The sequence below is a fragment of the Benincasa hispida genome, chromosome 11 (assembly GCF_027475165.1).
Source record: "Benincasa hispida cultivar pf3 chromosome 11, pf3_genome.v1.1, whole genome shotgun sequence".
In the NCBI taxonomy this organism is placed as follows: domain Eukaryota; kingdom Viridiplantae; phylum Streptophyta; class Magnoliopsida; order Cucurbitales; family Cucurbitaceae; genus Benincasa; species Benincasa hispida.
Genome location: NC_143488.1, coordinates 53,788,041 through 53,860,129, shown reverse-complemented (window position 1 = coordinate 53,860,129; position 72,089 = coordinate 53,788,041). Strand labels below are relative to the sequence as shown.

The following is a 72,089-nucleotide window of genomic DNA, read 5'->3' as shown; positions in this document are numbered from 1 at the left end:
CATTTCTGACATAATTGAGACTTGAAATGATGTGGCTGTGTTTATAATAAAATGTTTATAAAAGATTATGAGTAACATTCTATCCTTTAAAATAACATGGAAATTTTAGGAATAAAAAAGAGAATAATATGAGTATTAAAAAAAATTATAGAAAAAGTTGATAGGAAAGAGGAAAAAAACGCATGGGGTTGCTTAGTTTGCTTTTATAACAAGAATATTGCATGTATGAACAAACATGATGCAAGATGGAAGATTGGTGTTGAAGAATAAGAATGGACAACGGACATGGTGTCAACGTCAAAATTCAGACAACAAAAAATATTCGACTTTTTAATGTGATAATGACGATGAATTAATTAAACTATCCACATTTAAAATAATTACTGTCTTACCATTAAGATATGTTTGAATTGAAAAATGAAATGAAGTACTTACCCATGTTTGAATTGGAAAATGAAATGAGGTAAAGAGGGTTGTACCTCAGGGAACTATCAAAATGTCCCTACTATCAAATCAGAATAAAAAAAAAGCTAGGTTAGTTGGCAAAAAGGACCATAGAAAAAATGTGAAATATGATTAAAAAATTCAAAAGTAAAAATTTTGGGTGAAAAGTCGATTCCTCTTTTGTTCTCTCTCTCTTTCCCCTCTTTCAGTATTTCTTCTCCATCATCATCTTCTTCATCAAGCTCTCTCTTTCCATTCTTTCAAGCAAACATTTCAGTAATTTTTTCCAAATATTTCTATATTTTAATTATTTCTCTATTTCTTCTAGGGAGGTGGCTAGTCAAGGAGCAGGGGTGGCTTGGCTATGATTTGGATTAACAGAAAGCACCATATAATTAAATAGCATAAACTTCTCCGTTATCGTCTTTGGATTCGTAAATTGTTAAAAACCCATGTTGGACTTTCACTTTCTTGTCGTTTCGATCGATTTTCTTCAGCTTGGGTTTCAAATCGGTGTAACCATCCCTCTCCAATCAACGAGGATATCTCTCCGGTCGATTCTGTCCCTTTCCTCGTCCTCGTTGAAATGGTGTTTAAGAAACTATAAAAACAGAGAAATAATGGAAAGAGAGAGGAATTGATTTTTTACCCAAAATTTTTACTTTTAGTGTTTTTTTTTTATCATATTTCACTTTTTTTTATTATTCTTTTTGCCAACTCACCTCATTTTTTAAATTCCAATTTAATAGTACGGATCATTTTTAAACTTTATTGAAACTATATCAATCAAAATTGGACATTTAAAATGAAACAACTATCAAATCACATGGACCAAAATGGTATTTAAACCTAAAAGGATTTTATTACTAAAGCGAGTATAACTCAATTAACATTCGAATCTATTAATGGCTAAGATGTTTACCGTTTGAATCTCCCTATTCCTATTGTACTAAAAAAAACTATTAAAAAAAATTCTTACCTTCATTTTAAATATATATATATATATATATATATATATATAAGTTTTTCATTAGGTGGGATATGAAAATAGGTGGAATCGCAAATAATCCACGACCTAGGAATAAAGTTACTAACAATAGTCAAGACAAGAGATAAAAGAATAATGAGAAGAGAGGAATAACACATAAAGTTAACCCAATTCGGTATAACCAAACCTATGTTCGGGAGGTTTTGCACCTATGTCGGGGAGTTTAATGTTTAATCATCTAAGATTACACATTATCAGTTTACACACAGCTGACCTCTAGCGTGCAAGTTAGGCTTCCCTTAACTTTGATACTGCTTCAGATGAGTATAGGTGTTCAAATGACCCGACAACTCGAACAATCCGGACCATCCAACTCAATTGTAAAGGTTGGGTTGGGTTAGTTTTAATTTCGAGTTGGGTTGGTTGAATCTTTTATGTTGTTTTCTTTCGAGTTGGGTTGGGTTTGGGTTACACTTTTAAAAAATTCAGATTGACCAAACTCAAACCAAATTTTTAATATTATTGAAAATATATATATTATAACTTACAAATATTATAACTTATATTTTTTATGATGTTTGTATGAAGTTTGTAATAGATATCTTGGATTTTAATATTATTTTATTTTTATGAAATTTTAATTATTAGTATGTGTCATACACAAATTTAAGTATTTTAAATTAATAAAAAAATGTAACAAAAAAAAAAAAAAGAAAAAATAACTCGACAACCCAACCCAACCCAACCCGACCCGAATCAGTTGGAGACCTTATTCGAGTCATTCAGGTAACCAACCTAATTAACCTGAATTTTCGGGTTAGTCAGAAAAATTTCCCTAACCCAACCCAACCCAACCCATGTACACCCCTACAGATGAGTCAAGCTCCCTCTAAGTTTGATGTTACTGTAACAATTTCACTCTCCTTTCACCTATTAGTTGTAAGACTCCCCCAACTAGCACTTCACTACAATCAGAGGATATAATAACTTGGACAGACCAAGCTTCAAAGGAATAAAGCACCTTTCGTTTGATTCGGCGAGCCACAGAAGTTTTAACTACTATCCACTTCAAGGTATTCAGTAGCGGACACCATACAAAACATGTTATTCGGTTTGCCCTAAACCCTAGAGACGAACACCTCTAAATACAATCCACAAAAGGCAGGGAATAACCTAAATCTGGTAAGAGTACAACAAGGAAAAAAATCATACCAGCAAATCTGCAGTCAATAAGGAAAGAAAACCAGTGCCAAATATTTGCCAATAAAGTCGGAGATAAAATAACCAACAACATAAATAAAAGAAAATATTATTTTTCAACCAAAACCATAACAAACTCCCTCTTTGGCATAAGATTTTATTTTGTTGGCAAACCAATCAACCTTAAATAAGATAGAAAAAAGAAAAACACACCACATTAAATCGAACTCATAAAAAACAGCTAGATAAATAATCAAACCAGATGAAACGAATACAACTCGAGCAAAATCATGCAAAATCAACAACACAAAATAACCACCAAAACCAAGTCATTCTCCTCCTTTTGTCCATAAGAAAATCAATTTGTGGTCGGAGGCTAAGAAGATGAGGCATCATCTAAATGCAGAAGCGACAAACTTAAGAGATGAACCATCGCGAATACTCATAATGCATGATTCAGAGGATAAGATAAAAAAAAAATGCACGTCTCAAGCTTAGTAGGAATTAGTAAACCACCTTTAAGGACATGCAAATCCTCATGAAGAGTAATATTTGAGGCTTTGGGTGGACGAATATTATACACAATGTCAAGAACACGAGACATCTACAAAATCTTGTAACTAAGATTAAGAACTTTGGGATCAGGTCTAGGAGCATCATTCAGACCAAGAATGTCAGGGCATTGAGACATCAAAATTTCAGAGAATAACCACGGAAGACAAATGGAAAGTTTGATTGCAAAGGAGTCAACATGCCAAAGGAGCTGATTATACACAGACACACCAAAGTTACAGGGCTTCAGTCTGATAGAGAAAACTGGTAAAAGAAGGAGAAAAACTGGATCCATGTGTTGAAGGACACCAATTAGCAATGTCAATCTGAAATAAGATTGCATATTTCACACTGAGGGCAGAGGCATACAATTGACCAAACTAAGGCCAAACAGAGCGAGTTCCTCCTGTAAACTCAGACACAAAATATACGAATGGGTGAAGTAACCTAAGAGTAGAGGAATCATCACAACCAAGATAGGCATTGATAACCGTAGGAGAGATTGGAAAATAAATGCCTCTAGTGTAGACTTTCTAATAATCAGGATTGTCGAGATTGTTGAAAGTAGATGGAAGATTAACAATAAACTCCCTTAGCAATTAAGGATAAAAGGGACCAAGGTCTATAATAGTCTTTAAAAGCCTAGCACGTTGAATTAGATCCATAATTTCAAGACATGACTTGGTCTGATCAGATAGAACTTTCTCATTAGCAATACATCACTGAACCATATACTTCCATGTCTAAACATTCTCCTCACTATGAAAAGATATACCATCAAGGGGAACAACAGGCACATTCGAAAGAATTTTACATCAACCAACTCTTATGCGCAACTTATCTTTGACAATAGTAATGCCATCTTTGGAGCTTAAGTTAGAGAGCTTCTTAGAAGATTTTGAATCAGAGTCAGTAACCTTTTTCTTGGAAGGGGTACCTTTCGAGCAAGTACAAGTAGAGCTACAATCAACAGACACATTCACAGAGGCACCCTTCTTCAACTTTCCCAACTGGGCTAGAAAATATTATCATTAGATGAATTTGGCATAGTCTCTTCGGATGAACTAGATTTAGACACAAATTTAACAACATCAGAATCAGCAGATGGGGACGATGGTTCAACCCGAATGCCTGAAACGGAAGAAGAGGCATCCAAATAAAAAATAGTTTGACTCTGCATATAGGGATCAACTAAATCCTCCATGTCAAGAAGAATTCCAGCAACCTCTAGAATAACATCTGAATCTTTAGCAACAATAGCAGAGGAAAACACAGGAGCAGAACCTAATTCAACAAGAGGCTCAATATTATCAGGTGTAGTCTCAGTGTGAACAACAATAAGACACGAAGTAGCCAACTTTTCTGGACCCACATCAATATCCACAGAGTCCATAGGCGGATTAGTCATATTGACATCAGAGACAAATGGAATAAGAACAATACTTGTACTTTCCTGGACAACAGAGCCTAAGGGAGTAGTGTCTTCAACAAGTGACTCATCCTCAACAACAGAGGTGTGAGGGTCAACGAAAGTACTTGGCTGATCAAGAACAACCTCAGAGGAAGGAGCATCTGAGATTAGAAGCACCCACAATGGAAGCAACATACACGTACAGAAGAAGATCGATCTCTTGCCTCATCGAGGGAGTAGTACTAACACCAAAAACATCATTTGCAACATTTCTCACACTGGAATTATCACAAAGGACCATAGAAAAAGTTCTAATGTCAAGGGGCTCACACTAACTAGCAACACCCACATGCACGAAAGGTTGAACCAATTCAAGGGTAGAAGCATTAGCACCCTGGGAGGGGAGCTCTAAAAAAGGAGAGTTCACACGAGATCACTTGACGGTGGTGGAAGAGGATTCTTCCACAGAGACATCGAGAATGTTTGCCCTAGACGGAGAAACATTCAGACTGACATGAAATTTCTAATTAGCCTTTTGTTTGGTACTTTCTTCCTAGAGGCGTGAGTACCAATGCGAGGTTAACCATGAGGAACTTCTGAATATTTAGATGTAATATAGAGAGGTAGTTGAGGAAAACGTGCTCAGAAAAAATAAGGCACAAACTGAGACCAAACCCATAACTGAGGAAGCACTACAACCGTTTGAAAATTTGAATTCTCAGTAGAGAGAGACACAATATTGCAAAAGGAAAATTACATTTAATGTCATATGAAGGTAATTAAATATGGGCTGGCAGAGTTTAATATGGGTCCAAATCTCCATACTTACCATATTATCGAGTAATTACTACAAATTAATTGTACAAAGCCGAAGCGCAACTCGCAAGGATTCAAAAGAGCAGTATCCAACAGTTTATTAAAGCTATCAACAACTTATTTACCTGTACTAACATGGTCAAGAGATATAACTTTAGACTCAACTAGCTCTTTGATGATGTGGAGTATGATATCAAGGTACTTAGTTCTGTTATGTTGTACTAGATTTTTGAAAATGTTGATAGCATTCATGTTGTCATAGTACAAAGTCATGATATCTTGTGCGACATCATACTCTTGAAGCATATGTTTCATCCAAAATTAATTTTAGAGCCTCATTGATGTTCTTCGGCTCGATAGGAGAAGTGAAATAGACATTCCCGATTAGTTTTGATAGTCAACTTTCTCCTTTTTGCGTGTAGAGACATCTGCATTTAGGTCACCTATTATGTTACTTAGAGGATGATTCTTTTGAACACAACTAGATATCGGAATCATCTCACTTTCAGTTTCTTTTGAGCCAGAGTTACCACTTTCACAGGTATTACTACAGGGAGGAATTGGAGGATAAATGTCAATGCCATAAGGTGCACCATGTGAAAAATTATCTTGATCTTGATCTTTTCCACTTTGGTGATCAGAACTTTGTAAATCATCAATAATGACTAGTGAAATATAAAAGAGACAAGACGAAAATAGAGACCAACACACAGATTACGTGGAAACCCTAGAACAAGGAGAAAAATCACGATACAGACTTTTTCTTATTATTTAATTGATACACTGAATACAAGGGAATAGGACGAATAAATAAACAGTAGAGAACCCTAGCGCTGAATACAATTACAAAAATACCCCTAGGTTAAAACCCTACTTTCAACATTCTCCCTCAAGTTGGGGCATAAATATCAATAAGACCCAACTTGTTGATACAGTAATCAAAGTTTGGTCTAAGTAACCCCTTGGTGAGAACATCTGCCACTTGTTGGTTTGAAGGAATATAGGGGATGCAAATGCTTCCACTATCCAGTCTCTCTTTGATGAAGTGTCTGTCAATCTCTATATGTTTAGTTTTGTCATGTTGAACTGGATTATTTGCTATGTTTATTGCTACTTTATTATCACAAAACAATTTCATTGGAAGCTCACTGTCTTGGTGAAGATCAGACAACACTTTCTTTAGCTAGATTTCTTTATAGATTCCTAAGCCTGTTGCCCTGTATTCAGCCTCAACGCTACTTCTGGCAACAACTCCCTATTTCTTACTTCGCCAGGTGACAAGGTTACCCAGACAAAAGTGCAATATCCGGAGGTTAACTTTTTATCAATAACAGAACCTGCCCAATCAGAATCGGTATATGCTTCGATAGCCCTTTTTTCGGACTTTCTGAACATTAGGCCCTTACCAGGAGTCCTCTTTAAGTACTGAAGAATACGTTCAGCCGCAGTCATATGCTCCTCATAGGGAGCTTGCATAAATTGGCTTACCACACTCACTGCATACGGAATATCTGGTCTTGTATGGGACAGGTAGATCAACTTCCCAACCAACCTCTGATACATTTCCTTGTTAACAGGAACTTCGTTGTTTGTAACATCAAATTTTGTATTATACTCCACAGGTGTGTCAGTTGGTTTACACCCAGTCATGCCTGTTTCTTTAAGTAAGTCCAGTGTATATTTCCATTGCGACACTGAAATACCTTCTTTTGATTGGACCACTTCCATTCCAAGGAAGTATCTCAGCTTACCGTGGTCTTTAATCTCAAACTCTTTTGTCATTTTTGTTTTAAGCCTTATAATTTCACCCTCATCATCGCCAGACAGAACAATATCATCAACATACACTATGAGGACTGCAATCTTCTCGGAGCCTGACCTTTTTGTAAACAATGTATGATATGAGTGCTCTTGTTTATATCCCCATGCTTTAACAAATGTAGTGAACCTGTCAAACCAAGCCTTTGGAGACTGTTTCAACCCATATAACGACTTCCTCAGTCTACATACCCTATGCCTGAACTGACTCTCGAACCCAGAAGGGGGGCTCATATAGACTTCTTCATCAAATTCTCCGTTCAGGAATGCATTCTTAACATCCAACTGGTGAAGTGGTCAATCTTTGTTCACAACAATAGACAGCAATACCCGAATAGTGTTTAGTTTGGCCATGGGAGAGAATGTTTCAGAGTAATCAACTCCAAAGGTTTGAGTGAAGCCTTTACCAACCAGTCTGGCCTTATACCGATCAATCGTCCCATTTGATTTGTACTTTACAGTGAATAACCATTTGCATCCAACTGGCTTGTGCCCTTCAGGTAAAGACACTTGTTCCCAAGTTCCATTTTTCTCAAGAGCCCTTATTTCTTCCATAACAGCCATTTCCATTCAAAACTCTCCATTGCTTCACGAATACTGCTTGGGATCATGATAGTGTCTAAGCTGGTAGTGAGAGCTTTACATTTTGGAGACAGATTGCTATATGTCATGTAGCTGTGCATAGAATACCTCGTGCATGAATGAGTACCTTTCCTCAGTGCTATAGGAAGATCAAGAGAGGCATCATGATTTCCCAACTTTCTAGGTTTCTCAGCATGATCGGTCATCTGTATATCAGGACTTCCAGTAATACCTTTCATTTCCTCTCCAATTGTTGGTATTTTTTCTCTATTACCATCATTCTCAGTTGTCTCCTTATCTACCACATTTTCAGTATTGCCACCTCATTCGTCCTTATCCTCTCTGCACTTGTCAGTCTCCATACATATATCAATATCATTAGTTTCAGGAATATATGTACCTGGACCTGATGTAGGGTCTGATTCATGGACCGAAGCCGGTTGTTCAACAGGTGGCGCTTCTTCCTATAGTAGGTTATCCATGGAATCTGGTTGGTAGGAAGAATTGGACATGCATTTTCAGGACTGGGAGACGAAATCGGGGTGGATTCTAAAGGAATAGCATAGGAAGACCAGTTAGTCTCTTCGCTCAAGCTCTTCCCCTAAAGGAAACTAATGGAAAAGAATGGCTAATCCTCAAGGAAGGTAATGTCCATGGAGACAAAATACTTTCGGGAAGACGGATGATAGCATTTATACCCACGTTGGTGGAGAGGGTACACAACAAAGACACATTTCTAAGCATGTAGAGTGAATTTTATGCGATTTAGGCCATAGGAGTGGACAAACATGACGCAGTCGAAGACCCGGAGGGGAACATCGGAAATCAAGCGAGTATTCGGATAAGATTCTTTGAATAGGTTTAAAGGATTATGAAAGTCAAGGACACGAGAGGACATGCGATTAATGAGGTGGACGACAGTAAGAATGGCATCCCCCCACAGATAAGACGGAAGAGTCGCAGACAACATTAAGGATCGGGCGACTTCCACCAAATGACGATTTTTACACTCGGCTACTCCATTCTGTTGGGAAGTATAAGCACACCAGCTCTGGTGGACAAACCCCTTAGATACAAGAAAGTCTCGGAAAAAGGTGTTAAAAAATTCTCGCCCATTATCACTCCTCAAAATCCCAATCTTTGCACGAAACTGGGTTTCAACAGTTGTATAAAATTGTTGAAAGACGAAAGACACCTCAGTAAGAAAGCCCAAGTAAGGCAGGTATGGTCGTCTATGAAGGTGACGAACCAACGTTTGCCAGTGGAGGTAGTAGTAGGTGAGGGTCCCCAGACGTCACTATGAATTATGGAGAAGGGACTGGACGACTTATAAGGTTGAGAACGAAAAGTAACACGACTTTGTTTGGCACGAATACACACATCACAATTTAAAGAGGCTAAATTAACATTGCAGAATAAATGCGGAAACAAATATTTCATATATTGAAAGTTTGGATGTCCTAAACGATAATGTCATAACATAAAGTCATTTTTGGAAGTTGAAAAATTTAAAGACATAAAACCAGTTCTATGATCCTCCCTAAAAGAAACATTGTCAGAAAGGAAGTAGAGCCCCTTATCATGCCGGGCAGTGCCAATCGTCATCCCCGACTTCTGATCCTGAAACATAACAGAATCTGGTGAGAAAATGGCTTTGCAATTCAGATCTCTCATAATATTACCGACTGATAAAAGATTATATGAAATTTTAGGCACATGTAGAGTATCACGCAGTACTAAACCATCAAATGGGGAGGTATGTCCTTTCCTTGCAATCGAGGCAAAGGATATGTTTTCAATTCTAATACGTTCATTCCCCGTACTCGGATAGTATGAAATAAATAGATCTAAAGAATTGGTGAGGTGATCTGTGGCCCCTGAATCTACAATTCAGAGTTTCTTGCCATTAATGCTAATAAGGCCAAAAGAGGGAAAAATGCCTGATTGTGCAATCGCACTCACCTCGACCGCACTCAAATTGTTCTTGTTGTCGGTAGAGGGCTGATACTATGTATTCTTATTAACCAAGTCACTTATGAGGGCACGCCCAAAGTTTGATTTGTCATGTGATTGTCGCCGCCTATTGTTTGGGGGTCTCCCGTGAAATTTCCAGCACTGGTCCTTCGTATGCCACGACTTCTTACAATGCTCACACACAGAAGTGGGCTTTTTATCACCATCGACACTAGATGCCTTTGTAACAAAGGCTGATGCATCAGTGGAAATGACAACAGGATTGTTCATAGCATGCAATCGATCCTTTTCTAGTCGTACCTCTGAACAAACTTCTCTGAGGGATGGTGTAGATCGTTGACCCAATATGCGACTCTAAATACTATTAAATTTGGGGTTCAATCCCGCCAGGAAAACATACACCCAGTCGGCTTCTTCAAGTTTCAAGTATTGAGCCTCATCCTGAGCACAGTTCCAGACAATCTCTCGGCAAAGGTCCATCTCTTGCCAATACACTGACAGTTTATTAAAGTAGGATGTGACATCCATGGTCCCATGTTTGCAATTATGGACCTGCTTGTGTAGTGTGTTCATCACCAATCTCTGATACCTTGATGAAATATAAAAGAGACAAGACGAAAATAGAGACCAACACATAGATTACGTGGAAACCCTAAAACAGAGAGAAAAACCACGATACATATTTTTTTCTTATTATTTAATTGATACACTGAATACAAGGGAACAATGCGAATAAATTGTCAGTAGAGAACCCTAGGGCTAAATACAATTACAAAAATACCCCTAGGTTAAAACCCTACTTTCAACAATGACATTGATAGATTCCATCACAGTACAGGTGCACTTGTTAAATACACGATAAGCACAATTGTTTGAGGAATATCCAAGAAAGATTCCTTCATCTGCTTTGGAATCCCATTTATTCCTATCGTCTCGATTAGTGAGAATATAGCAAATGCTTCCAAACACGTGAAAGTATTTAACATTTGGCTTGCATCCTTTATAGAATCCATAGTTCGTACTTAAAGTACTTGGGTGAATAGTAATTCGATTGTGAATGTGGCAAGCAGTCTTCAAGGCCTCTACTAAAAAATGCAAAGGAATACGTTTAGCGTGCAACATTATCTTGGCCATTTCCTGAAGAGTGCGATTTTTTATTTCAAATACACAATTCTACCGAAGGGTTATAGGAGAGGAAAATTCATGTCGAATACCTTCAAAAAAAAAAAAAAAAAAAAAAAAAAAAAAAAAAAAAAAAAAAACTAACTTTTTACCATGATTAGTCTTGGTCCTTGCAATTTGTACCTTTTGTTTTCGCTGAAGTTGAAGACATAAAGCCTGACATACTTGAAATGTATATGATTTTTCCTTGATGAATCGCACACATGAATACTAGAAAACATCATCAACATAAATAAAGGCCTAACGTTTACCACCTAAACTCTCCACTTGCATTGGCCCCATCAGATCCATGGAAGTAATTCCAATACAGGATTGGTAGTACAAATAGACACTTTCTTGTGAGAAACTCTAACTTGCCTTCCAGTTTGACAATCACCACACACGAATTCACCATCTCCAGGCAAAAATGGTATCCCAAAAATGGCTTCTTCAGACATTGTCTTTTTTTATATAACAGAGATTAACATGACCTAACCATTTATGCCATATTGCAACACCATTGTTTCAAGTTGTGTGATAGACATCATAACAAACATTAGAAGTCCACAGGTAACAGTTATCAGATGAACGCATATCTGTTGTGATAGTTACATTATCTGCGTTAGGCACCATAAATTTATCGTTTGAGAAGTTCACAACAAGGCCTTGATCACATAGTTGACTTATACTGATTAAGTTTATAGTCAATCCTTCAACAAGAATGACATTTTCTAATGCAAAAAGACCAGAGTACGTTAATTAACCTTTTCCAAGAACCTTTCTTGTTGTTCCAGCTTCAAAAGTAACATGACTAGATCCATATGGTTGAATGTTTTTCTATAAAAGATCTTACACCTCTCATATGTCTTAAATAGCCACTGTTGAAGTACCAATCCTCTTTATAAAAGGTTTGAATAAAAGTAAATGTAACTTGACATCTAATATCAAATTGAGGGTGACATTTCTTCACCCTCCGCTCTATTTTGTTTTTTGAAACATACCTACCACCTATAAGGTTCCTGGGATGGTTCCATAATAAAGAGTCACTAATTCTTCTCTTTAATTGATAACAGTAAGGTCAAATATGACCTTCCTTTTCACAGTAGTGACAAATCCACTTTTTTTCACAAACTAGTTAGGAGGAGCTAATGTGCCTTCACTTACTTTAGATATTGGCGCAGGCATCGAAGTGTCTTTGGCAGGAACAAATATTTTGAAAGAGAGGAATCTCCTTTGAAGAGTTAATTTCTAAACCTGTTGAATCCAATGCCATGTTTATCAGAAATTTTCTTCCCTGAGGACATGATCTTGTTGAGATTAGTTGTGCCAAAATTGAGCATTCTAATAGATTTTGACATAGTTTCAAGATCAACCTTGGCATCTTGTAATTCTTTCGTCAGCTCAGATATGGTGCTTAATAGACAATAATTATCTTCAATGAGTTTTTCAAGTATCTTCTTTTGAATAACCAAGGCTCTTGAGTCTTCAAGCCACATCTGATATAATTCCTTATAAGATAATTTTTCATACGAGATAGTAACTTTGTCAGACTGGTTTTTTGGAATAGGATCAACATTATGAGATGGCTTACGATCTTTGGCACAGTCAAAGGAAAGACTTCACACTAACACATGCACTTCGTCTTCTGACTCACTACTTGAATCTATTTCCTCGTTAGAAAAGGTAGTTGAATATCCTTTTTTTCTACCTTCTTAGAAAGTTTAGACACTCTGCTTGAAAATGCCCAAACCCCTCCCATTTCGACACTTGAAGTTTCTTTCTCGAACACCTTGACCACCACTGCCTTCGTTGCCACTTTTTATCTCCTTGACAAATTGATTTGTCAGCCTTGAGATATGATTGTTGTTGGTATTATTCAAGACTTTGATATGAGGAGAAACATAATGGCCACGAGAGCCAAAGCGCTTGTCCCATCATCTAAGAGTTGTACCAAATTGTTTTGCCTATATCGATATAGGTTTAGCTAGGTTTTCATTAGAATCTTTGGTTTTTCTTGTTGAGCTATCATTATTCACTGAAGACTGCAGTGTAATTCCTTTGAACTTCTTTTCAACTTTATCACCAAAAGTCATATCAAACGTTTGAAGAGATCCAAACAGTTCATCAATTTTCATAGTGTTAATATCTTGGGTTTTTTCAATAATACTAACTTCATATTGAATCTTGTACATAATGAACGTAACACTTTGCAGCCAAGTGTTTCTTCAGAATTTTTTTCTTTGAGAGCAAATGATTCATTAGCAATATCTAAAAGTTTCACATTGAATTATGCAACACTCTCGTCATCACGAATTTTAAGAGATTCAAATTGAGTTGTCAATAGTTGAAACCTCGACATCTTTATTTTTTAGGTTCCTTCATGAGTCACAACTAGAATCTCCCAAGCCTCTTTAACAGAAACACATGTATTGATTAACTTGAAAATGTTTTGATCAACACCATTGAAGATAGCATTTAATGCTCCTGAGTTTCTTAGACAGGCTTGATCTTCATCCTCTTTCCAATCCTTTTTAGGCTTTTGAGTGATAACTCCATCTTTTTCAGTAATTGTTGGATGTGAGCATCCATTAAAAACCGCATTACAGGATTTGTTGTCAATAGATTCAAGAAAGACAATCATTCGAGCCTTTCAATACGAGTAGTTCGTCCCATCTAGGACTGGAGGTCGTGTTGTAGATCCACCTTCCTTGATCAACTCCATTGAATACTCAATGAACAAGCAGTCAACTGGCTCTGATGCCAATTGAAAAATAGGTGAATCACAAATAAAGCACTAGCTAGAAATAAAGTTATTGACAATAATAAAGACAATAGGTAAAAGAGCAATAAGAAGAGAGAAAGAATACAAAACTTCTTAACCCAGTTTGATGCAACCACACCTACGTTTGAGAGGCTTTGCGTCTAGGTGAAAAAAGATCCACTAGAATATAACTCAATTTTACAACATTCACTTCAACAAAGATTACACATTATAAGTTTACACATAATTGGACGCTAGCGAGCAAGTTAGGCTATAGTTCGGTTAGTTTGGTCAGTTGGTTCGATTTTCGATCTATCATGCTCACCCCTATTATCTCCATTGTCATGTCCTCTTCCTTTTTCTTTTCTCTTTCTTTTCTTCTTATTTTCTCTCTCTCTTTTCCATTCCTTATAACGTGAAGAGGGACAAAGGAAGAAGAGAATTACAAAAAAAAAATTAAAAAAATTAAAAAAATTAAAAAATTAAAATTAAAATTAAAATTAAAAGAAAATAAAAAGAAAAATAAGTTCCATGTTGGTTTTCATTAGCTATTGAAAACAAAATTCGCGATAGAGACTAAAATGGTATCAAATATAAACCTCATTGATTAAAATGTAGGGTTGAAAACTCATGACCAAATGCTACCAAATCCAAACTTCAGTGTTTGATGAATTTCTTGATCATTATATATATTCGGTAATAAAATTCTATTCTAGTAGGTTCGATGTATTCTTTTATTCCATGGTCAGTTTAGATAATTTTTTTAATTAGATATGGTGATGAAAAAAATTAAGAATATTCCATATAAAAGAATTTTATTTTTGTTTCATTTTAATTACATTAAAAATGTTGTGAAGTTTCCTATAAAACTTAAAATCAGTCTGATCACTAGTTCACAGTTTTATTTTATTTAGTCTCCATAATTATTTTCTTTAAAATTTGCAAAACATAGTCAGACTTGAAAAACATAATAGTCACACTGTACATTTTCTCTTGAAATATACACACAGATAGATACAAATTACTTAAAACTATTGATAAATACTACTTTTAAGATTTATTAAATATATAAAAACTAAATTTGAAAATTTGAAAATGTCTTGAACAACAAAAGTAAAATCATGTGGGACTGTTTTTAAATATAGAAAAATAATCAAAATATTTACAAATATAATAAAATCTCACTATATATATGTGATAGACCGCGGTAGACTACTATCTATGTTTATTTGATATAATAAATATAGATAGTAGTCTACCGCGATCTATCACAATCTATTGCATATAGACTGTGATATCTTGTTATTATTTATAAATATTTTCAACGATTTTGTTGTTTAAAATAACTTCAAGTATACACCTTAAAAAACTAATAGGTAAAGTAAAAGGATTATGGGTATTTTAATAAATCCATCTCACTCGAATAAAAATTAGTGGCAAGATTCTTGCTAACGTGTGTGTGAAAAATCAGTAGTAGTATTTATACTTGTGTCTCTAAGTATATTGAATTTACTTGAAAATAATTCATATATATATGTATCTTAATAAAAATAGAACAATTTGTATTTATATATTAATTTAATAACGTAGATGTAGGGACAAGGAACACGTGTCCCTTGAAATTATAATTATTACATATGTGTAATAGTTTGTTCACCTAATGTAACATAAAATTACATTGTCGGGCTTGTTAGAGGGGTACACGAAATCTTTGTGTATGGTAAGTTTAATTATGGGCTTTCTATTCAAGTAGCCTAAATAAAATAGGTTAATTGCACGATTGTCTAAACTTTTTCATTTTTTAATTGAATAGATCAATAGACTATAAAAATCTAACTTAATTTACCTTTTCAGTCATTCTTATCACTTTTTAAAAAATAATAACATAAATGCCAAAAGAAATATGCAATGAAAGTTTTTTGCGATTATGGACTTCTAAAAATGATTCTCTTTTCAAAACTTTACGCAAGTAAAAAAAGTTTAAAAAAAAATCTAAAAATCGTTGACTTCATAAATGAAAGCTTTGAAGGAGAAAGCCAGTTATAGTTGATATATACAACACTACATATTTGATTTTTCTATAAATAAACCAGGGTATATTTGACAAGTGTATAAACAAGACAATTTTTATAATATTTTGTTTTATATATCGAACAATATATGTGATGTTTATTTACATTTTCCAGTATATTTGTAACACACCAAAAAATAATCCACGATATATGTGATGTATATTTACATTTTACGATATATTACTGGTATATTCAACATATACTCGAGATCTCAATGGAGAGGTGATCAATTTTTTTTTATTAGAAATATGAAAGAAATTAAATGAAATCTATTAAAATGAATGAAACATTATTTTGAAATATCCCACATTAAATGAATATTAACTAAAATTAATAAATAACAAAAAAAGTCAAAATTCGAAAATGATGTTAATAAGAAAAGAATTAAATATTTTAGAAATTTATTGATGAGAGGTAATATAATTAATGATATTTAAAAGAATCTAATCTCTATACAATTAATAGTAAGTAGTAAGTAAGAAGAAAATTCTTGTAAGTATAAAAATCTAAAAAATATTTATACTTTATAGTAAAAAAGTTTCAGAAGTGCTTTTTAAATGTTTTTACACTTCGTTTATTTTCTAGTTCAACATGCTATTTTGAAACTTTTTTTTTATAAAGTGTAAATATTTTTAAATATTTTTTTATATTTGAAAAGATCTATTAGAAATAATATATTTATCTCTACCAAATATTACGAAATTAAAAGATAAAAGAGAATTTATCAAGGAGGTTAAAAATGTCTACAACGGTTGATAAACTCCACTCATGACATATTATTAAAATTGAGGATATTTGTGAAATATTAGTTATATCGTAGATTAATTTCCTATTTTTTCTTTAATCATTTGCTTATATATTAAGGGATATTTCTATATAGTTTATTACAGTTTTGTAATAAACATTTCTACAATTCTGGACAAAGGATATTTCTAAAATAGTTTATTACAGGGTTGTAATAAAATATTATATTTACTCTGATTTTTTTACCATTGACATGAAGTTATAGATTTGCAACTATAGAGTTATATATGAAACTAAATATTAGAAAGAATTAAAAAAAGAAAAACAATCAATGCAATAAATATATAACTTTACCATAATTAAAAAATTTCCATTAGGAAAGAAAAACAAATAAAAGCGGAAATTGACCTTTGTAAATATGATTTGCAATTATATCATGAATTTTTTTTTTGTTATTTTGCTATATTTATAAATAAATAAATTATTTTGTTATATAAAGAAACCGTCTTTATTATTCAAGGATGTGCTGACAAGACCTGACAGACTTGACCCCACATAAATATATTTTATTTATTAAAAAAAAACAAAATAAAATAATTATCAAACCAACCCTAACATAACTCAACCAAAGTTGTAGATCATCAGCATGTACTCTGGTTAGAGTGAAAGCGAAATAGCCAATCCGGAGATTCTACGGCGGAAGACGCCAATTTCCTCTCCGTCTTCGGCGGTTCTATAAATGATTCTCTGATTCTCTCCGGCGACCATCTCTCTGCGCTTCTTCACTCTCAGAAGCGTGATAGAGAGATTTCGCATTGTAACTCGGCATTTCTCTGAGTTAATTTCATCTAAAGAACCTCATTTTTCTTAGGTGCGATTTTTTCCCCTTTTCTTCTCTCTCTAATGTTCATTTCTGAATTCTCTAGATCTAGTAATTTTAATTTTCATTTTGTTCCTCTTTTTGCCTTTCGACGGTTTTGTAGTTTGTGTGTTTTGATTGCTTGTAAAAGTAGGAACAAGAGTTGGATTCATTTTGCATGTGAGATTTCGTGGTCTTCGAGTGGGTAGAATTATCGAATGCTTAGGAAATGAGGCTCATACTTGTTTTTCTTTCGTTTGTTTTCATCATTTCTACTGAAAATTAGACGTTTGCTTTGTTACGGCTGGGGTTGGGAAGATGGAGTTTTCTGGTGGGAGAAGAAAGCGGAAATTAAAAAAGGGGGAAATGAAGAGAGTTTTATTGTTTTATTATTTTTTATATTTATACAAATAAGTTTAATTAAAGTAAGGGAAAAAGTATAGATTTTAACCCCTAACTTAGCAAGGTGGTTCCATTTTTTAACCCTAAAATTGGATAAGGTGTAATTTTCACCTAAACTTTAAAATTTGTTGCAATTTATACCTTGTGGCATTTTTCGTGGTAGAAATCATTGAAAAAAAATATTCTTGTGTACATCCAATGAATTATAAAAAGTATATTTGGTAAGCAATTGATTGGATTTAGACATATACGGCATTGGAGAAATTTGTTAGTTTTGGTGGAGTTATATAATGGTTGGCTTTGTGCATTCATCAAATTTAATTTTGTGCAAAACTTGATTTTTGTTTAATTAGTGAGCTTTTGGAGTTTTTACAATATTATTGTTGTTAAAATTAGTGGGTGCATTAGCAAGAGGGTAAAATTTACAACACTTGTCTAAGTTTTTGGTCCAAATGGATGAAATTGAAAGGTTAGAGTGAAAATTGATATAACTTGCTGGTTTTGGGGAACTAATTTTCCCCTTAAAATAATTTATATAAAGTGTATTGAATAGTATTTTAATTTTTTGAGGGGACCGAACCTTCAACCTTTAGGGAGGAAGGTCATTCCAATTACCATTGAACTAAGCTCACTTTGGCGGTTTAGGTTCGAATAAATTGAACCATTAATCCCTTTAAATTTAACTTGAACCTAATTAATCCGAACTTATTGTTAATTAAAATATATCTACTTATAATAAATCATGTGTGCACGTATCCATTTATTTTTATTTTACTTTCTAGTTACCATTAGATGTTTTACTCCCTGAAGTTTTTGGAGTATGAAGTTAAATAGGTTAAGCCACTAATCGCAACAAGTAAATAGATGTTTATGGATATTTTAATACTTCTACCAAAAAAGGATATTTTAAATACTAAAATTTTTTGCTCTGATATAATTCCTTTCTATCTCTTAGAAAAAGGAAAACTAAGATTTTCACTATTTATTCTACAATATTTCAAATAAATGATTTAAACAATTAGAACCAACCCAACTTAAATATTTGATGGTTGGCTTGGAATCTTGGATTGGATTCATTATCTAATTTCTGTAATTCAAGGGTTGTATTTTATCTTGGGCATAACAACTAGAGGTATTTGTGGGTTGGGTTGAAGCACTTTTAAGACCCAACCCAATTGTTTGGATGGTAAAGTTATTCAATCTAAATAACCCTTATTAAATAATGAACCTAACCCAACCCAACCATGATTATATGTGTTGAGTTGGTTCGGGTTACTCAGATTATTTATTTAAAATTTTATTCTAAAAATAAGTAATATTTTAATGGGTAAAAACTTTATTTTATTATTTTCATATAATGAATTAGGATTAAAAACTCAATCTCAATTTGCATGATGAAAATTTTCATTTCAAAGTGCTAAAATTATTTTTAGGATTTGTTAGAGAATAAATTATCCAAAAAGATTATTAAATGAAATAAAATTTAAAATAAATATATGTATATATAATTATATCATAAGTAAAAGACCTACTTTTTAAAATTAATAATAAGTTCGGGTTGAGTTGGGTTGTTTTAGGTGAACCCATGAACTAGTCCAACCCATAAAATTTTCATTTATTTGAATCCAACCCAACCCAAACCGTTGTGTTGGGTTGATCGGGTTTTTCAGGTCAACGAGTTTTTTGAACACCCCTAATAACAATCATCATCTGTGATCTATTACGCCTTCTTATGTGTTATCCTATACAAAGACGAGGGTGGCTTCACCTCCCCACTACATTTTCTCACCCTTTTTCTCTAAGCTTTGGAAGATAATCTTGAAGAAATTTGTTCTTTTCTTGGCTTTTTTTTTTTCTTTTTTTTTTTTTTTTTAAATTTTTAATTTTTTTTAAAATTCTTTTTAATAGGGGTGCTTAGTGAAGATCTCAACAACATTTTGTGGCTTTGAGCTTGTGCTACTAGGTATGGTGTTGTTATTTATTGACTTTTATTATGTGGAAATTTTCATTGAATGGAAATGGGATTTTCCCCTCTTCATGTTAGCGGTCCCGTGCTTTTTACTCGACTTAATGAAAGTTCTTTTGTTTAGCGAAAAGAAAATAAAAACTATTGTTGAGTTCAATGCTGTATTGTCTTACTCTTGTTGATTCATTGATGTTAGAACTTTGCTGAGTTGTTATGTTTGTTAGGCTACCAAAAGGGCTCAAAGGGGACATGGTTTGACAGCTGTTTAAGGATATTTTTTTTTGTTTTTGTTTTATAAACTGTTTTCAAAATTGGTATTATTATTTTATTATACATATTTCGAATTTGAAGTTTTTGTTCGGATTTTGAAGAAAATTGTAGAATATAGAATATGAAGACGCACAATTGGATATTAAGAGAGAATAACTGATTTTTATTTTTATAATGCCAACGAATGAACCGTTTTTTTAGTATACTCGCAAACAACTTGTTTGTTACTCGTATCTCTCGCCTCTCATTTTTTAGTTGTATTTGTTTGCAGCTTGAAGGCCTCATCTACCACTAAATCATAGTCCACCAGAACATAAGGATGGTATGTTTTCTTGGCTTTGTTGAGAAAGTTTATATGTGTTACATAATCAAACACAGCGTGTGAGCGACATGGTTTGTATGAGTATATATATGCAGTTGTGTTTGTTTCTCTTTACTTTTAAAAACAATTACTCTTTGGTGTTTCTCCCTTGAATCCAATATTCTTTGATAGGAAAGTGACGAATATTGTCTCTCTCTTGTCTTTGGTTGAGGAGAAAAGATGTCCATGTTTGGAGGCTTTGGAGGGATTCTCTTGTAAATCCTTCTTTCATTGTTTGATGAACCCTTCTTTCGCTAGTGAGTTTTTCTATTTTGTTCTTTGGAGGACAAATATCCCAAAGAAAGTTTAGTTCTTTACCTGTAAGTTTGACACGAACAAGTTAACAATTTGAATCAGCTTCAAGGAAGTTTTCCTTGTTAATTGGCCCGTTTTGTTGTATTCTCTGTCGAAAGGTGGAGGGAGACATGGATCACATTCTTTAGAGACGTGAGTTTGTAAGATTTGTTTGGAATGCTTTCTTCTAGATGTTCGACTTCTTGCTAGGTTTCATGTTTCTCTTTGGACCTCAATTTTTAAGATCTTTTATAACTATTCTATTTACACTATTTTTCTTCTCAATGGAAGTTGTTTTCATCCCAGAAAAAAACTGTTAACTTTATATTGCTTTTTGAAGAGGATGAACTAATGTTAGTTACTATTTACCATATTTAAATAGGCTAAGTATATAAGGTGGTTTAATCTTTTAAGAAACTCCCACTTTTGATTCTCAATAGACCCTCCAAATTTTTTTGTTAATATTTGTTGACGAAGAGTAATGTCCCATTGAATTATTATTTTATGAACATAGTTGAACGCTTGGTCATGCTACTTTGAAAAAATAGATTCTGTTGATGATTGGATGGAATTTTGAACATGATTAAGTTGGATTTCATATGTGAAAAGAGCACCTGAATGACGTTTCTATTGTTGAAGGAATTAGCACAAAAGGATAACAAGCACTTGGAACAAAGAAACTATTATAAAAAGTACAGAGATTAGTTGGGAAACTCTATCTCTTAATCCTCTCACTCACTTGCTTTTCTCACTTTTCTATGACTTGCCTCGTATGTGTGGACATACCTCCAATTTATAGGCAAGAGATATTTGGGGCCCAATCAAAGAGATTTTTCTAGGCTTTAATTTAAAAAATCCGAAATATTTTTTGTGAAGTCTATCCTTATCCAAGGGGAATTTCTTGGAGCCTAAGGAAACATAAGCATCCAGCACATACAATCTCCTAGATATTTGTAGAGAGATATGTGTAGAACCTCCCAGAAGAGTTAAGTGTTGATTTTTATTTTAACATGTGTTCCAACATACGTATTAAACGATGATGTAATTACGTATGAAACAATGATGTAATTACGTATGAAACGATGAAGTAATGGTCAGTAAACTTTTTCTTAACAAATCCGTACAAAACATAATGGAGGATTTTTAAAACATCAGGGGAAAATTGAATAATTCATAAGATCAGGGACCATTGTGTTTTTGCCTTTTGAATATCCAACAAATTAGCCTCTTCTTTTCTCCCGTTCTTTTTTATTGTTTGTTTTAACTTTCCTTGTACGTTATTTTGTGTAGGCTGGTGATGATTGTGGTGTTGAAGTTGATAACATTGACTGGGACACTGAAGATGAGCTAGAAATTGAGAATATACCTTTAGCCTCTCATACGAGTTTGACATTTCCTGGTGTAGAGGCAAATATGGTATGTTAAGTCTACATTTGTAGTAAAGTTTGTCTGTGTTGTCTTTCCATGATTGTTTGGTGCCAGTTTACTAAAACCTCCTTGTTGGCGAAGTTGTTATTGAGGAGGGTAACATACATCAAGTGTTTGATGATACTGAACTATAAGAAAAATAAATGTGGCATGTGTTATCTTTTATGTAGTTAATAATAATGAAGTATTGTGTGTAATGGACAACAGAAAAATGAAGCTAACATGTCATTTGGTTCATGTTCAAAGCTGTGTTAGCTTTCAGTTTGTTAAAAGGTCTGAGATAATATTATTATGACAATATCAAGCTTAGACGGATGTATAGGTTTTGTTGCATAACTAACTCTAATTTATCTTTTTTTCCTCACGAAGGCAAGCTCATCTGCAGGTCCATCCAACACTAAGATAGTTGATCATTTTATTGGAATGGGATTTTCTGCAAAAATGGTTGCCAAAGCTATTCGGGAAAATGGTAACTTCTTATTTTTTATTTAATAAACTTCATAAGAAACTAAACATAAATTTTCTTTATTGAGTAAAAACTCTAGGAATTCTTTTTTCAATCTGAAAACTTCAATAAGCACCTGCATAACTTTATTTTGATGGACTATCCAGGAGAGGAGAATACCGATTCTATACTTGAGACTCTACTCACATTGTCGGTGAGTTTCTTCGATGATTTCATGCTAGGGTGTCAAAGTTAGTATTTTTTAATTATTTTGTGTACATGGAATGGTTCTTTCCCCATCAAAAGATTGCAGTCAAGTCAATGTATGTGAGTGTCTCACACGTGCCTCATGGAATGGGAACATATGACCTATTGTCTTTATCAGTCATCTAAATAACAATCCATATTTTCTTTGCCTAATGATCTGGATTTCCAATGTTCAAGAGGTTGTTGAGATCTGAACCAGTTGTTTTATAAGATACTTGAAGATTGTTGACTAGAAGTCATTACGGCCTTCTTTTCTTGTACTTCTATCACTGACCAGCTACTGTCACCTTCTCTTTCAAATATATATGTACACATGTTGAGCTAATTTATTTTTCTTATGGTAGGCTCTTGAGAACTCTCCTCCAAAGCAGCAGCATGTTGATACCGACGACTCCTTTTCGGATTATGAAGGAAGTTTTCTGGATGATTTTACTGATCTAGACAGTGATTCTGAAAATGAGGTGATTTGATTTTCTTTGGTTTCATGGAACAGTTTGCTTTCTAGTCATTTCGAGGACACGTGTCTTGTAATGTAATGTTGTGAATTTTTTTTGAGTCGATGCTTATTCCTCCTTGCCACTTGATGTTTTATGATAGTTTGGTTCATTGTGTAGGCGACTGCAAAACCTGTATCTGATGTTGACAACAAAATGATGTTCTTGGTGGACATGGGGTATTCTGAAGATGAGGCTTATGCAGCAATAGAGAGATGTGGTTTGTACCTCCTTGTAGGACTTATAAGTCTATAATATCTAAGCATGACTTCTCTGAATTGTTCTAAAATTATTTGCATTCCTCTAGCGTTGCTTTGTTTGCGAAACTTTTCCCTGACATAGTCTCGAATGATTATTATGGGATCAGAAGATTATTTCTTCTTCAGGCTTTGTGTTAGTGCCCGGGACCTGTTGTTTAAGATTTAAGATTTGGAGACAACATGGTTGTTACTGGACCTTATTTCCATGATGATTGGTGAGATTTCATGGAAGCTTTGATTTGTACCTTGTATGGTAGATTCTCAATCAAGCAGCGAATGGATGGGAAACTCTCACGGGGTCTAGAGTTTTGAGGAAGGCGAGGATACACATTACATCATTTCTATATAAGCACTGGAGAGCGTCTCGCCTTTCAAGTTTAGGAATGCAGGAAATCCTTCATTTTTGTCTTTCTTTGAATTATGGTGGTAATGGGACGGGCTACTTTCCTAAGAAGCACGATCACTTTAGTTTGGCTAGCACGTCTATGTTGGACAAACGTTGGATATTTGGACACTGTGACACTTTTTGGACACGTATCTGACACTTGTTAGTACAGTAGATGTGTTAGACACATTAGTTTTATTAAGTCAAAATAGGACCAACATGTATTAGAAATGGCATCAAACACTTGTTACATATGCTAAAATAGACACATATATGACAAAAGTAATAAAATTTAAGAGTGAAATACATAAAAAAAGAATTTTCAAAAATAGAAAAATAAGGGAAATTATTTACACAAAACAACATGATTTTAATCTTGTTTGATAGAGGTTGATAGAAGCTGGCAGTAGTCTATCACCGTTTATCGGTGATAGAAACTGATAGAAGTTTGTCACTTATAGATGCTGATAGAAGTCTATCAGTGTCTATCAGTGTTTTTTTTTGCTATTTCTGTAAATAGTTTGACATTTTCTTCTATCTGTGAAAATTTCCTTTAAAAAATCAAGCATTTGAATTTCCTCCTTGTTTATAAATGATATATATTTTAAAAAATGTATGTTTTAGTGAACCTGTCCTTGTAGTGTCCATGTCCTAGATTTAAAAAGAAAATGGCATGTCACCTTGTTTGTGTCGTATCTGTGTCTTCTATTCCAAGTTTAGTCGGTGTTGAATAATAGTGCATCAAGACTTGGAACATAGAGTATTTTGGGTGTACTATTCACCACCAGGAGGATGATTTTGGAAATTTAATTGGCCGAGGCCATAATTAAAGAGCAAAGGTGTGTAAAGAATTTGAGTGGGAGTTGCTTTGGAGGGTCACGAGTGCTTTTCCTCTTTCCATTAAATTATAATAAGTATAAAAGAAAACCTCTCAGTTTGTTGACACCACCCTTTTTTTTCTGTTTGGTTAATGGGAGTCTTTTGTTAATCTTAATTGGATTGCAGATTTCTGAATCTATCTTGGGATTAAAGATTAACAGAGGAAAATTATCAGTAATCGGTATTAACTGCAGTCCTTCGAAGTTGGAGTGATGGTCTTCTAGGGTAGGCTGTGAGGTGGATTTGAACCCTTCTTCATATTTGGGTCTCCCCCTTGGTCATAACCCTAAAAGCATGCCGTGGAAAAGGGTTCAAAGACATTTGTCCTCTTGGAAGAGAAGTTTTTTCTCAAGGAGGGAGACCTACCCTTATCCAGTCGGTCCCTCGGCTGTAATTTCACTTATCAATGAGATTCACATTTCTTCTGAAAAGATAATAACCATAGTAATTGGAAACTAGTTCAAGCCAATTTTTGGTTTAACATGCGTGGGAAGCGCATTCATGAGAATCTTGCTGTAAATTTTGTTGGAATGGTGGTATCTCCTCTTCCTCATTTTATTGTATACCTGCATCTTTTCCTTCATGTCTATTAATGCTTCTCTCTGATAAAAAAATGACCTTTCATTAGGAGAAAATGAAAGAAAATACAAGAGGGCCAAGAATAGGCCAAAAAATGACCTTTTTGTAGACCTATAAAAACAGGTCTACAAACAAGACTGCCTCCAGCCAGAAACATAATATCTTTTTGTGCTTGAAAAGTTGTTGCATTAACTTACTTTTAGTTGGATTCATAATACTTGATTATCTGCTAATTTTGGGTTACTTGGAATAACGGTACTTTTTTTTGACACCGCAGGCGTGCATTCCTCAATTGCAGAGCTGACAGATTTTATATCTGCTGCTCAAATTTCGAAGGCTGCAGATGTTCTTCTTGGAGATCTTCCGGATAGGGTAACTTTTCTATCTAGTCAAATTCTTGATTCTAAAGCTCTGAAGGCATTATTACGGAAAATAAACCCACTTAGACGTCTCTGCTGACATTATTAGAGGCCTTAACACATTGATAATTTCATTTCAATAGAACATATTTTCCCTTGATTATTTGAACAGCCAAAACCGAAGAATCTCAATGGCTGTAGTAAGCTCAATAAGAGAAGGCATTATGATTATGAGGCATGGAAAAAGAAGAAACCGAGGTGCTTTGATGACGACGAGGAGACAATTCGTTTGCCAAACCCAATGATTGGGTTTGGGGTTCCAAATGAACTGTGCCCTACAGTTCACAGAAAAATTCCAGAGGCGGCCATGGGACCTCCCTACTTTTACTATGAAAACGTGGCCCTCGCTCCAAAAGGAGTATGGAATACGATTTCCCGGTTCTTATACGATGTTGAACCGGAATTTGTTGATTCCAAATATTTCTGTGCTGCTGCAAGAAAAAGAGGTTATGTTCATAATCTCCCAATACACAACAGATATCCTCTTCTTCCTTTGCCTCCCCACACTATACATGAAGCATTACCTTTAACAAGGAAGTGGTGGCCTTCTTGGGATACTAGAACGCAATTAAATTGTTTACAGACTTGCATTGGAAGTGCTCGACTGACCGATAGGATTCGCAAAGCTCTTGAAGATTATGATGGCGAACGCACTCCGCCATTACATGTGCAAAAATTTATTATAGATCAATGTCGAAAATGGAATTTGGTTTGGGTTGGAAAAAATAAGGTCGCCCCGCTCGAGCCTGATGAAGTAGAAATGCTTCTGGGATTCCCTAAGAACCATACTAGAGGAGGTGGAATCAGTAGGACAGACAGATACAAGTCTCTTGGTAATTCATTTCAGGTACAAATCTCTTCACTCTCTTCTGTGCCTTATCCTATTTGATCACTATTTTCTTTTGCATATGATTGTGTAAGACCACAATCAAGGATATTGTAGGATAATTAATATGGTTATTAGAAGGGGCATATTAATAAATAGTAGGTGAGAATGAAGTTAGAAGTGTGAAGAATTTTGTGGAATTTCCTTTGGGGAATTTGGGAGAGAACAGCCCTCTCGAAAGGCTATGGGATATTGTAGTTTCTTCATTGATATTGCTATATATATATATATATATGTATGTATATTATCTATTAGTGTACTTTGTATTCTTTGTGGTTCTTGAGTGTTCTTGTTAGGTAACCTAATTGCTCATTGCTCGAATTGCATCATCCTTATCATTTTTTAATAATTGGGCATCAGAGGCCAGTTCTGGGGTTACAATTATACTCATGGCCCATTCACTTCCCACTAGGATAGTAGGCTTTGCCCATGACCAGCAAAGGCTAGTTGTGGAAGACAAGAAGGATGTCAACCAATCAAGTCTTCGACGGTTGTGATATCTTACAACATATTCGCCTACAACTTTTCATGGTTTCAGGTCGACACCGTGGCATACCACCTTTCGGTCTTGAAGGACATGTTCCCAGGAGGAATCAATCTTCTCTCTCTCTTTTCTGGTATCGGAGGTGCAGAAGTGGCACTTCATCGCCTAGGTATCCCTCTTAAAAATGTAGTATCTGTTGATATTTCAGAAGTGAACCGAAACATTGTGCGAAGTTGGTGGGAGCAAACAAACCAGAAAGGGACTCTGATTGATCTTGCTGATGTGCAAGAGCTAGATGCAGATAGGTTACAATACTACATGAACTTATTTGGAGGTTTCGATCTCGTAGTCGGAGGGAGCCCTTGTAATAACCTTACGGGTAGCAATAGGTACACTCGAGACGGACTCGAGGGAAAAGAGTCCATCTTGTTTTATGACTACTTTAGAATCTTAGACTTGGTCAAGTGTATAGCCACCAAAACTGAATGATGATTTGATTGTAAAGCAAGTCAAGCCCCATCTTTCTGCAGTAAAAAACATGTTATTCTATAGAACAAAAGTAACCTTTTAATTTGTCAATAATCAACTGTTGGAAGATGAGGCTTTAATTCTATCATTATTTGGCCCTTTCAGGCCTGTGTTGTTTAGTCTCTGTTGTACACTATGTTTCAATCATTAGATGAATCAACAAAACTGCCCAAGTGGAGCAGTAAAGAAGTTTATATTTTGCTTTTATGAGGGCTAATACACCTTTTTTATGGTTGTCTTTTGAGTTGTTCATCATTATTACCCTAGTTTTTTTGGTATTCCATTTAGATTTATGCCATGTTTACTACTTCAGCAATCATCATATAACGTATTATTATTATTACTATTATTCATAATTCACATAATATTGTTATAACCAAATTTAAATGGGTTCCACTTTGCTAATTGATAACCCTTTTGTCATTTTGTTAACCATCTTTAGATTTTTCTGAAAATATGTTTTTTTTTTTTAAAAAAAAAAAAATGTTTCAGATGTACCCAGATTTTTCAATGTAGAATTACACGTAAAAATAATATAATAACTTTGTTAAATATATTATTGCATGTTATAAATTCATTTACTTTTTGTTAAATTTGTAACATATAATTCCATAAGTTATAAGTTCAACAGGGGTTCAAACATTTTGGTAGGATTGTGGGATAGGATAATTTTATTAGATGATATGTTTCAAAATGGAATCAAGTGGTAAAATAGTTATGAATCATTAAATGAAGATTTAGAGTTTAAATTGATATAATATTATAATTAATTAGTTTGAGTTTTTAATGGTTGAAACAACTCTAAAAGTATAGCCAATAGAAACATGTGTAGATCCAGAGGGGAGGTTCAATTTAAAGGAAAAAAAAAGGTTTCCATCAGTCATTTCTTTATCTTTATGTAATACTTTTTGTTCTCTCAAAATTGTGCTTAATATCAACTTGATTTCTAGTCTCATATATTTCATTGGAAAATATTCATATACTTTGTAATTTGTTTCAATGTTAGCCTTAGGCACAGTTCTTTTAAAATTTACGAAAAAAGTTAAAAAGAAAATATTCTTATTGTTAGTAGTTGGTCAAAGAACATCAGTACTTTCTTTGAAAAATACCTCCCAACTTTTAAAAATTTCATTAATACTCTTAGTTAAAAAAATGTCTTTACCAGACAGAAAATTGTTTATAAAAAACCCATCACTTCTCTCTTTCGATCTCCTCTTACTTTTCTATTTTCCTATTTTCTTAAGTACGCTTTTGCTAACCTTTTCCATCGGTTTCTATTTACTGTCAATCTTTTTCCAATGCTTTTGAGTGAACATCACAAAAAGTTCTTTAAAATCATATTCGTTCTATCTCTCTCAAGTTCTCATCCCTTCTTCATATTTGTGACGTCAAATCCTCCCTTATTATTGATGCTGTTAAAACTTAATTCTTGTACACTGTAAAAAATAATATCATGTTTATCTTTAGTTGCGATAAACTTATAAATCAAAAATTGATTTATGGTGTCATATTAACTCACAACTGTAACATAATATAACTTAAACCGATTAATCTCAAACCGATAAACAAAAAGGAGTAGCATAAGAGGTAGCAAGAGGACTAGTTAACTCATGAGATTTTGTACACAGAAAGAAAAAAAAACCCTGAAACAGGGAAAAAAGACCACAAAACTATTCCAGAAAAGCCCACTAGAAGACCAGTTACAAAATTACAATATTATGAAATAAAAAATGCAAAAAGAGCTCCATTCTTCTTTGTAAGTAGTTGCTCATTATTTGATGGCGATCAAGCTCCTCTTATAGATTTAGGTTCAAAGAACTGCCTTCCTTGTTTAAGGCATCAACCAACTTTTACTTCTCAAAGATCCATATGATACATAAATTAGATGTTTTGAGTTGATGGACGCAAAACCACATACATAAAATTCTCTTTTCATACCTAAGATGAACAACTAGAGAATATTAAAAAAATGTAGGAAACTATTTAAAAAAAAAGATGGTGTCGAAGATTAGCAATATGCCAAGCCTTAAATGGAGATGAAACAATTATCAAAGGGAAAAGGTATAAAGGAGACACAATTACAAAACTTTGGTTGAGTTGAAGAAACTTCATTGGGCAAAATATACAACGGGGGATTTTTTTATCACCATGAGTAGGTGTACTAAAAACCCTAATGATTCGAAAAGCTCGATCAACCCAAGTCAATTCATATCGTTTGAATTGGGTTCACCACAACAAAATTGAGATTTTATGACATTTAGAAACGATCAGATTTAAAATTTGTGACAGTTATTATCAATTATTGTATCGCTTATAAAAGTATGAGCATCAATGACAATTTCTTAAAAATGTCATAAATGGTCTTCTTACGACAATAAATAATTGTCAATAAAAAATCATTATTGACACTCATAAATTATCATTGTCAAATATATTATGATAGATTATTGTCATCAATTGACTCAAAATTGAGTATTTTCGGTAGCGTTATGGGTATTAACGATAATTAGAAAATATCAAAAAGAATATATCATGAGATTTTTTTTCTTGTCAATAATATGTAAACCATGACATTTTATTGTCAAGAATATTCGAAACATGGCAAATGTTTTATGTCTAACACATTTTATTGTCAAAGAATTTCATAATAAAAAACATGTCTTGCTAGTTCGTTGTTTCTTTGAACTTTGTCATTACACACATGATTTTCATAATCAATTAATCATATTTTAATACAAAATTGGTACAAACATAAATAAGAACTTTCATGTATAAGAATAAAGTTATAACGTTTTTAAAAAAAAAACTAAATACAAGGAAACTATCGGATATCCCCAAACGGGACAGATACAAGCAAACTAGAAGCTAAACTTGGTAAAATCTTTACAAAGAAACTAAATACAACAAGGTAATGCCACGAGTAGATATATTACAACAAGTTTTGTCACTAACTAAACGTCAATCACTTGGCTTGGTAGCTTCACAACTTTAATGGGTTCGTACAAGACCTAGTAAAAACACAACATTCATTTTATAGTTAAACTCAAAGCATCAATGTCAACAATAATCACAACATGTAAATCTAAGTATTCTTTTCATACATTATTCATAGAACAAAAGTTGAGCAATCATGTGAACAATTAATGACATATATTGGCACCTAAGAACAATTCATACTTCAGTTCAACACAATAGTACCCAAACTATCATCATCATAACGTTCTAACAAACTAAAGGCATTTCTAATATGAGCAACAAACATTTAAAAGAGATTTTCATTGTTAGACAAAGAGCTTAAGAATTTAACGTAGCATAAAGTTAAAGTTTTTGTCAATTCACATTTTCATGTTGGCAATGCTTCAACCCAACTAAAAAGTGTTTGAAGGAGTTCGGCATCAAACCAAGATTACAAACATAATAGTTCTAAATGATTGAAGTTAAAATACAACACTTTATAAGAGTTTTGAAAGGAGCTAAAGGTAGTTCACAGCATAAAACATTATAAATAACCTTGTTCATTTGCTGATGAACTTTACATAACCTTTGAAACCCACAAAGAAAATGAAGCCATTAATTCAAGTTAAGCCTAAAAAACTTAAGAGATTTTCCTAGAGTTTTATGGGTTGGATGTGATAAAATAGACAAAAACAAGAGGAAGAAAAGTGAAGAAAGGTAGATAAAACTTGTTGGATTTAGTGTCCTAAATCTCGTTCATCTTGTAGTTTGTAAGTTGTTAATATAAATTATTTATATAATAAAATAAGAAGTATTTTATTTGACATTTAGATGGCATTAACTCAATCCAATAAACTAAGATCCAAAGTCATTCAATGAAACTTGAACAGTATGTAGTAGACATACAAGTAAATTGTGTTCAAGTAATGACTTAAAAGATCTGCAGTTCATGGTTAAGGTTGGGTGCCTTATCCTAGTGACAATGCGAATATGACCCACTTTGTAATTGTTACATGAGATGTAATTGTTACAGACAATATAATCCATATTGTTCAGGAGACATGTGAGTGGAGGTATCCTATATAAAGAGTTTATATAAGATTGGACCACAAAATGATTAGTTTCTCAGTATAACACCATTTCTTGAAGAAACTAACTTTTCACTAGGATGACCATAGGTAACTTGACCTTAATCCTAAGTGTGTTGTGAACTCCTATTTATGACAGCAAACCTTTGATCTGTATGGGTGAGAGTGACCTGTTTCGCTAACTCAATATGTTTATCATGTTGGTTTTTTTTTTCCTCCAAAAAGGAAGCTGAGAAAATGACTACACTGTTGGGGTTGATGCCCTAAATCTCGTGGGTTCTGTAGTTTGTAATTGTAATGTACAAACATTTTATATATTTAATAAAATATGATATGTTTTATTCGACATTTAGTAGCATTGACCCACAAACCAATAAACCAACATCCAAGGTTATCTTCCGTAGCTTAAATATGTATGTAGAGACATACAGGTGGATCATGTTTAAGTGATAAACTAAATGGTCTGTAGTAGATGGATAAGGTTGAATACCTTATCCTAGTGACATTACGAATACGACCCGTTTTGTAGATGTTACTGAAGGATCCAATTAAGGATCCTTGAGCGAAAGCGGATCGTCCCAATTTTCCTAAAATTTTACAGAATGCAAAATTTTTACAATAAATATACATTATGCATCTAAACATTACAACATGCATAGATTTAATAAAATAGAAGAAAAAATAAAGGTTCGAAACCTTTACCTTTGAAGAACGAATCTTCAATTGAATTCCCTCGAACTCTAATTAGGCACCACCACAAAGGTGACCTCGATATTCTCTAGATGAGAATCTAGGAGAAGTGGGGTTCTGGTTGTTGGGGTTGGTGCCCTAAAGTCTCATGTCCTATAGTTTGTAAACAGCTTGTACGAATGTTTGTGTTTTATAATATATGTTATTTACTTCACATCTTGTTTTTTGCTCAATCACATGTTTTATTTGCTTTACCACAAACCAATAAACTTAAAATCCCCGGTTATCTGTATGTAACTTAAGCATAACTTAAGCATGTATGTGGTGACATACAAGTGAATCATGTCTTGAGTGATAACCAAAATGGTCTGTAGTATATGGATATAAGAGGGAAACCTTATCCTGGTCACGCTACGGATGCGGCCAGCTTTGTGGAATGGTCACAAGTGGTGACTTGTCACAGATGGTCTGATCCTGATCATTCGTGTTGGGGACATGCGAGCAGGGGCGTCCTATACAAAGAGTTTGTATAAGACCTGGCCACGAAGTATTAACGTCTCGTTATATAATACCGTTCATGACAGAGACTTCACTTCACTAGGATGACCATAGGTAACATGACCTCAATCCTGAGTGAGTTGGGAACTCCTGCCATTGAGGGCGGTCATTTGATTTGTATGGGTGTGAGTAGCCAGGTCGCCGATTCAAACCTACCATTTTGGGGATTCATCTGATTTGGGAGCTGGGAACTCAGCTACACAAGATGGAATTCACTCATTCCCCGAGGCAGAGGCAAGTAGATAGATAGTTTCTTTAAGGGCTGATTCCAGAGCTTGAACGATGTGGCTCCATACACCTTCTCTTGGCCCAAGAGGTGTTCACACATAGTTGAACTATGTTGTATTGTTCATTAGAGGAATCAGTGGCACTTAAGGAGTGAGATGTAACTACAGGGGAAAAACAGTAAATTGGCCCAGCTGTACTTACGAGCATCTGTGAAGGGTTATCATACTCATGATTGGTTATATCTGATGGACATAGAAATATATCTGTGGTAAGAAGAGTTCAGTTGTTGGTCTTTAGTGGAATGCCTGACAGTTAACGAATGGTGGATCTAGTGGCTAAAGAGTTTAGTCAGCTATTCATAGACCGTTGGAGATTCGAGTCACAGGTTCATTAGGTCCCCTTGGTAGTTTGGATAAAGTCGAGAATCAGTGTTTGGGTTAATTTAAAATGTTCAAATTGACAAGAGGAAGTTCGATTATATATGATATAATTGGATTGGTTAATTATATATGATATAATTGACTAAATGTATGAGATACATTATTTTGGAGGAAATTAGATATAATTATGATTTATATCAAATAGAGGAGAAATTACTATAGTAGATATGTGATATCAAACTATAGGGTAAGAATATAATATGATTATATTTATTAATTGGTTAATTGGTTAATGGTAACTGAAGGATAAAATGAAAATTGGTTCATTTTACAAAGACTTGAAAATTTTGGCATCGGTGTGGAAACGTAAACGATCGCCACTACAGGAATTCTGACTTCTCTCGACGTCATATTTCGTCAGAAAAGTGTGGAAAATTCGTCAGGAGAGGATCTTCCGACGCATATCGACGCATATAATTAATTAAATCTCTCAATTAATTTGAACAGTTCAAATTAATCCACAAATTGATTCTCATTAAATCCCATTGAGCTACTGAGGGGACCTTATGGACCTGTAGCTTGAAGCTCCAACGGTACGTGAATAATTAATTAAATTCTTTAATCAAATTATTCACCATCCGTTAACTGTTGGGCACTCCACTAAAGATCGATAGCTGCACTCTTTGCACTACAGATATATTTCTGTGTCCATTAGATATAACCAATCAACAATATAATGACCCTTCACAAATTGCTCGTAAGTATAGCTGGGGAAAAATTACTTGTTTTGCCCCTGTAGTTACATCTGACTCCTTAAGTACCATTGATCCCTCTAATGAACATTAAATCATAGTTCAACTATGACCAAATCCCACTCAGGCTAGGGGTGTGGCGCCTCATTGTTCAAGGCTCGAAATCAGCCTTAAGGGAGCAATTTATCTACTTGCCTTGACATTGGGGAAGGAGTGAATTCTCTCTTGTGTAGTTGTGTTCCCAGCTCCCCAATATGAATCCCCAAACTGGTAGCTTATTGAGTCGGTGATCTGGTCACTCTCACCCATACAAATCAAAGGATCGCCCTCATGGGCAAGAGTTCACAACTAACTCAAGATTCAGGTCATGTTACCTATGGTCATCTTGGTGAAATGTAAGTCTCTATTATGAACGTCTTTATATAATGAGACTAAACATTTCGTAGTTCGGTCTTATACAAACTCCTTTGTATAGAATATCCCCGCTCACATGTCTCCACATGAATGATTAGAATTAGATCATTTGTAGCACTTTGCAACAATTATAACATCTACAAAGCCGACCATACTTGTAGTGTCACTAGGATAAGGTATTCAACCTTATCCATCTATTACAAACCATTTAGGTTATCACTTAAACATAATCCATCCGTATATCTCTACATACATATTTAAGCTACAAGATAACCTTGGATATTAGTTTATTGATTTGTGGTTAATGCAACTAATTTTGAAATAAAACGTCACATATTCTATTACATAAATAAAATGTTTGTACAATATAATTACAAACTATAGGGCCCTAAGAGATTTAGGGCATCAACCCCAACAGTTACATTTTTTGTAAAGTGCTACAAATGATTTGATCATGATCATTCTGAAGGAACCCTGTAAGGGGACCTTGAGCGAAAGCGGGATCGTCCTAAATCCTAATTCTTTTAGAAAACAATTTTACAGAGAAGATAGAAGAGATCATGTATTTGTAAAAATATACAACATGCTTAAATTACAAGAAAAGAGTTAGGGTTTTCAGAAAACCTACATTTGAAGACTTTTCTTCACTAGTGAATGCTTTGGAATCCCAAACGACACTACTACTTGGAAACCTTGGTATCATCTGGATGAAGGACCTAGGAGTGGTGGGCTTTGATTGATTTTGGAAAGAGGAAAAAAAATTTCTCTGAGAGGGAAAAGAACTCTATTTTTGCAAGAAAAAGATGAAGACCCTTCTACCACTAAACCACGTATTGGGGGGAGGAAGAAGTTGTGACTCCATCCTCTTAATTAATTTTAAAATTAAATAATATAACTTTTTTTAATAGTAAAATAATTAATAATTAATAAATAATTTTAATTCATAATTAAAATTATAAATATATAATAACCAATTTATTATATATTCATGTAATCATATGTTATATCATATGCAATATATAACATATAGTTTAATCTTGTATCATAATACAATATTTAACCTATAGTTTCTTTTCTTTCGCTAATAGCATTTAATATAAATTACATTTACATTAAATTTTAACTATATAAATCTAATTCATATAGTAAACATTTGAATCATATTCAAACATTTAATTCCTCTCACAAATACTTTATATTATAATATATCAAATATATTATAGTAATTATGTCACATATAATTAAATAAACTTAATTATATCACATATAATTAATTCTCTAAATTAATTTGAACAATTCAAATTAATCCAAAACTTGATCCTCATTAAATCCCACTGAGCTACGGAGGGAATCTCATGAACTTGTAGCTTGAAGTTCCAAAGGTTCGTGAATAATTAATTAAACTCTTTAATTAAATTATTCACCATTCATTAACTGTCGGACACTCCACTAAAGATCGACAATTGCACTCTTCACACTACAGATATATTTCTGTGTCTAATGGATATAACCAACCAACAGTGCAATGACCGGCAAAAATCACCGTTTTGCCCCTGTAGTTACATCTAACTCCTTAAGTACCACTAATCCCTCTAATGAACAATAGATCATAGTCCAACTATTACTAAACCTCTCTCGCGCCAAGAAAGGGTGTGGCGCCACATTGTTTAAGCCTCTGAATCAATCATTAAGGGAGAATTTATCTACTTACCCCGACCTTAGGGAAGGAGTGAATTTCTTCTTGTGTAACTGTGTTCCCAACTCTCCAATCAGACGAATCCCCAAAATGGTAAGCTTATTGAGTCGGCGATTTGGTCACTCTCACCCATACAAATCAAAGGACCGCCCTCAGAGGCAGGAATTCAAAACTCACTCAGGATTCAAGTCATGTTAGCTATGGTCATCCTGGTGAAATGTAAGTCTCCATTATGAACGGTGTTATATAGTGAGACTAGACATTTTGTGGTCCGGTCTTATACAAGCTCCTTTGAAATCAAATATTTCAACAAAAAATGGAAATATGAAATGAAATACCTAGCAATCTCAATGAACAAAATAGTTTTGTTGTCATTAGCAAGAGCATTCCATAATATAGATCGTCGCTCCAAAAAGGTAAGAGACCACTCAAACACCAAGGAAGTTGCATGATCAAAAGTTCGCCAAGATTAGTTGCCAGTACTATTGAAACCCTTCATCCAATCTTTTAGCTCTCATGATTTGAAGAGATCAAAGAAATCTAGAACAACTCTCTCATCGGACCATCTTTTAGATGGATATTTGAAGAAAGTTTTACCATAGGGAGGGCAATATGAGTGGGCAATAGGAATGGTGTAAATGTAATTGTTTTTTCCAATATCAATTATGGAATCAATGTCATTTCCTTCCAAAACTTCCTTGATTGAAGTGCACAACTTCTCCACATCTACTTCTCTTGGTTTGGTATCTGATTTGCTATAGAGCTCAGTGAAGGAAATTAGATCTCGAGAAGCTGAACGAGGATGTTTTTTTTGAATTTTGGAAAGCGTTCAATTATAAAATCGGGGTGTTGAATAGATCAATGCCAGTTGCTCCCCAAGGTTAACATAACATCCTTCTTAGACATACAGCTCAATTAAATCATTTTTACTAGAGAAAAATATGATTGCCAAACTGTTTTCAAATTTAAATTAAATATGAAAATGTACTTGGTTTTTTTACATATCTATATATTTTTATGTCAGCTACACTCTTGTTGGCATATTTATGTTCAAGTTTTAGAATATCTAATTTAAGTTAATTTTTAAAAATCAAAATAAATGTAGATTTCAAGATTGTTAATTTCTAGTCAATCCGTAGCTCAGTTGACATAATATGGTAGTAACCACCGTAGTTCGAATCCTCTACTCTCAATTGTATTAAAAGAAAATTATTAGTTTTTAGAAATTAAAAATACACATTTGGAAATTTTAAAAACCAAAACAAAAGAAACCTAAAATGAGATGAGATGTGAATAAGAAATAGGAAAAATGAAAATGTACACGAGATAACCAGAGTTGGGATTAGCTTAACCATGGTTAGGGTGAACGTGGTTGGCCACAGCTAAACGTCCAGTTTCTATAAATGGCAATCGTTTCCACATTTTTCGCTTCACCATCTCTCTCTACGCTTCTCTGTCTTCGGAAGCGTGGTAGAGAGATAACGCATCGCTAGCCTTTCGATTTTCGATTGGTTTCCGTCCACGCGGCCTCGTTTCTATCAGGTAACGATCCTATTTTCTCGTATTTCCTTTCTGGATTTGCAGATCTGGCGGTTTTCGTTTCATTTTGGTGCTGCTTTCTTGGTTTAGGGTTGCGTTTTCTGTGGGGTTCTTGTTTCGGTTGTTTATTTGTTCTGAAACTTTGCAAGAATGCATGAATTTATGTTGCATGTGCTGTTTGGTTATTTACTCTTAATGGGTTCTGAATAATTTTAGGTTTTGTATCCGTTTGCGTTCCGTTCCTTCGCATTTTTCTAGAATTGGGCATATGCTGTAGGTTTCCTTGTGATTGGATTTCTCTTTTCAAGGCCTGCTGTTTTTGCGCTCGGCGGAGGCTTCAGAACAGGTTGATTTTGAATCTTTTTGGTTATTTCGATGTTTTTATTCATGCATTAGTTTGGATTAAGGATAGGGATTTTTGGTGGGTTGAACCCCTCCTAGATTTTTATAAGGTTTATGTTTATCTGTTTTAAATGGACATCGAGAGAGCGTAGATCCGGTGCGTTCTGAACTGTTTTGAAAGGCTGATTTTCCAAACTTGATGGTTCTATCTCCTGGAAACCTAGTGATTATTGGTCAAGTGGCTAGTGGGAAAAATACTAGTATTGTAATCTTATACTTAGTTCAAAATGTTTCCTCTAGTTTTGCCAGCAGTTTTTTCACGTTGTATTGGTTTGGTTATTGATCTGCATAATATTTTCGTAGTTGTTTATATGAGATTTGCATGGTCATCTCATCTTGTTCTCTGCATTTCTTTTTTCAGTCGTTGAGTTATATATCTTCTGTTCCTCGTTATGGCGGCTACTGCTACTGCTGTATCAGTTGGACCACGATATGCACCAGAGGATCCAACCCTTCCCAAACCATGGAGAGGTTTAGTTGATGGAAAAACAGGGTATCTTTACTTTTGGAATCCGGAAACTAATGTCACCCAATACGAGAGACCTGTGGCTGCTGCTCCTCTTAATTCATCAATAGTGTCCATAAGTTCTTCCGTTCAAATTGAAAAGCCATCCTCAGGCCACTCTTATAGTAATAATTTGAATGAAAATAACGATAAGTATGGAAGAGGTTCCCATGCACCCAAACAAGAGGTAGAGTCGATTATACAAATAGTAGTTCTCTTTTTCTATTACAAAGGGTATCAATCCTTCTGCAACTGAAACTTTTTAAGGCCTCTAGCATCGACCCTTCTTATATTAATGTGTTTATATTTTCCCCCTAGGGCTTCCTTCTTTTGGAATCAAATGAAATTTCTTTTGGAAATTAGTTTGCTTTAGACGTTTTGTGTGATGTTTAACTTTTTTTTCTTTAGAGTGAGAGAGAATTACAATTTTTGGTTTTACCTTCTGTATTCTGATTCCAACTGGCATGCTAGTGCCCTTGTTATATTATGTATGGTTTAATATTATTATCTAAACATTCAACTGAAGTTTATAAATTCAAATGAAAAGTTCTGTTGAACTCTTTTCCTGGAACGATTTTGGATGCCATTTTGTCTCATAATATAAAACAATTTCAGGCGTTTTGGTCAAACCTATGAGATGTGAATAATGAAATTATGTACTCAACGATATATGATAAATGTGACCCAATTTTTACATCAGGTTGCAAGGGGTGAAACGTTTCAATCGCATGATTCCTCAAATGGAACACCTAGTACTGGGCATGGAAGAGCAACGTTGAAAGGACACAGACCATCAGATGCAGGAAATGGTTTATCTGCTGAGTCTTATCGTCAACGACATGAAATAACTTTTTCGGTGAGTGCACTGCTACTTTTGGGTCATTATAATGTAGCACCACTGAAATTTATTTCTATCTTTTCTTAGAAATGATTGGGTTTTCTGTGTTTCTTTTTTTTTTGGTATTATCTGGATCAGTTAATCCTCTTGAAATTTAGGTCTATTTTATAAATACAAATTTCTTGATGTTCATTATATCTGTTCTATTAGTAGAATTGATTGTTCTGTTAATTCCTTTCTAGGGAGATAATGTGCCGCCACCATTTTCATCATTTGAAGCCACTGGTTTCCCACCTGAGATTCTTAGGGAGGTATTAAATTCCACTTTGTTCTATGCCTATGTCAATTTTGATCTTTGTAGATTAGCGATGGCTGACTATTTAGTAGCAATGCTCAGCTATCTAAAACAAATGTTTCTGCTGAAAGTTAAGTGGTTGCTGGGGTCATGTTAATTCTTTTTGTCACCTGTACTTTTTTGTCGCAGGTGCGATATTTGCTCCTGGGAGGAGCTAATGTCGTACGCTGTGGTGCCCTCTTTGTTTGGGGGCTTGCTTTAATTTGGAGTGCCCTTTTATGGTGGACCAATTTCTGGGAAGGGCTTTCCGAATCACCCATATTTGCAGCCGGGACTGCCGTTGGTGATGATTCAGTCTTCCACTAAGTTTGTACGAAAGAAGAGGCCTCCTCCTTCTGCAGCTTGCAATCAGCAAGCATTGGCCGCATGCATATGGGGGATGATGCTTCTTCTGGACTTAGCGTATTCTTCTAAAAATGGAAAAATGAAAACCAACCAGATATTTTGAAGCCTCCTCTGCTTAATAGGGGTGACTTTTCCAGGTACATAATGCAGGGTTCTCTGCTCCAACTCCAATTCAGGCGCAGTCATGGCCAATTGCTCTTCAAAGTAGAGATATTGTAGCTATTGCTAAAACAGGCTCGGGGAAAACTCTTGGGTACTTAATACCAGGTTTTATTCATCTCAAGCGCATTCGAAATGATCCTAAGCTAGGTCCTACTGTTTTGGTGTTGTCACCAACAAGGGAATTGGCAACCCAGATTCAAGATGAAGCTGTGAAGTTTGGGAAGTCATCGAGAATCTCTTGTGCGGTATGCTTGTTCTAATATATGTTTTATCTTCATTATTATTTTTTCAGTTTGATTGGAGCTTTGTAATTCCATGTCCAAATTGTTGCTAGTTTGTCCAATTTCTGATGGTGAATACTCTCTAATTTCATTTCTAAAATGTGTTTTACATATTTCTTTGCATTGAAGTCTTAGGTCTAGTAACTGTTTGCTAAAAAAAAATTATGGTAATGACATGATTTTGTTATCTCTTTGGTGATAAACAACTGGGGTGTTTAGTCCTGGCAATAGTGTAAGGAGTTAATAAGTCATGCCCACATTGGAACACTTAGGGAAAAATCCACCCCTTTCTCCCCAACTCCCTCCAAACACCCCCTAAAATGTTTAATCTTTGGAGGACACTTGAGAATTCGAACATGGTGTAATACGGCATTTCTTGTGGGGTCCTGGTTTTATTATCTAGTTAGGTGAGGTATTACTTTTAGAAGTGCCCCGTTATGTTGTTGGAATCTTTAGCTTCTTTTCATTCTCTCCAATCACTTTGTAACTGCTTCCATTGACTTGTGCGCCTCCTAACCATGTTGAAATTGGATTAATATTCTATCCATTTTTTGGGTGCTCACTCACAACTCTTGTTTGTGATTTGAAGTGTCTGTATGGAGGAGCACCGAAGGGTCCACAATTGAGGGATATTGACCGTGGAGTAGATATTGTAGTTGCAACTCCTGGTCGTTTGAATGATATTCTTGAGATGAGGAGAATCAGTCTACATCAGGTTTCTTATCTTGTACTAGATGAGGCTGATCGCATGCTGGACATGGGTTTTGAACCCCAGATTAGAAAGATTGTAAAGGAGGTACCTGCTCGCCGGCAAACTTTAATGTACACAGCTACTTGGCCAAAGGAAGTTCGAAAAATTGCATCAGATCTGCTTGTTAATCCCATTCAGGTCAATATCGGCAATGTCGATGAGCTTGTCGCCAACAAGTCCATCACTCAGGTATGAACCTATATGTACCTGGTCTCAAAATTTGGGATAAGCTTTCATTCAGTCTACTTTATTAGGTTTTTATGTGTTTCTTTTTTTCGCTGTATGTATTTCAATTTTTGATTCGGCTGCAAGTCTTAATTTTTTAATTTTGTACTTCATTGATTTGCATTGCAGCATATTGAAGCATTAGCACCACTTGAGAAGCATAGACGATTGGAGCAGATATTGAGATCTCAAGAACCAGGATCAAAAGTGATAATTTTCTGTTCTACAAAGAAAATGTGTGATCAGCTTGCTCGCAATCTAACACGCCAATTTGGAGCTGCGGCAATTCATGGAGACAAATCCCAGGGTGAGAGAGATCACGTCCTTGGTCAATTTCGCACAGGGAGAACTCCTGTGCTTGTAGCTACTGATGTTGCTGCTCGAGGATTGGATATTAAGGACATCAGGTTTGCATCGCTGTATATAGATCATTTTAAAAAATATTCTATTCTTTATTGTATATATATTGAAAGAGAGAGAACTTCCAAACTGAACAAAGTATAAGGAGAGAGATTGATGATGAAAAGGATTTGACAGGAACAACATAAAAACAAAGGATGGTTACGAAATCATCAGAATTGAGAGTTCACATGGCTGTATTTACTCGTGGTTTAAAATTTGTAAACTTAGCTTGTTCTGTGTTTTCGGGGTGATGGATGGAAAAGTTAATATCCAGGTTTTTATAATCAATGTCAGAACTGCTTCGGTGGAGCATGCTATCTTACAATCTCTCTTTCTTTACAGGGTTGTTATCAACTATGATTTCCCATCCGGAGTGGAGGATTATGTCCATAGGATTGGTCGTACTGGAAGAGCTGGTGCTACAGGCATTGCTTACACATTCTTCGGTGAGCAGGATGCCAAGTATGCTTCAGATTTGATTAAAATTTTGGAGGGAGCTAACCAGCGGGTCCCACCAGAACTTCGTGATATGGCTTCTCGAAGTTATGGAATGGCCAAGTTTAGACGTTGGGGTTCTGGCTCTGATGGTCGTGATGGTGGTCGAGGTGGACGCAATGATTCAAACTATGGTGGTAGGGGTGGACGGGGAATGTCTTCCTTTTCTTCTGCCAAGCCAGAACGAGGTGGTGGCCGTGGGTATGACTTCGACTCCCGAGAGAGGTACTAACTTGTTTTATTCATTTTTTTTAGGGGAAGGGGCTCCAGTCCTAAAGAGAAGGGTTTTTTTTTTTTTTTTTTTTTTTTTTTTTTGTGGGTGTGTGGATAAGAAGGTTGTATTGCCGTTTTAATGCTTTTATTTTCCCTTGTTAACAGGAATGATTTTGGATACAATCGTGGTCGCAGTCGGAGTCCTCCAAGGGGTGTGGGAGGTGACCGGACTAAAAGTTGGAACCGCGAACACAGTCCGCACGTTTGGAGCCCTGACAAGTCTGGACCTGGACCGGCACATGACCGCTCTCCAGTACGGAGTTTTCACCAATCAATGATGGAGCGTAGCAACATTCCACATCGGGGAACTGACAATGGTAGTAAGAATGGTTCTGGAAGCTGGAACCAAGTCCGTAGTCGGAGCCGGAGCCGAAGCCGAAGTCCTAACCGTTTTAACCGGGCTCCTGCAGTACGAGAGCGTTCTCCAGTTTTGAGTTTTCATAAAGCAATGTTGGAAAAAGGAAACTCTGGAGGCACACATGACAACCCAGATAAGGATTCAAGAAAATCACCCAGTGATAGAATGGATGGGGGAGGATACGAAAAGAGTTCTCGCTCATATCCTCGAGAAGAATACGAGGAAGGCATGATCCCGCAAGACGAACAAGGTAAGGGAGTATCAGACAGATAAATATCATCCATCGCCAAGGCCACTTCTTGAAAGGGAAAAGGTCAGTGTCAATGGAGGTTAGTTAGTTATAGCCTTTTGGTGCCATATGCTCTGATTCTATTGGGGAAACGATAAAGAGACCCAAATATTTTTATGCTGTCTAAAGTTCCAAGCCTCCCCAACTTTTTGGTGCAACAGAAAAGGGTGTTACTGGAGGAGTTGGTGTGTTTTTGCAAGCGTAGTGTGTGCCTGAATCCTCTTGATATTTTGATGAAACAGGCTTTTCATTTTTTGGGGGGAGAGGTTGAAAGGTTTTGAATATTGAATACATGTTATGATGGACATGTGTTGTTGAAGGGTTGTAATAGAAGACTTTAAATTGTAAATGTAGTGAAGTGATGTCTGTCTCAATGAGATGTACATGATGTTAACTGTTATAAGGGAGTAAAATCAGTGCTGCTCTCTTCAAAACATTTTGGTCTCTTCTGTTGTTTGTTAGACTTTGAAAATGGAGTTTGTTTTAATCAGTTTTTATTTTTATTTTTATTTTTTACTTCATTCCTCTCGTCTTCCTTCCCATAGACACGGCTTCTAGGTTAGGTTATTTTAGCCTCTAAATTTCTAGGTCTAATTTTTTAAAGTGTTTTTGGATGTTATAATAGGGTGTCAAGTCTTAGAATTGTGAATAAAAGATTCTTTTATTGATCATATATCTATATATCTGCCTTCTCAGGTGTGTAAAACGACTGAAATCAGGTGAATTTTTAATGGTTTACTTTTGAATATATTTATATTTAGAATCGAAGAAATTTGGATGTAGCCGTATTATTTATTTTTTAATTCATTGAACTTTTTAATCAGTTGGAGTTGACTATAGCTTTAAAAGAAATTGGTTATATTATACAAAATTGGGAATAAATTTTAGGGGTGAAACTTTAAGGCCATTTGTATTGTGAAACATGCAAGTACTGCAAGTCGATTCATGAGCAGAAGGTGCTCAATCTGTTATCGTTATTATTATTATTGTATCCTAAACGGCGATAGTGATGGTATATGTGATAGATTGTTAATTCAAAGTAAATATGTGATAGATTGTTAATTCAAAGTAAATATGTGATAGATTGTTAATTCAAAGTAAATATGGTTTATTTTTATTCCTACTCTTTTATAACTATTTAAAATATAATTTGCAAGTATTTCAAAAATTATCTTGAATGGTTATCAATCATTTTGAAAGAAAATGACGTGCTTTGAATTTGATTTATCTTGTAATTCTTCATTTTTATATTTCAATATGATTAAGATCTTAGTCTTGTTAGAGATATCTTTAACAATTAACTTATCAAAGTCGATTGTCGACGTTTCGAAGAGGAATATCGTTGGAAGGTATTGATCGGGTGTTTTTGAGTAAAGCATTGTCCATTGTCGATCTAGCCATCGACTTTATGGGGATCGGGTGTTGTTAGGAATACAGGTAGTATGGGCTACTTTTGTCTCACATTATTAGTTCTAACTAATGTAGCACTAAGTGTCTTGGCTCTCTCACCTCAATGGCTGGTTTTTGGGGTGGTTCTCCAACTGGCTTGAGTACCTAATAATGTCAAAATTAAACACTTAAAAAGTCAATAGACAAAAATTTAATATCATATTTATAATTAAGATGAAATTGGTATGATGGTAGTAAGATGTTTTTCTCGTGTCAATATTAACTTTTTTTTTTTTTGGCAAAAATATTGAATTTCAATCAGAAGATCTTGGAAACCAAACACATTTAAAACATAATTAACAAATTTTAGAATACAAATAACAAATTTTAGAACAAAATTGATATTTAGGATTAGTGCACGAACAGATTATCGAGCCTATGAATCATTATATAACAGCTTACACTTCTAAGAGTTTACCGATAAATGCAAAAGTGTTCTAACAAAATGCTAAAACGATTTAAAAATATCTTTTCTTAATTGAAAAGACATAATCCAAAGCCAATTCCAAAAATGAGAATTGAAGATCTTCTCCAAACTTCTTTACTATTGTTTTCATATTTACTAGCTAAACATTTTATTTGTGAGACAAATTTCAAAGAATAAGAACAAGTTCGTCAAATTTATTTTTTTTAGTTTTTGAAACGCGATTTGGTTTTTAATAACATTTTAAAAAGTGGATAACTAAACCAAGAAACCAATAGATGTAATTTGTTTACAAGCTTAATTTTCAAAAATCAAAAGTTACCGTATGGGATCTAAATAAATAGAAGACCGTCAACTTCTCATGAATTATATTAGAACGTTTCTGTCACTATCAAAACTATCCGTTGAATCTTTGTGTGAAATATTTTAGAAAAAAAATAAGTAAAAAAAAAAAAAGAAAAAAAAACTAAATAAGCAATTTCCACGATAAGTTACAAAATTCATCTTCTTCAAAATAAAATGCAAGTAAATGCACAAAAATCCAATTAAGCAAAGTTTGTCAATAGATGATACAAAATACAAACTTTCAATCGATTAGACTCTATTCCTATTTAACAGAGTGGAAAAAGTGCATAATTGGAGTAGCTACAACAAATGTAGTTTACTCGTCAGTAATGCCAATTAGAGATCTAGAATGATGAGTACAATTACTTAAATGTAAAACCATGTGAATGAAACCAAACACACAAACTTTATCCAAAAGGAATGTCAAATCATGTATGTGAGTACGGTAGTGTGAACTTTTGTGTGTATTTTTCATTGATTAAAGTGTGAAATACAAAAGTATAAATAACTATACAAGAAGCCTAAAATAGCTAGTTAAATCTTAACCAAAACATAAAACAAGAACAAATATAATCACTTAACAAATTTACAATTTATCCCTCCTCAAACTCAAAGGGGTAGAGTAGAAACCAACTTGAGTTTGCACAGTAGCTGACGAAAACGAATAGAGAGAGGGCTTTGGTGAAGATGTTTGTTGATTGCTCGGTTGTAGATATAGATTGAAGACGCAAGGTAGAACTCTAGAGATGTGGCAGACAAAGTGACAGTCAGTCTCAATGTGCTTTGTCGTTCATGAAACACATCATTATGTGCTATATGAATAGTAGTATGATTTGAAGGAACTCTTATCAAAGAGTACCTCTGAGTGGAAGCAAGATTGTTCCAAACTCATTGTGACAGAAATACCGCATTCCTAATCAAACATACAAGTGATGCATTAACAACAAATTACAACATGCTTTGAAACTAAAACAACAAAGGGACGAGAGACATACCAGTTGAAGAACTCTCGCTCTCGTCAATCTCGCTGAGATCATCAAGCCTATCGTCCACCAAATCTTGCTGTTGTCTACCACCAAACGGACTCCTCACGAACAAGGCAACGATGGAGGACACAACCACACGGAAACCTCTGTATTCTCGGAGTGAGAATTCAGGAGGTGTGGGATCTGTTGGATTTGGTAGAGGGAAGGAGGAACGAACGATCATTTACCATGACCAAACAAGTGAGAGAAATCTGAAGTATATCGTATAGACGACTGCTTGATCGTTTAGTAAAAGGTGCACGATCGTGTAGTAAATTGGGGCTTGATCGTTTAGTAAAATGCTCTGGCGCGTGATCGCTTAGAAAAAGCTAGACGATTGTTTAGGTAAGACTATGCGATCGTTTAGGAGAAGCGCACGTGTACACGATCGTGTAGTAAACTTTGAGGTATCGTGTATGCTCTTAGTTTGCTAGGCGATGGGAAATGTACTAATCGGGGAGCGATTATCTGATCACTTGCAAACTGAAAACCATTTTCAATTTATCCTTTAGTTACAAAAACTGATTGCAACCTCTCACTATCTCATTCGGTTACGGAGAAAAAACGTCAACAGTTATCTCATAATTGTTTAATTAAAAAATAAATATGATCATATTATATTTATAACCTATGGTTTAATATCACACCATATGCAACATATGAACCATAGTCATTTTCTCCTCCACTAGATATAAATCAAATTTATATCCTTTTCTTCCAATTAATGTATCTCATACATCATGTCAACTATATCATATATAATTGACCAGTTCAATCATATCATATATAATCAAACTCCCTCTTGTCAATTTGAACACTTCAGACTGACCCAAAAACTGATTATCAACTTGAATCAATTGAGCTACCAGGGGGATCTTATGAACCTGTGGCTCGAAGCTCCAACGATACATGAATAGCTGACTAAACTCTTTAGCCACGAGATCCACCATCCGTTAACTGGCAGGCATTCCACTAAAGACCGACAGCTGCACTCTTCTCACTGCAGATATATTTCTGTGTCCATCGGATATAACCAATCAACAGTACGATAACCCTTCACAGATGCTCGTAAGTATAGCGGGCCAATTTACCATTTTGCCCCTATAGTTACATCTAACTTCTTAAGTACCACTGATCCTTTTGATGAACAATACAACATAGTTTTACTATGTGTGGACACCTCTTGGGCCACGAGAAGGTGTGTGGCACCACATCGTTCAAGTACCAGAATCAGCCTTTAAGGGAGCAATCTATCTACTTACCCCTGCTTTGGGGAAAGAGTGAATTCCATCTTGTGTATATGAGTTCCCAACTCCCCAAATCAGACGAATCCTCAAAGTGGTAGGTTTGGGTCGGCAATCTGGCCACTTGCACCCATGCAAATCAAAGGACCATCCTCAAAGGCAGGAGATCCCAACTCACTCAGGATTAAGGTAATGTTACCTATGGTCATCCTAGTGAAGTGAAGTCTCTATCATGAACGACGTTATATAACGAGACTATAACACTTCGTGGTCCAGTCTTATACAAACTCTTTTGTATAGGACGCCCCCGCACGCATGTCTCTACATGAATGATCAGGACCAGACCATCTGTAGCAAGTCACAACACTTATAACTATTCTACAAAGTGGGCCGCATCCGTAGCGTTACCAGAATAAGGTTTCCCTCCTATATCCATATACTACATACCATTATGGTTATCACTTAAGGCATGATCTACCTGTATGTCTCTACATACATGCTTAAGTTACAACGACAACCAGGGATCTTAGTTTATTGGTTTGTGGTAAAGAAAATAAAACATCCAATGTTCCATAGAAAATAGTGAAGAAAAAATCATATATTATTACATCACAAGCATTTGTTCAATACAATGTTTACAAACTACAGGACCCAACAAGAGTTTAGGGCATCAATCCCAACAATCTCTCACTTGTTCTAAAGCGAGTGAGGTGTACAAACAACTAGTACAAAACAATAAACTAGGGCACTAAGGCCCAATATAAAAATATCCCACTTACCCTAGTCCAGCCGCGGGCGGTTCCGTAGACCCATGCTCTGTAGGTGACCCTAAAAAACTGTAGTCATGAGAGCCTTCGTGGACGGGTCAGCAACGTTGTGCTCCGAAGCGATCTTCATGACTATCACGTCCCCTCGATGCACTATCTCGCGGATGAGATGATACTTCTGCTCTATATGTTTGTCGCGCTTGTGACTCTTGGGCTCCCTGGAGTTTGCTACAACACCACTACTGCCACAATAGAAAGTGATGGGCCTAGACATGTCTAGAACAACTTCCAGATCTGTCAGGAACTTCCTGAGTCAAACGGCCTCCTTAGCAGCTTCATAAGCTACTACAAACTTGACATCCATCGTGGAGTCAGCAATGCACCCCTGCTTAGTGCTTCACCACACTACTGCTCCTCCATTAAGAGTGAAAATTGACCCTGAACTGGATTTCCTAGAATTTTTATCAGTCTGAAAGCCAAAATTCATGTATCTAGTAAGGATCAAATCCCTAGTTCCATACACGAGCATGTAGTCCCTCGTTCTCCAAAGATACTTGAGGATGTTCTTGACTGCGGTCCAGTGACCTTGTCCTGGATTAGACTGATACTTATTGACTATTCTCACAACATAGAAAATGTCTGGTCTAGTACAGAGGATCGCATACATCAAACTACCAACGACAGATGCATATGGAACTCGTCTCATTTCCTCAACCTTTTGAGGTGTCTTAGGACACATTTCATTAGACAAAGTAACTCCATGCCTGAATGGCAGTACGCCTCTTTTGGAGTTTTGCATCGAGTACTTGAGCAACCTCTTGCCAATGTATGATGCCTGAGACAGTGCTAGTACTTTGTTCTTACGATCTCGAAAGATCTGTATACCAAGAACAAATTGAGCCTTTCCGAAATCTTTCATTTGGAATTGGGTCGCTAGCCAGTTCTTAACTGCAGTTAGTAGTCCTACATCATTCCCAATGAGTAGGATATCGTCTACATACAACATTAGGAAAATTTTGATGATTTTCTTATAGACACAAGGCTCATCAACGTTTTGGTCAAAGCCGTATGATTTGATCGCAGTATCAAACCAAATGTTCCAAGATCGAGATGCCCGTTTCAGCCCATAAATGGACCGATTTAGTTTACAAACCTTTTGCTCTTGACCTTGGGCTATGAATCCCTCGGGCTGCACCATATAAATGGTCTCCTCAAGATTACCATTCAGAAAGGAAGTCTTGACGTTCATTTGCCAAATCTCATAATTATAATAATCGACAATGGACAGGAGAATACGGATAGACTTCAACATGGCAATAAACGAGAAAGTCTCCTCATAGTCGGCTCCCTCCACTTGGGTATAACCCTTTGCCACAAGTCTAGCCTTGAAGGTTTACACCTTCCCATCGACACCATGTTTCCTCTTGTAGATCCATTTGCAACCTATAGGTGTTACCCCATCAGGCTGATCTACAAGATCCTACACTGAGTTGAAGTACATCGACTCCATCTCGAGATCCATGGCTTTGATCCATTCATCCCGGTTAACATCCTCCATTGTCTTCTGATAAGACAACGGATCCTCAACGTCGCCATTGGCTACCATAGCCAGAATTTTCGTGAAACCCAGATAGGTTCGCAACCCTCCCACTGCGTCGAGGTTCCCTCAACTCTTGAGGTGGAACCTGTTGGGGTTGATGCCCTAAAGTCTTGTGTCCTGTAGTTTTTAAACAGTTTGTACGAACGCTTGTGTTGTTAATATATGATATTTACTTCACATCTTGTATTTTTGCTCAATTGCTTGTTTTATTTGCTTTACCACAAACCAATAAACATAAAATCTCTGGTTATTTGTATGTGACTCAAGCATGTATGTGGTGACATACAAGTGGATCATGGCTTGAGTGATAACCAAAATGGTATGTAGTATATGGATAAAGGAGGGAAATCTTATCCTGGTAACGCTACGGACGCGGCCCGCTGTGTGGAATGGTCACGAGTGTTGTGACTTGTCACAAATGGTCTGATCCTGATCATTCGTGTTGGGGATATGCGAGTGGGGGCATCCTATACAAAAAGTTCGTATAAAACCTGACCACGAAGTGTTAACGTCTCGTTATATAACACCGTTCATGACAGAGACTTCACTTCACTAGGATGACCATAGGTAACATAACCTCAATCCTGAGTGAGTAGGGAACTCCTGCCATTGAGGGCGGTTCTTTGATTTGTATGGGTGAAAGTGGCCAGGTCGCCGATTCAAACCTACCATTTTGGGGATTCGTCTGATTTGAGAGCTGGGAACTAAGCTACACAAGATGGAATTCACTTCTTCCCCGAGGCAGAGGTAAGTAGATAGATAACTCCCTTAAGGGCTGATTCCGGGGCTTGAACAATGTGGCGCCACATACCTTCTCTTGGCCCGAGAGGTGTTCACACATAGTTGGACTATGTTGTATTGTTCATTAGAGGAATCAGTGGTATTTAAGGAATGAGATATAATTATAGGGGTAAAACGGTAATTTGGCTCAGCTGTACTTACGAGCATTTGTGAAGGGTCATCGTACTCATGATTGGTTATATCCAATGGACATAGAAATATATCTGTGGTAAGAAGAGTACAGTTGTTGGTCTTTAATGGAATGCCTGACAGTTAACGGATGGTGAATCTCGTGGCTAAAGAGTTTAGTCAGCTATTCACAGACCGTTGAAGCTTTGAGCCACAAGTCCATTAAGTCCCCTGGGTAGCTTGGATAAAGTCGAGAACCAGTGTTTGGGTTAATTTGAAATGTTCAAATTAACAAGAGGAAGTTCGATTATATATGATATAATTGGACTGGTTAATTATATATGATATAATTGGCTAAATGTATGAGATACAATATTTTGGAGGAAATTAGATATAAAAATAATTTATATCAAGTAGAGTAGAAAATACTATAGTAGATATGTGATACCAAACTATAGGTTAAAAATATAATATGATTATATTTATTAATATTTTAGTTGGTTAATTATATGATAATTAAGTCAATTTTTCATGTTTGGACGTGGGTTAGTGGGGCAACGTCAGTTATTGTAACCGATGAATTAAAATAAAAATAATTTCATTTTGAATCGTCGCTTGAAAAGAAATTAGAGAGAGCGCACTGGTGAATCGTAAACAATTGCTTAAGAATTTTGAGAGCCTAAACAATCGTCACTCTTCGCCTAAATGATCGTCCACCTCTGCCTAAACGATCGCACGCTAGTTCCTACACGATTGGATAGTTTCCTAAACGATCGTATAGTGTGCCGAGTTTGCTAAACGATCGTATACCTTTTCCTAAACGATTGTTCAGTAAAACCTACACGATCGTGTAGCTTTTCCTAAATGATAAGCATTTTGCTATGCGATAGCACCTTTTTCCCTCCCACTTGCTTATCGCCTACATGATCTGGGCTTTCTCCTTCCTCTACCAAATTCACCAAAGACCACGCTTAGGGTTCTCACTCCGAGAATATCCAGGGCTCTTTTCTGGTGGTGTCATCCCTGCGGCGTTCGTGTTCTTGTGGTTGTTCATGCTGCTATAGTCGACACTGTTGCTGGGCGTTGGTTGATCGGGTGGAGGGTTCCGCTGCGTTGAGTTCCGAAGTTTGAAGATCGTCTTTAACTGGTATGGCAACTCATTCCTTTGTTATTTTATTGTTCATAGCATGCCATTAAGTATAATTTGTTTGCATAACTGTGCGTTTGAATGTACAATGAGATTGAAGCGATCCGAACGTACTCATGGAACTCTTTGGTAAGAGATCCTTCAATTGGTATTAGAGCCAGGTTTTGATACTTCGATTTCATTTGTTGCAATGAAATGACATTTACATTCTGTTGGGATTAGTGTCCTAATTCTCCTGGAGTCTCGTTGTTTTGTAAAGATACACATTGTTCAATGAATAAAATAAGTGTTATTTAATTCTGACATTTACTCAAATCCAATAACCAAGATCCAATAAACAAAGCTCCTTGGTTATCTTATGTGAACTTAAGCATGTATATGTGATGTACAAGTGGATCATGCCTTAAGTGATAACCTAAATAGGTATATAGTATAAGGTTTAAAGTGGGATACTTGATCCTGGTGACACTATGGATACGGCCCGCTTTGTAGAGGTTTGCAAGTGTTGTAAACTACTATAGATGGTAGATCTTAATCATTTATATGGAGACGTGCGAACGGGGGTGTCCTATACAAAGAGTTTGTATAAGACCTGGACTACAAGATGACTAGACTTTGTATATAATGTCGTTGATACTAGAGACTTGCATCTCACCTAAATGACCATAGGTGACACGACCTCAATCTTGAGTATTTTGGGAACACCTGCCTTTGAGGCAGTCCTTTGATTAGTATGGGCGAGAGTGGCCAGATTGCCAACTCAACATGCCTACCTTTTTGGGGACTTTTCTGATCTAGGAGCTGGGAGCTCAATCCACAAGATGGAATTCACTTCTTTCCCGAAGCAGAGATAAGTAGAAAGATTGCTCCCTTAAGGGCTGATCCCGAGGCTTGAACATAGTGGCAACAACTTCTCTTTGAAAGAGAAGACTCAGTCATAGTAGGACTATGACTTATGTTCATTAGAGGGATCAGTGGTACTTAAGGAGACAGATGTAACTACAGGGGCATAATGGTTATTGGCCCAACTGTACTTATGAGCGATTTGTGAAGGGTTGTCGCACTACTTATTGATTAAGATAGACATATAATATATCTATGGTAAGGAGAGTTCAACTATCAGTATTTAATGAAGTGCCTGGTAGTTAACGGATAGTGGATCCCATGACTAAAGAGTTTAGTCAGTTATTCACGTAACGTTGGAGCTTCGAACTATAGGTCCATGAGGTCCCCTTGGTAGCTTGGATTCAGTTGAGGATCAGTTCTTGGTGTTGATTTGAAATGTTCAAATTGACAAGAGGTATTTTGATTATATATGATATAATCGGTATGATGTATGAGATACATCTAGTGGAGGATTGATATAAGTGATATTTACATTAAATACCATGGAATAGAAAAAGAACTATGGTTTATATGTTTCATGAGATGAAATATTTAAACTATAGGTTATAAATATAGTATGATAAGTTGGTTATCATTTATGTTTATAATAATATTAATTATTGGATAATTAATTCTTTTTCTTTTAAATAACCAAAGTAGTGGGTGGTTATTGAATCATGGTAACCGTGAGTTTAAAAGGAAAATGGTTTTCCTATTTTAAAAAAAGATGATTTACAAAATGATTGAAAAGGTTTTGGGTTTTCTCTCCGCGCAAAAGAAACTCACGAAGTTGTCAAGTAAATTCAGATTTACTAAATGACGGCTGGGTGAGCTAAACGATCGTGTATAGTAGAGCTAAATGATCATGCAGTATTTAGTAAATGATCGCATAGTTTTGCTAGACGATCGCTGGCCCAAAGCAAACGATCATGTAGTGTCTGTAGGCGATAGGTCGAGCTAAACGATGAGCTAAACGATCGCATAGCATTTGCTAGACGATCGCTTAGCTTTATCTAAACGATTGGGCATCTACCTATGCGATAGGTCTCCGCCATCTCCCACTTGCTCAGTCGTGTACGCGATCTGTGTTTCCTCTGTTCGTCTGCCTCATACCAAGTTCGAATAGAGCCCACCCTCTGGATTCTCACACCGAGAATACCAAGGTAGCCTTGTTAGTGGTGTCAGACTCAACTCAACATCGTCGAGGTTTTCTGGAGGCTGTTCTGGTGCTGTTGAGGCCGTTCGCTGTTGCAGAGGAGATCGTGACCGAGGAGATCATTGAGGGTGAGAGGGAAGTGTTTATGCTGTGTTCGTTGCAGTGTTGCAGTCATGTAGATCAGGCGTTCAAGGTCACTGTTGTTCGAGCGTTCGTGCACATCGGAGCGTGGAGACGCTTCTGCTATTGTGCGTAGAGTTTGATCTCTTTATGCATTTGTATTGTTCATGTTGTAATTTCTCTTTATGAATTATATAACCGTTTGTATTGAAGTCGATTGTAAATACATTGTTTATTCATGATTGTAATTACGAATAATCTTGTTCTACTGCTCATGGATATCTCAGTTTTGATTTCCTTCACATTCATGGTGGGTGCATTTCTACAATATTTAATGGTTAAAATTTCTATGGATGTGCGAATTAATGGATGTTTTCGAGATGATTAGCCTGGATTTGATTTACATCCTTTTATATTTGCGGTTGTTTGTAAAGGCCCCTGCGTTTTTGGGCATTAATAATCGTTATCGAGTCTGTATTCAAAGTTTGTTTGAAGTTTTGAGTCGTTCGAAGAAGCATCTGTGCAAGCGTTGCGATTCTTCGAAGAAGGAGGTGATCTAGGGTTGATCGCATCGTGTAGAAGATGTGGTACGCGATCGCTGTTGATCACATCATAAAGACGATGGAGTATGCGATCGCTGTTGAACGCATTGGTTAAACGATGGGGTATGCAATCAAGAGTTGATCGCATCGTATTGACGATCGGATACACGATCCCTGAGTATCGCATCATGTGGACGATGAGATGCTCGAGTATCGTTTAACGTGCACGCGTACTGGACGATCGTTTAGGTCAGTAAGCTTCATCGCTTAGTAACTGACTAAACGATCGCTTAGTAATGTAAGGTAAATAGTTTACCTGTCATCGCGCTAAGCGATTGCATAGACGATCAGGCTTCGTAGGCTCGTCGTCGTCTACACGATCGTTTAATGATGCTCCTATCGTCTAGTGCACACTGAACAATCGTCTACCTGCGGCATTTACTACACGATGAAGACCTCCTGGCGGTTCAAGACCCGGTTCGCCTGTGAATCGGTTTACTCGATGAAAAATGTAATAGATAGGATTATTTCTTTCTGGTTTTTGTAAAGGCTCATCCTAGTCCATTAATCCTTTATTTTTTACATGCGATGTATATTTTTTATATGTCATATGGTATGCACATATAGTAAATCCCACCTTAGGTTATGCAATGTTCATGCATCATCTCTTTATTGTAATTGTTATAATTTAGAGAAGCATGATTTAATTATGTAAGAGCATGCTCATGCATCATATAATATAAGAGTTATATTTGTGCATGCATAAAAAGCATTGACAAGCATCATCTTTATATTATAATTGTTATAATATAAGGGTAAAAATATATTTTATTATGTTTTGTTGTGTATATATTTTTATAATTGTTATAATATTATAATATTTTTATATTATAATTGCATGCATAATTGTTATAGTATATATTTTTATTGAATATAAAAATATATAATGTTTTGCTGTGTATATATTATATGTTATATCGCTTATGCACTACTGATGCATGAATGGATGATTCAAGTTCTTGTCCCCGACAACGACGCCAAAAATTTGTAATATTAAATTTGTATTTCTTTATCTTTATCTACTGCGTTGCTTATGAATGAATATGATGATGCTCTATGCGCTCAAGTGCTTTGCGATAAAGATATTGTTGCGATACTACGTTCTAAGTGTATGCGTTGATGATAACATGCTTTGTAGTATGCGATGATGTAGTACATGTCACAAGTTTTCTTGCACTGGAACCAAGTATAATTCCAATGCAAGTTTCTCAGGATGACCTGAGGTCAAACACGAGGATTGTTGTTGTTTTGATGCGATACTAATGTGGTAAATGCGACCGGTTTATCATAAAGAATAAAGAATTGTTGGTTTGTGTAGAAAATGTAAATTGCGATGAAAGTAAAATTGCATTGGTAAAATAAATGTCTAAACTAATAATGATACAGGGTGAGGACTGGCTGTGAAGTGGTACAAAAGAATCTAATGAATGTGGTGGCAAGTCTTGTGAATAAATCAGAAAAAGAATGAGTTGAAGGAAAAGACATCGCAAGTTCTTCAATCTTGTTAAGAACTCAACTAAGGTTCCGCTTTCCCTTGGCATACACCTTTTAGTGATCGACAGCGTTCCCATATAGTCTATGGTGAAACAGAGATGAACGAAATGAATGTAAGGTTGTTTCCATCTCTGGAAATACTTCTCGCTTTAGTTAACGCATTCTTCCAACCTTCTCTCGATAGGCGGAATAACATCTTCACTTTTGCTCTCACAGGTTAAGATGTTGTCGAGCATGCTTTAGCTAAACTTAGCCGATTACCTTAATCAAGGATTAACTCACTCACTTAATTCTTCCCTTTTACCCAGGGGATGAAGAACACATGATGGAGAAAATGGATGACAAGTGTGTGGAAAGGCACAGAGAGATGATAATGATGACGATAATGATATTTAATTCTAAGGATCAGCGTTTGATACATGATTGTGAATGAAAGATTAAAGAAGATGAACACAGTAGATGAATGAAAGAATAGAAACAAATACGGAAAGAGTGTCAACGTCTTAACACAGATCCCGATCGAAGACGTTGTGTTTGCCGGCGTGTGGATGAAATGGAGTGGAAAGTTTCCCTCTCAGGCTTGCTTTCCTGATCGAAGTGACCTCTTGCATAGAGCTTCTACTTCGAGAATGGGAAGAATTTCATGCTTAGAGACTCACCTTTCAGCCTTGTCTCGTCGTTCTCCCGGATTTTCTCTGTAAAGTCTCTTCAGACCAGCCTCCTTTACAATGAATTCGAGGAAGCTATTTATAGACAAGACCTTGGCTCTCTGTATTAATGGTCCCACTTTGTAATTCTAATAATTCCTACCATGGCATAATGGAAAAGTCCTCTCTGCTCCACGATCAATTTGTCAGAATTGTACAACAAAAAAGTTGTACACTTATCAGAATCGCCCGCGAATGTGTTGCTCTTCACATCTTCGATCGATCGCCGCATGCGGTGTAGTTGTTTTGATCTCTTGTTGATCGCCGTTTGCGGTGGAGATGCGTTGATCGCTTAAATCCATGATCGATCGTCGCATGCACTGCAATTGCGTTGATCTTTTCGTTCTTGATCGATTGTCGCATGCTGAGTAGATGCGTTGTTCATTTTTATCCTCGAGCAATTAACGCATACGGTGACCTATTTCCTGCAAAACAAAGACTTGGACATTCCATTTCGCCATCGCAATGGGGTTAGTGGGTGTGTTCATGACACTTTATAATTTTCGTATTTTTAAGCCAATTCTTATACTACCGACGCAACCTTTCCTTCTTTTTGCCGCATAATCTAAATAAAACAACATAAATAACTTGTATTTCTACAAGTTATCAAGCATGCTCATGCATCATATAATATAAGAGTTATATTTGTGCATGCATAAAAAGCATTGACAAGCATCATCTTTATATTATAATTGTTATAGTATAAGGGTAAATGATAGCATGTTTGTTTGATTGTTACGCGTTATATAAAAGTTATATATAGTAATGACCGAAAATTGCATGAAGCATGACACATAGGTTACTTTATAAATGTTATAAACATCTTGTCGTGTGCAATGATTTTAGTTGTTTCTTTTTAAAAGTTAAAGAGAAATTAGAACTAAAAGAAATAAGAAAGGCATGCATGCTCACTTAGGTTTAATTTATGGTTTTAAAGTGTTTAAAACTTGGATCACATAGACCTAGGATCACGGTTCTAATACGATTAGCAACCCTAAGGCTTTAATCTTTTAATCAGTTTAATAGGATTAAATTGGCTAATAAAAGGTTAAAGTGTAGCAAATCTATCTATAAGGGACCTTTTATCTAAGGCGGGTTCTGTCTAGGCTGGGGTATTTAAGTTGATGAAAACATAATACCTCTACTTGGGAACTTACCTGGAAAGGTGAATTAGTAGATTTGATACATGCATGCAAGTTAAGGATAGTCCATTCAAGTGTTTAAATGTGACTACTTGAACTTGTTCATATTTCATAGACAAACGTTGTTTATGAGCAAAGTTTAAAAAGACGACTTAGACTAAAATCAGTAGTCGAATTGTCTAGGTTAATGAACCCTAGGTAGAACATTCAATGGGAGGTACTTGGGGCATAAGATGCTTCATTTAAACCTTTCATGTTTCTCCTAAATAGTCCACACCGTGAGATCTACCCTCGGCCTCGCGGCACCTTTGGCGTGTCCCCCTAAAGGATGGTGTTTGGGTAGGTTAATATCAAGGTGAATGGAGAGAATGTTCATAGTAAGTGGGAGCGGGACGTGCGACATCATATCCCTTGGTCTCCCTCGTTAGGTTGAATAAAGTTACTGCGCATCACTTCGAGGCACCCTGGGAGTGTCCCCCTAAAGGATGGCAGTTTTGCGCATTTCTTTATTTGATCTCTTGTAAGAGGATAAGGTAACTTAGTTTCTTGTCCTAATCTGCTTCTTCCCTATGGCGGGCTCATTAGAGCGGGACTCTGGCACCAGAAGCGAGGGGTTACACTTACGCGGAATGGTTAAAGGTTAACGATTCTGGACCAAAAAATGGTGGTTATTAGGTTCAGTTCCAAGAGTTGGTTCTGCCTAATGGTTGAGAATGTCTCATCCCAATGAAGGGGCAACTGATCACCCTACCTATGACGTTTGTCCTGCCTCACTAGGGCATCATTGCAAAATAGAAGTCTATAAATTAGGGTACTTGAAACTGTTTTGCAAAACTGATTGGTTTAAAAGTGGTTTAGCAAAAACTAATAAAGTTTTGTTCGTATTTTTAGCAACTTTTTCAAAATGGCAACAACCATGTTGGCATTACTAAGCACCGAAAAACTTACTGGCGATAATTTTGCAACATGGAAACACATGATCACGACGATCCTGATCATGAGGATCTCATGTTCGCTCTCACGGAGGCTTGTCCTTCTATTCTAGCTCCTAATGCTACTCGAAATGTTTGGGAGGCATAAGAGAGATGGACAATGGCGAATGAGAAGGCCCGAGCCTACATCTTGGCAAGTCTTTCTGAAGTCTTAGCCAAGAAACATGAGCCTATGGTCTCAGTGCATGAGATCATGGAGTCCCTGCGGGGGATGTTTGGACAACCGTCTGAACAACTTATGCATAAGGCTCTTAAATACATATTCAACTCCAAAATGGAAGAAGGCACCTCTGTTCGTGAACATGTGCTTAACATGATGGTCCACTTTAATGTGGCGGAGTTGAATGGGTCTACCATCGATGAGGGCAGCCAGGTTAGCATCATCCTGCATTCTTTACCGGAGAGCTTCCTACACTTTGTTAGCAATGTAATTCTTAACAAAGTGAAATATAACCTTACAACTCTCCTCAACAAGTTGCAGACCTACCAATCTTTATTGAAAAGTAAGGAGAGGCAGAAGGGTGAGGCAAATGTTGCATCATCATCCAGGATGTTCCATAGAGGTTCGACCTCAGGAACGAAGTCTGCACCTTCTACTTGTATCTCTGCAAAGGGGAAGAAGAAGAAGGGTGGTAAGGGTAAAGGGAAGGCACCTGCTAACCCACCGCCTATCGCCCCGAGGAGGCGTCCACAGGTTGCTAAGGGAAAGCATTTCCACTGCAACCAAGATGGACACTGGAAGAGGAACTGTCCTCGGTGTCTGAAAGAGAAGAAAGCAGCCAAGGTCGAAAAAGGTAAATGTGATTTACTTGTACTTGAAACTTGTTTAGTAGAGAATGATGATTCTGCTTGGATAATTGATTCGGGTGCCACTAACCATGTTTGTTCTTCTTTTCAAGGGATTAGATCTTGGCGACAGCTGGAGGCTGGTAAGATGACGATGCGAGTAGGCACAAGACACGTCGTCTCAACTGTGGAGTAGGAGGACTCCAGTTAGCTTTACATAATAGGTTTCTTATTTTAAATGATGTATATATAGTTCTCGAACTAAAGAGGAACCTCATTTCTGTAAAGTGTTTATTGAATGTAAATATTCTATCTCGTTTAATGTGGATAAAGCGTTTATTCATAAAGATGATGTTTTTATTTGCACAGTAAATATGGAATTGAATTTATATGTGCTAAGACCATTAGTCATTAATTCCCTCCATAATACTGAAATGTTCAGAACTGTCGTAACTCAATCAAAACGTCGACGAATTTCTCCAAAAGAAAATTCCCAACTTTGGCATCTTCGTTTAGGGCACATCAATCTCATTAGGATTGAGAGATTGGTGAAGAATGGACTTCTAAGTGAGTTAGAAGAAAATTCTTTACCAGTGTGTGAATCTTGCCTTGAGGGTAAGATGACTAAACGACCTTTTACTAGAAAAGGTTATAGAGTCAAGGAGCCTCTTGAGTTAGTACATTCTGACCTTTGTGGTCCTATGAATGTGCGAGCCCGAGGTGGCTATGATATTTTATTAGTTTCACTGATGATTACTCCAGGTACGGGTATATTTATCTTATGCAATGGAAGTCTGAATCCTTTGAAAAGTTCAAAGAGTTCAAGGCTGAAGTTGAAAACGCATTAGATAGACGGATCAAAACACTTCGATCGGATCGAGGTGGAGAGTTTTTGGACTTGGCATTCCAGGACTATTTGATAGAACATGGAATCGTTTTCCAACTCTCAGCGCCAGGTACACCTCAGCAGAATGGTGTAATGGAGAGGAGAAATAGGTCCTTGTTAGACATAGTTTGCTCGATGATGCGTTACGCTTCCTTACCGGACTCGTTTTGGGGTTTTGCAGTGGAGACTGCGGTATACATACTCAACTGTGTTCCCTTCAAGAGTGTTGCAAGAATACCTCTGGAGTTGTGGAATGGGCGTAAAGCTAGTTTACGTCACTTTCGCATTTGGGGATTCCCTGCACATGTGCTTGAGGCTAATCCCAAGAAGTTGGAACCACGGTTGAGGTTATGCCTCTTTGTAGGCTACCCAAAGATACATGAGGGGGTTATTTTTATGATCCAACGGAAAATAGGGTGTTTGTTTCAACAAACGCTACTTTCCTGGAGGAGGATCATATAAGGGAGCACGGTCCACGAAGCAAAGTCGTGTTGTGTGAGCTTTTTAATGAAACTACTGAAATTTTAACAAGAGTTGTTGAAGAGCCTGCTACATCAGCAAGAATTTTTTATGGGAGTTCATCCAGTAGGTCAGGTCCACCTTAAGAGTTGAAGGAACCTCAACGTAGTGGGAGGGTTGCGAACCCACCCGTTCGCTATCTGGGTTTCACGAAAATCCTTGCTATGGTAGCAAATGGCGACGTTGAGGATCCGTTGTCTTATAAGAAGGCAATGGAGGATGTTGACCGGAATGAATGGGTCAAGGCCATGGATCTCGAGATGGAGTCAATGTACTTCAACTCAGTATGGGATCTTGTAGATCAGTCTGATGGGATTCTCCCTATAGGTTGTAAATGAATCTACAAGCGAAAATGGGGTGCTGATGGAAAGGTACAGACCTTTAAGGCTTGACTTGTGGCAAAGGGTTATACCCAGGTAGAGGGGGTCGACTATGAGGAGACTTTTTCGCCTGTTGCCATGTTAAAGTCAATCCGCATTCTCCTGTCCATTGTAGCTTATTATAATTATGAGATCTGGCAAATAGACGTCAAAACGGCCTTTCTGAATGGCAATCTTGAGGAGACCATTTATATGGTGCAACCAGGGATTCATAGCCCAAGGTCAAGGGCAAAAAGTTTGCAAACTGATTCGGTCTATTTATGGACTGAAACAAGTGTCTCGATCTTGGAACATACAGTTTGATACTGCGATCAAGTCGTATGGCTTTGACCAAAACGTTGATGAACCTTGTGTCTACAAGAAGATCATCAATGCTTCAGTAGTCTTCTTAGTGTTGTACGTAGACGATATCCTACTCATTGAAAATGATGTAGGTCTACTAACTGCAGTTAAGAACTGGCTAGCGACCCAATTCCAAATGAAAGATTTTGGAGAGGCTCAGTTTGTTCTAGGTATACAGATCTTTGCGAGATTGTAAGAACAAAGTGCTAGCACTGTCTCAGGCATTGTACATTGACAACATGTTGATCAAGTACTCGATACAGGACTCCAAGAGAGGCCTACTACCGTTCAGGCATGGAGTCACTTTGTCTAAGGACATGTGTCCTAAGACGCCTCAAGAGGTTGAGGAGATAAGATAGGTTCCATATGCGTCTGCCGTTGGCAGTTTGATGTATGCGATGCTCTGTACTCGTCCAAACATCTTCTACCCTGTGGGCATAGTCAGTAGGTATCAGTCTAACCCAGGTTAGGGTCACTGGACCACAGTGAAGAACATCCTCAAGTATCTTCGGAGAACGAGGGACTACATGCTCATGTATGATTCTAAGGATTTGATCCTTACCAGATACACAGATTCAGACTTTCAGACTGATAAGGACTCTTGCAAGTCCACATCAAGGTTAGTATTTTCTCTTAACAGAGGAGCTGTAGTGTGGTGAAGCAGTAAGCAGGGGTGCATCGCCGACTCCACTATGGAGCGGAGTACGTAGCGGCTTGCGAAGCTGCTAAAAAAGTCGTCTGGCTCAGGATGTTCTTGACAGAACTGAAAGTTGTTCCAGATATGTCTAAGCCCATTACCCTCTATTTTGATAATAGTGGGGCAATGGCAAACTCCAAGGAGCAGAGGAGTCACAGGCGTAGCAAACACATAGAGCGGAAGTATCATTTGATCCGCAAAATAGTACATCGAGGGGACATGATCGTCACGAAGATCGCTTCGGAGCACAATGTTGTTGACCCATTTATGAAGGCTCTCACGGCTATAGTGTTTGAGGGTCACCTACGGAACATGGGTCTATAGAATTGCCTGCAGCTAGACTAGGGCAAGTGGGAGATTTTCTTATACTGGACTTTTATGCCCTAGTTTATTGTTTTGTACTAGTTTTTGGTACACCCCAATTCTCTTTAGGATAGGTGAGAGATTGTTGGGGTTGATGCCCTAAAGTCTCGTATCTTGTAGTTTGTAAACAGTTTGTACGAATGCTTGCGTTGTTAATATATGATATTTCCTTCACATTTTGTATTTTTGCTCAGTTTCTTGTTTTATTTGCTTTACCACAAACCAATAAACATAAAATCCCTGGTTATCTGTATGTGACTCAAGCATGTATGTGGTGACATACAAGTGGATCATGTCTTGAGTGATAACCAAAATGGTCTGTAGTATATGGAGATGAGAGGGAAACCTTATCCCGGTAATGCTACAGACGCGGCCCGCGTTGTGGAATGGTCACAAGTGTTGTGAATTGTCACAGATGGTCTGATCCTGATCATTCGTGTTGGGGACATGCGAGCGGGAGCGTCCTATACAAAGAGTTTGTATAAGACCTAACCACGAAGTGTTAACGTCTCGTTATATAACACCGTTCATGACATAGACTTCACTTCACTAGAATGGTCATAGGTAACATGACCTCAATCCTAAGGGAGTTGGGAACTCCTGCCATTGAGGGTGGTCCTTTGATTTATATCGGTGCGAGTGGCCAGGTCGCCGATTCAAACATACCATTTTGGGAATTCGTCTGATTTAGGAGTTGGGAATTCGGCTACACAAGATGGAATTCACTCCTTCCTCGAGGCAAGGGTAAGTAGATAGATAGCTCCCTTAAGGGCTGATTCCGGGGCTTGAACAATGTGGTGCCACACACCTATTCATGGACACAAAAATATATCTGTGGTAAGAAAAGTTCAGTTGTTGGTCTTTAATGGAATGCTTGACAGTTAACGAATGGTGGATCTCGTGGGTTTAGTCAGCTATTCATGGACCGTTGAAGTTTCGAGCCACAGGTCCATTAGATCCCCTGGGTAGCTTGGATAAAGTCGAGAACCAGTATTTGGGTTAATTTGAAATGTTCAAATTGACAAGAGGAAGTTTGATTATATATGATATAATTGGCTAAATGTATGAGATACATTATTTTGGAGGAAATTAGATATAATATGATTTATATCAAGTAGAGGAGAAAATACTATAGTAGATATGTGATATCAAACTATAGGTAAAAAATATAATATGATTATATTTTTTTAATATTTAGTTGGTTAATTAAGCCAATTTTTCACGTTTGGACGTGCGTTAGTGGGGCAGCGTTGGTTATTGTAACCGAGGAATTAAAATGAAAATAGTTTTCATTTTGAATCGTCGTCCGAAAAAAAAGTAGAGAGAGCACGCTGGTGAATCGTAAATGATCGCTTAATAATTTCGAGAGCCTATACGATAGTCACTCTTCGCCTAAACGATCGTCCACCTCGCGCCTAAACGATCGCATGCTAGTTTCTACACGATCGGATAGCTTCCCTAAACGATCGTATAGTGTGCCGAGTTTGCTAAACGATCGTTCAGTAAAACCTACACCATCGTGTAGCTTCTCCTAAACGATAAGCATTTTGCTATGCGATAGCGCCTTTTTCCCTCCCACTTGCTTATCGCCTATACGATTTGGGCTTCCTCCTTCCTCTACCAAATTCACCAAAGACCACGCGTTGGGTTCTCACTCCAAGAATACCCGAGGCTCTTTTCTGGTGGTGTCGTCCATGCGGCGTTCGTGTTCGTGCTGGTGCTGGGCGTTGGTTGATTGGGTGGAGTGTTCCACTGCGTTGAGTTCCGAAGTTTGAAGACTATCTTCAACTAGTATTGCAACTCATTCCTTTGTTATTTTGTTGTTCATAGTATGCCATTAATTATGATTTTTTTGCATAACTGTTCAAAAACTCTTGCTGATGAACTAGGCTGATGAACTAGGACCGTGCTCCCTAATATGATCCTCCTCAAGGAAGGTAGCGTTCATAGACACAAACACTCTGTTTTCCAACAGATCATAAAAGTAAACCCCTCGTGTACCTTTGAGGTAGCCTACAAAAAGGCACGACCTCGAACCTGGTTCCAATTTCTTTGGATTAGCCTCAAGCACATGTGCTAGGCAACCCCATATGCGGAAGTGACGTAAACTAGCTTTACGCCCATTCCACAACTCCAAAGGTTTTTCTCACAACGTTGAGTATACACACTGCAGCCTCCATTGCAAAATCCCAAAATGAGTCCGGTAAGGAAGCATGATAACTTGTAGAAATACAAGTTATTGCCTCTCAAAAGTTTTGCCTCTCAAAAGTTGGAACAATTAGGGTTTTCAATGATAAAATCTCATCATTTTTAGAGAAAATGTATGGAATTACTCGAACACTACCAAACTCATACAAAAGAGTGTTTATTGCTGAAAAACTGTGTCACTAACGCATAATATTACAGGATTTCAACAAAGATTCTAAGTGTCGCAGGCAACGTCAACACATGAGCATGCGTCGGAGGGATTTCAACGCAACAAAGCATTGCGGCCGACCAGGGTATAGAATTTAATGCTACCCCATCATCAAGCTGATGAAGAACAATGCCTATAAAAAGAAGAAATCCCACCAAAAGAAAGAAGGAAGCTCATTCTGTATAATTCTGAAATTTAGAAACTTAGAGTTGTGCTGCTGTGACAAGAAGAACACAAGAAGGAAGAGATCCACCCCACCGTCGATCAAAAAGTGGAGAAAGCTTAGCTCGAGAGAGAATTTTCTTTCATTTCTTCTACAAGTTGGTTGTACACGAATTTAAATTGAGCCAAAGAGGACAATAGATTGTACTTTACGGCTTGACTCTTTTTTTTTTCATCTCAATTCTAATTCTCTTCATCTCATTTGATTGAGTATTGATCTTGTAAAGACAATCAGTTTCTTTATGAATTCACACATTTGATCTACTACACCTCGACACTGTTTATTTCTTGCTTTACTTTAGATGCATCTATAACTTCATGTAAAGTCTATTTCTAAACGCTTAAGCCAACTAAATCACTTGGTAAAAGCTACTTTAGCTTGAATTATTCGAAAGAGTAAGCAAGCAAGAAAGCATTAAGTTAAAAACGCTTGGTACATCTAGAGATAGAAGCACTAGTGTTTTATTGCATTCTGTGAATAACGCATACATCCTAGAGATAGGAAATTGTATGGCATTTGCATTGAGAAGTGTTGAATAGAAAGTAAGCAGAAATTTAACGCATTTACAGAGATAAACAAGTCAAGTCATTTCCATCCGCATCGCATTCTTGTACGTGTACATTTCACTTAGATCGACGCATAGCACTTGCACTGAACACCATTTTCACACGACCCCCTATTTTTTACTTGACCTTTTTGTACCTTCTTGCATGCACACAACAAACTTAGTGTATATAACTCATTCTGCATTCATTTAGGATATTTCTATATTAGCTACAACGTAAGCTCTGCGTTAGCTTTAATCTAAATCCCTGAGTTCATCCTTAGACTTACCAGGAACTTGAATTGGATTTATACTTGGATCTGATTCAGGAAAACTTGAGCGCATAAAGAGGAATGTCACACGTCCTGTAATGCATCACTAATGCATCATCAACGCATCATTCATATTTTCACCCTATTTTTCCAATTTCCTCATACAATACACTTCTAAGCTCGCATCACGAAGTAAACGAACAAAGCATAACTCATCATCGACCGAACCATGTCCAACAAGGTTCTGTTTCTCCTCTTCTCTACACCATCGATCTAATGCATTTTCAACTTCAGCCTTGAACTCTCTGAACTTTTGAAAGGATTCAGACTTCCGTTGCATCAAATAAACATACCTATACCTAGAGTAATCATCAGTAAGGGTGATGAAATACTCATAGCCTCCCCTGGCTCGTACATTCATCGAACCACAAAGGTCAGAATATACTAACTCTAGAGGCTCCTTGACTCGATAACCTTTTCCAAGAAAAGGTCTTTTAGTCATCTTGCCCTTAAGGCAAGATTCGCACACCGGTAAAGAATTTTCCTCTAACTCACTTAGAAGTCCATTATTCACCAACCTCTCAATCCTATTGAGATTGATGTGCCCTAATCGAAGATGCCAAAGTTGGGCATTTTCTTTTGGAGAAACCTTTTGACGTTTATTTTGAGTTACAACAGTTTTAAACATCTCTATGTTATAGAGGAAACTCGTTGCTAACAGCCTTAGCACATACAAGTTATTTTCTAGATATGTTGAACAGATTTCAACTCCATCTTTATGAATAAACACTTTATTCAATTGAAAATTAAGAGTATAATTACACTGTATCAGACACTTTAAAGAAATTAAGTTCCTTTTCAACTCAAGAACAACATTAACATCATGTAAAATGAGAAATTTCTTCTGTAAAATCAACTGGACTCTTCCCACTACCACAGCTGAGATGACGTGCCAGGTGCCCACTCGCATGGTCATCTTACCAGCCTCCAGTTGCCGTCAGGATATAATCCCCTGAAAAGAAAAACATATATGATTAGTGGCCCAAAAATAAATAATCCAGGCAGAATCATCATTCTCCACTAAATAAGTTTCTAACACCAGTAAATCATATTTACCTTATTTTGCCTTGGCCTTAGCCTTGTTCTTCTCCTTCAACCAGCGAGAACAATTTCTCTTCCAGTGCCCATCCTGGTTGCAGTGGAAACACTTTTCATTGTCAACCGGCGCTAGACGCCTACCCCGTTGGGCGACAGGTTGTGGGTTAGCAGGTGCCTTCCCCTTCCCCTTACCACCCTTCTTCTTCTTCTTCCACTTGGTAGTGTTAGAAGTAGAAGGTGTAGACTTTGTTCCTAAGGTTGAACCTTCATGGAACGTCTTTGAAGATGAAGCAACATTTGCCTCACCTCCTTTCTTCTCCTTACTTTTCAACAAGGATTGAAAAGTTTGCAACTCGTTGAGGAGAGTTGTAAAGGTATAGTCTACTTTGTTCAGAATCGTATTGCTGACAAAGTGTAGGAAGCTATCCAACAACAAACATTGTTCAGAAGATGCATTTGAGAGCCTTGTGCTTGAGCTGCCCAGACGGTTATCCAAACATTCCCCGCAGGGACTCCATGATCTCACGCGCTGAGACAATAGGCTCATGCTTCTTAGCCAGAACATCATTAAGACTGGCCAAGATATAGGCTTGGGCCTTCTCGTTTGCCCGTGTCCAACGCTCATAAGCCTCCCAAACATTTCGAGCGGCATTATGAGGTGGAATAGGAGGACATTCCTCCGTAAGGACGAACAAAAGATCATCAATGATTAATATGGTTGTGATCGTGTGTTTCCAACTAGAGTAATTTTCGCCATTCAGTTTATCGGCGCTTAGTAGAGCTAAAGTGGCGGTAGCCATAATTACATTGTTGAAAAACAGAACAAGAGTTGAGGTCAGTACATCTAGTTAACCAGCTCAAGAGTTGAGACTGCCTCGACGTAATGGGAGGGTTATGAACCCATCGGATTGTTACATGGGTTCGACTGAAGCCCAGAACATCATTTCTAATGAGGGGGTCGAGGATCCATTGTCTTTTAAGAAAGCAATAGAGGATGTTGACAAGGATGCATAGATTAAAGCTATGAACCAGAAGATGGAGTCTATGTACTTCAATAATGTCTGGGAGCTTGTTGATCCACATGATGGGTAAGACCTATTGGGTGTAAGTGGATCTATAAGCGAAAGAGAGGTGTAGATGGAAAGGTGCAAACCTTTAAGGCTCGACTCATGGCAAAGGGTTATACCTAGGTTGAGGGAGTTGACTATGAGGAAACTTTCTCACCTATTGTCATGCTCTCAAGTCTATCAGGATACTCCTGTCCATAGCCACATTTTATGATTATGAGATATCGCAAATGGACGTCAAGACTGTCTTTCTTAATGGTAATCTTGAGGAGACCATCTATATGACTCAACTAGAGGGGTTCATAGTTCCAGATCAAGAGCAAAAAGTTAGCAAGCTTAATAGGTCCATTTATGGGCTGAAACAAGCATCTAGATCATGGAACATTAGATTTGACACTATAGTCAAGTCGTTTGGCTTTGATTAGAATGTTGATGAATCTTGTGTTTACAAGAAAATCATCAACAGCTCAGTAGCTTTCTTGGTACTGTATGTGGATGATATCCTACTCAATGGGAATGATATAGGGTATCTGACTGACATTAAGAAATGGCTAGCTGCCCAATTCCAAATGAAAGATTTGGGTGAGGCACAGTATGTTCTAGGGATCCATATCATTCGAGATCTAAGAACAAGAGGTTAGCCCTGTCTCAGGCATCGTACATCGATCAAGTGTTGATTAGGTACAGGATGTAGGATTCCAATAGGGGTTTGTTACCCTTCAGGCATGGAATCATTTTGTCTAAGGATCAATGTCCTAAAACACCTCAAGAAATTGAGGAGATGAGATAGATTCCCTATGCTTCAATTATAGAAAGCTTAATGTATGCAATGTTGTATACTAGACCAGACATTTGCTATGCAATAGGGATTGTCAATCGGTATTAGTCCAATCCAGGATTTGATCACTAGACGGCAGTCAAGACGATCCTCAAGTATCTTCAAAAAATGAGGGACTACATTTGAAAGAACTCTTATACAAGAGTACCTATGAGTGGAAGTAGATCTTTCCAATTCATTATGACAGAATTTCCACATATACATTCAAACATACAGATATACATTCATAACGCTAAATTACTGGCATGCTTAAAGGATAAATAAATAAGAGACCGAGAGAATATACCAATTGAAGACTTTTCTTCACTTGAAATCTCGCTCTCGCTAGAACAACAAGTAATCGTTTAGCAACTCTCCAAATGTCTACCACAAGCGGCTTCATACGAACACAAAGAAATAGGGACACCACCACCACTCAGAGCCCTCAGTATTCTCGAAGTAAGAATCCAAAGGGTGGGCTTTGTTTGGATTTGGTAGAGGGGAGGAGGAAAATAGATCATATACAACGATCAAGCAAGTGGGAGAAAGACTTGTCTATCGTATAAACAAAATGCTTGATCGTTTAGGTGAAGCATACGATCGTGTAGAAAAAGATAAGCGATCGTTTAGTAAGTAGCGCGCACGGGTGTAAGCGATTGTTCAACACTATCGCATAGGCTCTGATTTACTAAGCGATGACTCTCTAAAAAACCATGCCATCCAATGCTTAACACCCCGTGAGCTATTTAAGCATCTCAAAATGATTCTTCATCTTACTCATCAGTTACAAAAATAGAAGAGACGCCGACCAACTATCCCATAACTGTCCAATTAATAAATAATAAATATAATCACATTATATTCATAACCTATGGTTTAATATCATATATTAACCATAGTATTTTTCCTCCACTTGATATAAATCATATTTATATCTAATTTCCTCCAAATTAATATATCTCATACATAAAGTCAATTATATCATATATAATTGAACTTCCTCTTGTCAATTTGAACATTTCAAACTAACCCAAAAACTGATTCTCAACTTGTATTGAAGCTACCAAGGGGACCTTATGGACCTATGGCTTGAAGCTCCAACGGTACATGAATAACTAACTAAACTTTGTAGCCACAATATCCACCATCCGTTAACTACCAGACATTCCACTAAAAACCGACAGCTGAACTCTTCTTACCATAGATATATTTTTACGTCCATTGAATATAACAAATCATCAGTACGATGACCATTCGTAAGTACAGCTGGGCCAATTTACCATTTTACCCCTGTAGTTACATCTTACTCCTTAAGTACCATTGATCCATCTAATGAACAATACAACATAGTCTTACTATGTGTGAACACCTCTCAGGCCATGAGAAGGTGTGTGGCGCCACATCATTCAAGCCCTAGGATCAACTCTCAAGGGAGCAATCTATCTACTTACCCCTACTTAGGGGAAGGAGTGAATTCCATCTTGTGTAGTTGAGTTCCCAGCTCCCAAATAAAATGAATCCCCAAAGTGGTAGGTTTGAGTCGGCACTCTGACCACTCACACCCAAGCAAATCAAAGAACCACCCTCAATGGCAAGAGTTCCCAACTCATTCAGAATTAGGTCATGTTACCTATGGTCATCCTAGCGAAGTGAAGTCTTTGTCATAAACGGGGTTATATGACGAGATGTTAACACTTTGTGGTCTAGTCTTATACAAACTCTTTGTATAGGACGCCCCCGTTTGCATGTCCACTACACGAATGATCAGAATCAAACCATTTGTGATAAGTCACAACACTTGTAACTATATCGCATCCATAGCAGCTGCTTCAAAGCCAACGTGATGCTCCAAGCGAAGCTCATAGGTTGGAAAGCAAAAAGTCTCTCTCGAGTGAAGTTCAAGCTTTGATTCGTGTTTGCCTAGTTCTTGGGTCAGGTCCTAACCCTTCCCATGAAGTGAG

The 72,089-nt window shown here is 36.4% G+C and overlaps 3 protein-coding genes across 13 annotated transcripts in view; all 3 read left to right on the top strand.

Annotated features, from left to right (window-relative positions):
• Positions 1–1,099, top strand: part of SK13 (shaggy-like kinase 13) — a 10,223-nt gene extending 9,124 nt beyond the window's left edge. For all 4 annotated transcript variants that reach the window (XR_005485513.2, XM_090307333.1, XM_039047901.2 and 1 more), the window contains one exon: positions 773–1,099. The gene's annotated coding sequence lies outside the window, so the exon portion shown is untranslated. The remainder of the gene's footprint in view (positions 1–772) is intronic.
• Positions 1,100–17,064: 15,965 nt separating this feature from the next.
• On the top strand, positions 17,065–27,934 carry DRM2 (domains rearranged methyltransferase 2). 4 transcript variants are annotated; one of them, XM_039048739.2, is made up of 11 exons: positions 17,065–17,394; positions 19,693–19,747; positions 20,292–20,342; positions 21,966–22,091; positions 22,473–22,572; positions 22,716–22,762; positions 23,160–23,276; positions 23,430–23,529; positions 25,690–25,784; positions 25,944–26,678; positions 27,256–27,934. In XM_039048739.2, exons 3-11 carry the CDS (start codon positions 20,340–20,342, stop codon positions 27,688–27,690), a joined length of 1,758 nt encoding a protein of 585 aa, XP_038904667.1. In that variant the 5' UTR covers positions 17,065–17,394; positions 19,693–19,747; positions 20,292–20,339; the 3' UTR covers positions 27,691–27,934. The 4 variants fall into 4 exon arrangements, with proteins under 4 accessions (XP_038904667.1, XP_038904666.1, XP_038904668.1 ...); XM_039048738.2 differs by lacking the exon at positions 19,693–19,747 and having other exon boundaries at positions 17,109–17,394; XM_039048740.2 differs by lacking the exons at positions 17,065–17,394; positions 19,693–19,747; positions 20,292–20,342 and adding an exon at positions 20,519–20,638.
• Positions 27,935–37,907: 9,973 nt separating this feature from the next.
• LOC120089991 (DEAD box RNA helicase family protein) lies at positions 37,908–44,200 on the top strand. 5 transcript variants are annotated; one of them, XM_039047450.2, is made up of 10 exons: positions 37,911–38,032; positions 38,246–38,375; positions 38,793–39,123; positions 39,637–39,792; positions 40,017–40,085; positions 40,612–40,881; positions 41,507–41,857; positions 42,023–42,300; positions 42,638–43,015; positions 43,169–44,200. In XM_039047450.2, exons 3-10 carry the CDS (start codon positions 38,824–38,826, stop codon positions 43,692–43,694), a joined length of 2,328 nt encoding a protein of 775 aa, XP_038903378.2. In that variant the 5' UTR covers positions 37,911–38,032; positions 38,246–38,375; positions 38,793–38,823; the 3' UTR covers positions 43,695–44,200. The 5 variants fall into 5 exon arrangements, with proteins under 5 accessions (XP_038903376.2, XP_038903378.2, XP_038903379.2 ...); XM_039047451.2 differs by having other exon boundaries at positions 37,919–38,032; positions 38,307–38,375; XM_039047452.2 differs by having other exon boundaries at positions 37,928–38,032; positions 38,288–38,375.
• Positions 44,201–72,089: the final 27,889 nt, after the last annotated feature.

Excerpts from the sequence above, each read along its gene's own strand:
- DRM2 (XM_039048739.2), top strand. Across the intron at positions 22,092-22,472 it reads CTGGTGTAGAGGCAAATATG|GCAAGCTCATCTGCAGGTCC; the intron begins GTATGTTAAGTC and ends TTCCTCACGAAG. Across the intron at positions 26,679-27,255 it reads CTCTTGGTAATTCATTTCAG|GTCGACACCGTGGCATACCA; the intron begins GTACAAATCTCT and ends TCATGGTTTCAG.
- LOC120089991 (XM_039047448.2), top strand. The coding sequence starts at position 38,824 with ATGGCGGCTACTGCTACTGCTGTATCAGTTGGACCACGATATGCACCA. Across the intron at positions 39,124-39,636 it reads CCCATGCACCCAAACAAGAG|GTTGCAAGGGGTGAAACGTT; the intron begins GTAGAGTCGATT and ends TTTTTACATCAG. Across the intron at positions 42,301-42,637 it reads TTGGATATTAAGGACATCAG|GGTTGTTATCAACTATGATT; the intron begins GTTTGCATCGCT and ends CTTTCTTTACAG.